The following is a 60,948-nucleotide window of genomic DNA, read 5'->3' as shown; positions in this document are numbered from 1 at the left end:
GTGAGGAACGCGCTAGGGAACCAGCCCTTCAGCTTCGGAGCAAGGTAGGAGTGAGAGGGGGCCTGAAGAGAGATGGGTGCGGCACAGAAAGTGCTCATGTTCCCAGCCCCAGTGCTGGTGGGAGTGGGAGGTGTACAGCATCTTCTTAAGGGGAGCTCAGAGGGAGGGTGGAGCTTCGCTTCCATACACCAAATTATTGAACCATGTCTTAAAAACCCATCAGAACCCCCAAGGTCTCCTTGCTTTGGTTATTATAGCATGTGTGTAGCACGACAGCCTGGGGAGGTCAGAGGATGGCCCTTTGGATCCCATTGCAGGGGTGGGCTCGAGTGCACAGGCTCCTGTGGCAAGACCTTTCGCCTGACGAGCCATCACATCAACCTGGAATCTTCAAGTTTCAAGTTGCAGTGGACCCAGCATCCTTAGCTTAGAGCATCCTAAGATTTAATTACCCACCTTTCTTTTCCCTCCTTTCTTCTCTCAACGGAAGAAGAAAGAAATCACTTGAACTAATGAAGCTAGTGTAATTTTATGGAAGATTCTTTTTAATGTTAGCTGTGTCTGGTGTTGCCATGTGCTCAGGAGTGGGGAAAAAGAATGAAGTTAGTGACCCCTGCCCCTCAGGAGCCTTTAACCCTGTGGGGCAGGTAAGATGGGCTCCCGCCCATCATCATTGCGTGATGGGTAATGCCTGGTCAGAGGTATGCTCTTTGGATTCCCTGACTCAATCACCACCATAATTGTGAGAAATAGATACTGTCTCCATTTACAGATGAGGCCACCAAAACTCATTAAGGGCCCTAGCGGACTAAGATGCAACCCCAGTCAGTGAGAAACAGGAGCGGGCATGGCTTGCATCAGAACCCAGTTCCAAGGACTCCAGAATCTTTTCCCAACTGAAACCTCTTTCTTCTGTCCCAAACAGGATTGGCAATATAAGAAACAACGGGCCAGAGAAAAGTGGAACTCCAGAACAGCATTCAAGATGGCTGGAACAGTGTAAGTTAAGAACGACTTTCATATCACCCCAAAATAGGAATCGTTTCTAAGTCTGAGAAGATAGGACAGGCTGTCATTTCATAAGGAAGTCTCGAATTATCTGGGATGGATTCCTGGAAATGTCAATAAAAAAATTAAATTCTCACAAGGGAACTTCATTCCAATTAAAAGAGCTTCAATTCATTTGCTGTCAAGCATTATCTTTTTACAGATACCCTGATCTGTTCAAATTGATCGGAACATGATGAATATTTCAAAAAAAAATCACTCTTCCTAAGAGAGGGTAGAGTGAACACTCAGGGGTAGAATTTCGGGTTCCTATGACAGCAGGCAACGAACACTACAAATTTGCCTGGTAAACAGAGTCAGGCACCGTGTCTCAAATATATCCTGATGTATATTTTATATTCCAGAGATTGTCAGGGCAGGAACAGGCAAGGAAGAAAGGCAAAATATTTCCAAAGGAGTGTCTGGTCTGGAGCTGTGAACCTGTCTCATGGCTGTCTTCTGTCCTTAGTAACCAAGAATGGAGTAGCTTTCCTGAGCTATAGGAAGGTTGGTAAAGGAGCCCAAAGCATGAGAAGTGCCCCGCACAGGGCAGGACCACTGGCAGGATCTTCCTGTGGCTGAGGGAATCTCTCTGAGCCTTCCCCAGAGAGAGGGATTCAGGAGAACAGGAGGAGGAGGGGCTTGCCATGGTTCCTGGTGGCCTCTGTTACTATGACAACCATCCCCTTTGTTTCCCTGAATCCAAAGCTGCTGCCTCATTTAGCGAATGGCATTCAGGTGAGACAGCTGTGTGAAGACATTAGGAGAATGAGGACCTGGGAAAAACAAAACTGCCTCTGTGCACGTGTGTGTGTGTGTGTGTGTGTGTGTGTGTGTGTGTGTGTGTGTGTGCATACACGAGTGCATGCATACACTCACAGTCACACATCTATACATGTATGCACACATACATGAACACATGTACACACGTGCATACACACATCTATACATGTGTGAACACATGCATGAACACACACACACACACACACACACACACACACACACACGCTGGCACCATGAAGCCCCTGGGATGTTTTCAGTCTTCTTGCTGCTGTCTTTAAGCAAGTCACAGCTGTGCCTGCTGTGACATAAATGTTTGGGGACTATAGCTTTCTCTGGCTGTCACTTGAGTAGTTGTATTTCACATGGTCTTTGGATTTCTGCAATGCATTTCTTTGCCTATGGAGAGTCTAACTCCACTACCCAGCATCTCTAACCATCTCTGCCTCCTGTTCTGTCCCCAAGTTTTCTCAGCATCCTGTTCACCTCTTCCAGGGCCATGACCACAATTCACAATATCTCCTTGTCTATTCTTGATCGGGTTTTGTAGACATCCCCACCAAGGTGCGAGGCTCCAGGAGAGCAGAGAGGCTGTGCTCTTGTGCAGTATTATCAAATGCAGTATCTGTATAATCGATGTATAAGGTGACGGCTTTGAAAACGTGACCTACGGGGTGGAGACACTGAGCTCTGGTCCTGTGCCTTAGAGTTGCCTAAATCAACAGCAAACAAGTATCACATTAAACTCAAAGATCACGAAGCTGCAGAACTAATGCAGCGGATAAAAGGGCTTCCTCACAAGCAATAGAACCCATGTTCAATTCCCAAAAGCCATGGAGATAAGCTGGGTCTAACCCAACACTGTAGAATCAGAGACCTCTGATCCCTGAGACTCACTGGTCAGTCAGTCTGTCCTACCCAGGGAGACCCAGGTCCCAGTGAGAAACTCTGTCTCATAAAATAGTGGTTAGCATGAAGAATAATACTGGAGGTGACATCTGGCTTTTTTCACACCACACACACGCACACACACACACACAGACAACATGGCCCAAGTGTCAGCTCTATGTTGCTCTCCATACTGTCTCTTTTCAGACTTCTACATCTCCTGCATGTAAGGACCAGGTAATCCAGCGAGCGGCTGGGACAGCATCAAGATGTCCTTCAAGGACTAGGGACTGTTGAGTGCTTGGAGAAAACTGACAGCAGGAAGCTTTTACCAGACTGAGAGATGGCAAAGGGAGGAGCTCTGTGTCTTTAATATTCTAAATGCAGAGTAGAAAATGTCTATCATGCATAGGGGCGGAGCAAAGATGGCGCAGGTGAGAGGAGGGGAACACCCAGAGGAACTGCCCAGCATCACCCCTTGTGTTCCCAGGCTTTTCAAGACCTCATGGTCTTATTTGCTTTTTATCTCCCAGTTGTCAATCAAGCAGGGGTGGGGGAAGACACCTACCTATCTCATACTGGAATATCATGGCAAAGGTATACTGAACATGAAAGAACAAGGCTATACACGTTGTGAACATATTTTAAACCACTTTGATGGGAATGGCTCTCTCTAAGATACCTAAGCAATGATCAGGCAAAATGTCTTTGCAAGAATATGTATTATTCTCTTATATATGCAAAAAGAGTACTGTCTTAGTCAGGGTTTCTATTCCTGCACAAACATCATGACCAAGAAGCAAGTTGGGAAGGAAAGGGTTTATTCGGCTTACACTTCCATACTGCTGTTCATCACCAAAGAAGTCAGGACTGGAACTCAAGCAGGTCAGGAAGCAAGAGCTGATTCAGAGGCCATGGAGGGATGTTCTTTACTGGCTTGCCTCACCTGGCTTGCTCAGCCTGCTCTTATAGAACCCAAGACTACCAGCCCAGAGATGGCACCACCCACAAGGGGCCTTTCCCCCTTGATCACTAATTGAGAAAATGCCTTACAGCTGGATCTCATGGAGGCATTTCCTCAACTGAAGCTCCTTTCTCTGTGATAACTCCAGCTGTGCCAAGTTGATACACTAGCCAGTACAATTACCAAACAGCCAGAGAAATAGGAACAAAACCCTAGATCTTAAAACTTTAACCAGAAGTTACACTATGATCTGCTAATTACCTGTGCCATTTTCTCCCCCACATTCTTGTCTCAGACTGATGGGAACTTCCCCCGTGTACATTTGCTCCAAGATCTCAATTGTCTTCATGCCTTGGAGGACATCTTGAGAGGCTCCCATTGCCTGCAGTATCTGGTCACTCTCGTGTCCTTTAACGTGACAGGAGAACGAATCCCCGCCCGTTGTTTCTGTGTCTTTTCCTATTGATGTGATAAAGTACTTTGGCAAAAGCAACTTTGTAGAGAAAGGATGTATTTTAGCTCACAGTTCGGGAGTCTTATCTGTCCTGGTGATGATGAACTCAAGGCAGTAAGAGCTTGAAGCATCTGGTCACAGAGTGTCCGCAACCAGGAAGCAAAGAGCAATGAACGCTTACATAGTGGTTCTTAGGTCACTCTCTCTACACTATGCAGTTGAGAAATTCCTTCCCAGGGAAGAGTCCTGACCACAGTTAAAAAGAGTTTTCCCAAATCAACGAATACATAGATAATCTGGAGTAGGCATGCTTAGAGCACTGTCTCCAAGGTGACTCCAGATTCTGTCATGTTGATAATTAATTCTGACCATCACACTCCTCTCTGAAAAGATCACCAGTGAAGCTCGTCGACACCAGGGGAAGAAGATACCATGTCTTCAGTGTCAGAGACATTCTAAACAGTCAGTCAGCAGTTCACGTCTCAAGCAATCACAGGGCCAGGGCGAACCTGTCATGCGAACCTCATTCAGAGTCACATTTCAGAGAGCGGAATGAAGACCCCCTACCTCAACTCTGCTAAGAGGTGACAGGAAAGAAAAGGATCACCATCTAGGGCCAGGAAGGTGGCACAGTCACTAACGTGCTTCCCGTGTAAGCATGAGGGCCTGAATTTGTTCCCCAGAAGCCACGTAGAAAAGCCTGATGGGATTGTATGTATTACAGCCTCAAGGCAGATGAGATCAGATCTAAAGCTGTGGAGGTTGCAGCATTGGTCCAAACCTCCCATTCCCATGCGAGTCAAGCACAGTAGAGGCGGGTTTCAAATCTCTCTAATAGCATCCTTTCTTCACAAATTTCCTTCAACTATCCCTGGCTTAGAACTAGGACTATCTCCTCTCAGCCAAACTCTATGGTGTGCTGGGACGTGCTGGGTCCTGTAGGATTCTCTGGATACTGATAGGCCCAGTCACTGCAATGCTCTTCCTTGTTAGAACCTACTGGTTAGTCCACGATTTGGACCTCAGTGTCTGATGAGGGTATGGTTTTGTTTCCTGTTTTGGGACCTTACAATTCCACTTAACTTAAGAATTATTTCTTCTCCCCTCAGGGCGCATTCAAGGCCCTTACTGTATGCCCTTCTCCTTGGGTTTCTGCTGCATGGGTAGAATGGGAGCTTGAAGAACAGTGTCCCAAGAGAACTCACTGGTAAAGCTTGCCGCCTGAAGAATCTTAGTGACAGCAACCTTCCTGTAAACGTAGCTCTTTGCATGGGTTACAATTTGCCACCTGCCAAGACTGACCTGGGGAGGGCTGTGGCATTCACTCCCACGGGTGTGAGGCATTGGGGTTCTGGCTGTGCTCACGTGGGTCATAGACGCTCCTTGTAGGGGTTCCCTCTCTCCCTCCCTCTCCACATCCCCCTATTTGGTTTCTTACTTGCCCCAGAGCAGCATGGTTCCTAGGACAGCAGTGACTCTGCATGGTCTCTGAAAACCCAACTGAGAAGAGAAAGAAAAGCACTGTAGCCCCTAGCCAGGCTTCTCTGGGTCATCCTGCTTCACACACACACACGTATACAGACACACGTATACACGTGTACATACACGTATATACACGTATACACACACATACACACATATACACACATGTATACACACATACGCATACACACATATGCACACAAACACACACATGTATACACACATGTACACACATACGCATACACTCATACACACATATACACACAAACACACACACGTATATACACATACACATATACACACATATACACACGCATATACACACATGTATACACACATGTACACACACATATGCATGCACACGTACACACACGTACACATATGCACACACACACACATATACAAACGTATACATATGCACATATACACACGCATACACACAAACACACACATAAACACATGTATACACACATGTACACACACATACGCATACACACACACATGTACACACATACGCACACATACACACACACACACACACACACACACACACACGCACACAACTCTGCCAGGGCTGCTTGCAAAGGACTTATTGCTAACACAAGTTTTCTGTATTTGAAAGGACTGATCGGATGATAACTTCTGGGTTTATTTTCACCAATGGAACCCCACAGTCAAGGCTCCAGGGTCAGTGTCCAGACCAAGATCCCCTGAGGCCTGCTCAAGCTGACATGTTTTGTGTGAGTCTCACCAAGTGTTGCGGAAGGGCCTGCATCCCCCTGGGATGCAATTCTATCCCGGAATTTCATCTCTCAGATTCTTCAGTGCCCAGAGCACCGAGCCTTAAGAACAGAGTCTGAAGCAGAGGACTTATGCTTCTTCTTATGAATAGGATGGTAGTCTGGGCAACGTCCTAGGATGGTGATCTGGGCAACCTCAGATCACTCACCACAAGCCCAGAGTAAAAATAGAAGTCCTTCTTGGCCTTTGGCTTTGTGTGTGTGTGTGTGTCTGTGTGTGTGTGTGTCTGCGTCTGTGTGTCTATGTGTGTCTCTATGTGTAATGTTTGTGTATCTATATGTGTGTCTCCCTGTGTACGAGAGATGTGTGTGTGTGAGTGCACACACACTTGCAAGCACATCCTGCCTTCTCACTCTTTCTCAAACTTTATCCCAGGTACATAGTTTATAACTCCTCGTTGGGAAGCCAGGGACAGGTCCTTTCTTGTGGACCCAATTTGCCTGATTTACCCCTGCCCTATATGCGTAAACTCCCCATAATTCTTTGTGTGCTTCACACTGGGCATCCCATGCCTGCCTGATGTCAGCTCCCCAGAGTCAGTCCCTATTCTGGCCTCCCTTGACTGTGACCTGCATAACTTTGGGACCCTCCTGATGGATTAATGGGAAGTGAAGAAATGATAGAGAGACAGACGACACCCTGGAACCTAGTGGGTTGTATGCTCCATAGAGACACAGTGAGAAGCCAGCTCCTTTATTTATACGGGCAGCATCAGCTAAGAGGTTCAGCTGATCTCAGTAGCCATTCTCTGCAGGAGCAGTCTCAGCTGCTGTCACCTGGGATCAGGAAGCTGCATTAGGTACCTTCTCCACAAGATGGTTTTAGCCAAGGGTCAACTTCTCATTAACTCCTGTACCCAGGGCAGAAAAGGCTTTGTCATTTCCTGAGCCTGCCTCAGGGAAGGCCTTACTGTTCCCGTGGGTCTGAGTCACTGGTATCCTTTATTTGGCTGTTTTCCTGTCTTGGATGCTCATTCATACAGGGGTACACACCCGCTCCCCAGAAACCAAGCCATCATAAATCACACCGATTACGCAAAATAATCCACAAATTGTTTTTTTGTATGTTTGTTTTCTAATTTTCCAGACAGCTTTTGGCTATGTAGCCCAAATTCTCAATCCTCCTGTCTCCATCGTTCCTCACTTATAGACTTCAAGGGATTGCACTTGATGTATCAATTACGTCTCTGTTGCTACAGCAAAACGCCATGGTCAGAGCAACCTATGGAAGGAGCCTTAGGACCTTAGGATTCCAGAAGAACAAGAGAGCCCACGATGGCAGAGGAGAGGCCAGGCAACAAGCAGCAGGTGCAGGGCCAAAACCCAACTCCAGTGACACACTTCCGCCAGCAAAGTCACTCTGAACATCACAGACAGTACCTGCTAGCCTTCTGTCCAAACTCCTCCCCACAGTTACCTGGCAACAGCCAGGTAGGCCTGGCCCACTATAAAAGGGGCTGCTCGCCATCTCTGTCTCTCTGTCTCTCTCTCTCTTGCCTTCTTTCCTTCCTTTCTTGCCTCTTGCTCTCTTGTTCCCTCTCTCTCCCCATTCCCTTCCCCCACCTCCACGTGGTCATGTCTGGCCTCTACTTCTGTGGCCCGTAGTCCATCTCTGTCAATAAAGTCTTATTAACCCACCTCCATACATATTTGTTTGCACGTCATCTATAGCTGCTTTGGGGCTCTAACAGGTCTCAAGAGACATCATGCAGACTCAAAAACCTAAACTATCTTCTGGGTGGCTTTTATCAGAATGTCTGTTGACCTTTATAAAGAAACAAGGTGTCCTTCTGGAGACCCGAGTGTGTGGCCAGAGAAGGCCTCGTGCAAAGGACCTCATTCACTCTAAAACAGAACAATGTGATAATTCTGCTAGGTTCTATTGGTTTATAGTAAAAAAGAAAAAAAAAAAAAAGAAAAAATGCTTTTTAAGTGTGATAAACAAGTTGCCGGCTATTACATGAAGGAAACTTCAAACAGTGAAGGAAACAACCCCCAAACTTTCATCTTGTTCCTTGTGCAAGGTGCTAAAAGCATTTTTGAACTTTGTTTGTATTCTCATTGGGCAGATGGGCGGGGTAAGCTCTGCTCTGTTCAATAAACAACATGACAAAGAAGGATTGTGTGATGTGGTCCTAGACACCACTTTACGTTCTGGTTAGGGGTGAAAGCCACACTTCTCCTCCAGGAAGGGCTGCCCTCCTGGTGATGCCTGGGACACATTCACCCTCCTTGGTGATGAGTTGGCACCCACTCCTTTCTCTCACTTCACACCTTTGTGCTAAGTCAACACTTGAATATGGCTTAGCTATCTGTTTCTTGAAAAACATGGCAGATACCATTCGTGGAACAGAGGGATCAATCAAAGAGAATGACAGAGCAGGTAATGCTCTATTCCCCCCCCCCCCCGCCCCCGAGAAAATGCTTGTTGGCATCCACGCAGAGCATAAAGCCCTCTGCTTTCTCAGATGGGTGGGCTGCTGGAACAGACGATGGGAACACCCCTCCAGTGTGGACCACTCCCCAGGAAAGCATCCAAACACACCTTGCCCTTTGTGGGGTGTCTCATGCCAATCTCCCTTTAACTTGCCATCCCCCCTTGGAACTCTGCCCTGTGGGATGCCTTAGTCAGCCAACTTTGCCCCCTTTCAAACCCTCCAGCTCCAGTTTCAGGTTCTCTGATGATCCTTGTGATGGTCTTGGGTGGAGAAATTCATTCCGCTTCTTCCATGGTTGCCTGGCTGCTCCCCTTTGTAACTTCACTTTGTATTCCTTCCTGTTCGATACTTCTCAAAGTACTGAGACTTTAAAGAGGTGCAATAAATCCCGGATCGGGTTTTAATGACCACAGTAAGCCTGCTTGTAATATGTCAGTGAGCTGAACCCGAAAGCCAATGGGGACTAGGCCATTTCTGCCTTAGTAATTGTCTCCACAGAAAGATTTATAATGTCATTATCTGAATCTATAAGAAATAACTCATGGCGCTGAAATACCCTAAAAAAAATATTACAATTCTCTTAAAATCTAGTCATTCATAAATGCTAAATCATAAAACTTTTTTCAAGATGTTTTATGTTAAAAGTAAAACCTAGTAAAAATATAAATGCTCACTTCTTAATCAGACTCCTCATTCTTTATGTGTATGTTTATAGCTTTTCCATTTTCTGGGATATATTTACAAACCGAACAGCAAGCTGCCCTCGTCCTCTGGGATCACAGGCAGCTACGGTGTCTGAAAAGGCCATTTCTCCTCACCTTCTCATCTCTGCACGATTACCATGTAGCAAGGAGGGAAAGGAGATTTAGCCTGGCGATAAAACTTGCCTCAGTGATCAAAGTCCCCGTTTGCCAAAGTTCTCCATGAAAGGGGAAAAAAAAAACAAATAAACAAAAACTAACACACACTAAACTTCCTGCTAAATGTGCCACAGGGCTGTTTTTAGATGTTTCTGTAAACTCCTTTTCCCCCACAAAGACCAGCCACTCTTTCCAAATAGTGGGAAGCCGCCTCATGCTTTATCCAAGTTTCATAAGCCCTGGGATTGCCACATCTTCCCATCTGCCTCCTATGCCGACCTTGAGGTTGAGCAACCTGCGTGCTTTCTGCAGCTAAAATCCTCTTGGGGATCCAGAGTCCATTACAGTTTTAACACATCCCTCAAGATGTTTTTCATAATTTGTAAGGCTTTTCTTGGTTTTGTTGCTTGCTTGTTTCTTTCCTTAAACACATTAATTTGCCATAAGCTAAAGCCTGGTGTTTGGGCTCCGACTCCTCTCCACCTCCAGGAGTCCTCCCCACCTCCAGGAGTCCTCCCCACCTCCACCAGCCTCAAGGCTGAGATTTGCTCCCTGGTTTTCACACCTAGGATTGCAGATGAGCCTTCTGGGAATGGAGCACAGAGTTGTCTGAAAGGGTTTGGAAAAGAAAATTAATAGCCTCTTCTTCCTCCTCTTCCTCTTCCTCCTCCTCTTTCTCTTCTTCCTCCCCTTCCTCCTCTTCCTCCTCCCCTTCCTCTTCCCCTTTCTCTTCCCCTTCCTCCTCCCCTTCCTCCTCCCTTTCCTCCTCCCCTTCCTCTTCCTCCTTCCCTTCCTCCTGCTCCTCATCTTCCTCCTTCAGCTGCCTCTCCATGTTTTCCCTCCCCTACTCCCTCCGCCCCCTTTACAGTGTGCCACCTCATCAAGTTGACCTACTTTCCCCAGGTCTTCGCTTTTACTTTCCAAGTGACAGCTCTGCAGATAGTAACGCCCAAGTACTTTGTCTCAATGGAAAACTATACTCACCATCCTTTCAGGAACACATCCCAGTGAGTCAGAGACCCACCCACCATCCCCTACACACCAGAGACTCTAGAAGGAGCACCAAGTCTCTATTCTCGTTGTCTTGCCACCCACATCCAAAGGATCACCAAGAAACCTACCTCTCAGAGCCCTTCAGTGTGATTATTATTCTCTATGGCAATCACCCTAAGACCCACAGTGCTGTCTCACCTGCAGGATGGCAGCTGCCTCCCAGTGATGACCCCCATGGAAATCTAATGATTCAGGCTGACTTGCTAATGAAGAGTATAAATAGGCTAATTCTAAGCAGTGCTAAGAACTATGCAGAACACACCCCAACTGTGTCATGACACCTCTAGGAGGTGGAAGGAGCTGAGATCTTTGTGTAGACAATGGAGGATGACAAGAACCAAAGCAAGAGGCTGAGCAAAGTACAAGGAGCCTGTGTCAGAAACAAGATGCAGAGCTGACCTCAGGCTCCTAAGTGGGAGGTGTAAGGAGCTGGAAAGGATAAGGAAGGGAAAAGCAGGGGTTGGAGGTCGTGCACAAACTAGGTCTAGTGCCAAGCAGGTTCCTGGTCTTAGAGAAGGAGCTACGATCCTTCGTCATATGCCAGGGAAAGCCTCAGCAGATCTGGCCCTCAACAGGTATTCCAAAGAGAAAACTAATTTGGGAACAAAGACGACTACACTCAGGAAGGGGCTACATGACCCAAGGCCCTGTGATGACTAAAGACACCCATGTAACTTGTACAATACCACTTGAGGTGAAGTTCCACGTAATTATCACTGATATCTAGGGACCCAGCAGAGGTAAACATCTTGGCCAACGTGAGTCAGCGTTAGGAAGGCCACCGAGGGCACAGTCAAATAACAGCTCGAGGCTCGACTATTCACTCTCTCCCAAACATGCTACCCATGCTCTGGCTTTCAGAGATCAGAACCCCAGATTTCTGGACTCAAGGACCCACATCTTGCACTCACCACATTCAAAATCCCTTACAAGTGCACCACCAGCATGCCTGGGGTCTGAAACTGCAAGTGGCAGATGATAGAACTTCCCGGCTTCCGTAATTATGGAGACCATTTCCACCATAAACAAACGCACCTCTGTAGAGAGCTCCATGTCGGTTGTGTGTCTTTTCCTGGGGTGTCTACTTCTATTTGCTTCTGATAGAGAGGGAAATAACAGATCAAAGCAAGTGATTCTGGCCAAGTCTATGGTGAACCTATGAGCTGATTGAAATTACTTAAAGGCACTTGTGTGACCTGGGCATCCACTCTATGGACTAATGAGGCTCCCTCCACCAACAGCTGTTACCCACTTCTACAGTCTCAGGGGAAGTAAGTGGGCTTGTGAGCATTATGAGCCCACCCCTCTTTGCCTCAGGAAATTGGTCCAACTTTGTGAGGGTCTCCTGTGGCTACACACCATTGCTCTGATTTCAAAACAACAACAGCCATGCTCAAATGCTGAATTCCATCACAATATCGATACTACCCATAATGTCTATATGGAATCTGATTTTTGCACACATGTGTTACAGCTATAACGATGGTGTCAATGTCCTCTATTATTGACTCTATCCCTGACTTGCACACACTAAACCCTATAGAATAAAATGTGGGCTCTGCTCCTCTGAAAGGTATCTACTGGTTTAAAATGAGGGGACTCCATGGTCACATGACTTTTCTTTCAGGGAATTATGTCTGCCATAAGGAGCACGGCTTGGATGAGAGCTATAACTGAAGGCTGGTAGGAAGTTGTGTAATGTGGCATAAAATCACAGCAACTCCTTGTTGCTTGTGGAATAAAGTTCAGATCCCATGTGGGACATTTCAGTCTGAAACCCACCCCAGCCTTGCCTGCTGCCCTCTGAAGCTCACATCTGCCCGTGTGGCCACAGTCTTCACACTGACGGTTCACCCTGAGCCACCTGAAGTGCCTCACATCCAAACCTTAACGCTCCCACTTCTCTTAGGATGCACCGCTGTTCTCCAACCCCATCTTTTGCACAAAGACTTCGGAATGGGCTTGACTACAGAAATGTCTTCTTCCTGAGCAGTGGGCTGAATATTTAAAAAAAAAAAAGATGTTTTTAAAGGACCCTTCTTATATTCTGCCTTTACCATGCCCTCCCATCGCCCTCCCGATTTAAGCCTCCTATTCGAACCTCACAGTTTATCTCCTTATAATATTCTATTTCTCCTTTCTTGGAAGATCCCCTGTGGCCTCTGACATGGTTTGGATTGTGGCACCCATACCTAATGCTAAGCATCCACATGCAAGAGAAGACGGGTGATGTTTATCTTTCTGTGTCTGGGCTACCTCACTCAGGATGCTCCGTTTTAGCTCCGCTCATTTACCTGCAAACTTTATTTTATTTTTCTTTTGGTATTTTGTCTTCTTGGGGCCATGTGATAGACACACACACACACACTCACACACACACACACACACACACACACACACACACACTCACACACACTCTCTCACAAACACACACTCACACACACTCACACACACATGCACACACTCACACGCTCACACACACTCACACAAACACACACTCATACACAGACTCACACACATATACACACACTCACACACACATACTCACACACTCACACACACTCGCACTCATACACACACTCACACACTCACACACACGCACACACTCACATGAATAAATGCATGTAAAGTTTTTGAAAAAATCAGTTTTACCTTTTGCATTTATTGCTTGCTACCATGTTTTCCCTCTTTGTATTAAGATTATTTATTTATTTATTTATTTATTTATTTATTTATTAAGACTATTTATTTATTAAGATTATTTCACGTTCCAAGTGCGTGCATATGTCCCATTTCCCCAATCTCAGGGTAGAGTCTGTGAGGGAATAGTCTGTCCTTATGTTTCTGTGGCTCCTGGGAGATGCCTGGCACCACACCAACCCCACAGCATGGAGCTCAGTTGGTGCTGATCCACAACAGAGGTCACAAATGTGTTTCCCAGAACCCGGAGAGACACCCAGCTGCCTAGTCGGGGAGAATTCGGAACTCAGAGAGATCTCTTAAAGGATGCCGTGTGCTCCTGCTTTCTCAACAGCATCTTTCTCAGAGGACCTGCTGTGTTTGAGTAGAAACAGACACAGGGTGGGTTCTGAGACTCTCATGCGGGTAGAAGGGAGAGCTTTAGATTCTACCCCTCGGAAGGACAGCCCTAAGATGTCCATCAGGAAAATGGCCACTGGCTTGCTATGGCCCCCAGATAAAGAAGGTGCTCATCCAAGAGAAGTTGGAAAGTAAGTAAAGGAATCGGGCTTGAGGCCAGAGACAGTCAAAGGGGGCGGGGGTAAAAGACACATTGACACAGCGTCTGCAGTGATGGGCACCATCTGTCAGAAGCATGCCTTAGGTCTGGAGAAAGCTGGTTGTGCCTGCTGTCTTCTTGCTGCGTGTCTTCACTCTTGAGGATAGGAAATTCTATTGACAGAACAAGACTGACTTGGGATAGCAGGAAGATGAAGGAGCCTGCCTGCTTGAACCACACCCTGGACAAGGCTGCTTCCTGTTTGTCACATTGAAAGTCCACCAAAAGGGCCATGGTGACCCACTGACATGTAGAATGCAGAACTGGTGGCCACAGGGGAAAATGAAGTCACCTTTGAGTTCGTGTGTCTGTGTAGCACAGGCCCACACCTGTGTATAGACCCCATGAGGAAGTCTCAGGGTGATTCCTTAGGTTCAGTCCACTTTGTTTTGACACAGGGCCTCTCATTGGGTTGGAACTTGGAGTCACGAGCATCTGCCTGCCTCAGCTTTCCTCACCATCGAGCCCCACCATGCCCAACTTTCCCATCCATGGAGCTGGAGCTGAAGCTCAGGTCTTTGATTGCAAAACAAGCGCTTTCCTGACTGAGCCTCATCCACAGCCATTAGGTAAGACTTCCAAAAGGTAGATACAAGAATGGAGCCAGAGACCTCTGTCCTAGGTGAAGAAGAAACTGGACCCTCTCTGTGATACCCTCCAGATCTAGACACTTAGATGAGATGCATCCAGCCATTGCTAAGGGTCCCCTCAGTCTGGGGTTAGGAGAGGCAAAAAGCATCATAACTGAAAGCCAGTGGCCGGTGTTGTAGTAGAGTTGAGTTCGATATTCTCATTTCCTCCTCCAGAAAGATGAGGATTAGCACCAACCCCCTCAACGAATTTAGAGAAGGATCAGCAAGAACACTCAGTGAGCCAAGTCAGTTGCCACCAAACCTGATGACGACCTAAGCTGAATGCTCGGGCCCCAGATGGTGGAAGGAGAGAATCAACTCTCACGAACAGTCCTCTGGCCTCCACACGCTCATTGTGGGGCACAAAATAAATAAAATATAAAAAGAGAATGGAGGTTAAAAAAAAGTTAGGGGAACATGTTTAACGGCTAAGGCACACAAATCATGAACACAGTTTGGAGTTATCAGCTATCGGCAGTGATTATTATTTCTGTTCCTATTTATTGACCACTGCCTGCACATTTATTCTTCACTCTAAAGACTGGAGGGTCTGTTTGCCGGTGTTTTGTTTTGTTTTGTTTTTTCATTTTTGAGGCAGGGTTTGATGAGGAAGTCCAGGCTGAGTTGGAACCCCCTCTGTAGATCAGGCTGGTTTCGATCCAGCTACTTCCTGTCTCATCTTCCCAAGGGCAGGAATTTAAGATTTGTGCTACCATGTTGACTCTGCCTCTTGAATGCATTCTTATTAACTATTTAGAGAAAAATCCAAGCGATAGAGAAGACTCAATTATCCCCCACCACGTAGGTCCCTACAGGTGAGTTCAAGGCCCCAAATTCCCTGCACCTCATCCTACAAAGAACTTGAGTATAAATGTAATATTCCAACAGCTGCCCAATTTCATTTCCATATAGTTATTCACTTAGAAAATGGGGGATGCTTGCTTGCTTTTTTTTTCTCACCATCAAGTAGAGTTTCAGCTGAAGTCGTAGATGCCATGCCCAGGGTCAGCGTCACTCTAGTCAGTGTTAGGCACCCAGGGCTAGAGAGGTTTTCGCTTTTAAAAAAATTACATTATTATTTTTCCATTCTGGGAAAACCACATCAAGTCCACTGAGGCTGACCCTCAGTGAGGGCTGGCCCTGGGTAGTCTCCATCCTGCATGTAAGAGCCGCTGGCTGTGTGGATGATCTCAACGGGAGAGTGCAAAGGATGGTTTGGATTTTAGTTCTCTATGCCTGACCATTTTATGCTTTGCTTTTTGAAAACCTTTTTATGTTTATTTATTTTGTGTGTACAGGCATTCACACATATTCATGGCACGTCTCTCATGTGACAGTCATACAGGCACACAGACACACAGACACACAGACACACAGACACACACACACACACACACACACACACACACACACACACACATGGCATGTCCCTCTTGTGGTAGTCAGAGGACAGCTTTCCTGAGTCTGTTCTCTCTTTTCACCATGTGAGTCCCAAGGACTGAACTCAGATTATTGGCCTGGCAGCAGACCGTTTCTTGTCGAGCCATCTTGCTGGCCCACCCTCTGTAACTGAGTATGGAATGTGGATGGAGACCTGTAAGTGGCTCTCTGCCCTCCTGTGTAAGTCCTTCCTCTCACAAGTGAGTGCTGCTCTTAAGCCGGCTTCCAGTGGGTAACAAAATGATGTAGGCAAACTGACCATCTCCTGGAAAAGCTGGTCAGACATGGAGGCATCCTAAAGGGACATGCCCCCAAAATTCATCTGCTCAATAGATTAAAGATGGGCAATTCTGTAAAGGGCCAGACACTGGGGAGATATATATCATATATTATAGTATATGTAGTATACATGTGTGTGTATATCTTATATGTGTATATTGTATGTATATTATATATGCATATAGTCTTGGCTGTTGAACCAGAGCATCAGACAAGGGCAGTATGTAAACAAACAGGCACAACTGACTTCCAGTAAAGCTTTATTTACAAGAGCCCAGCCAGCTGCCACTGGCTCAAAGCCCTGGCTTTCTGACCCCAGGTTGAGGTAATACTCTGATGAATGGCTTCTTTTCCATCTTGTTGGCTTTCATCCTGTGTGCCTGTCCTCTCAGGCCATCTAGAACCCCTTCTTGTCCAAGGCCCGTAGGGAAATGATAAATACATACAGGCCTGTTCATTTTCCTATGACTCGACAGAATGATAGAGAAGCCGGCTCATTTGAACAAAATGATTCCTGTGTTTTCACAGACTAAATAAGCCTGGTATGAACAGCACATTTGATTTAATTTTTCTCCTTCAAAAATAAAAAGCAGCCCTATTAAGAGCCCCCATCACTCAAGGCTGAGAGGAAGCTCCTCCAAGTCGTCAGCCCTGCAGTAATTACTGGCAAAGAACCCCTGATGAGAGATCCTTGAGAAATGGGAAATGTACCCAAAGAACTAATAAAAACCCAGTCAATTGCTGTTAGAGATCTCCAAATAGGATGCAGGGGGAGAGAGAACAGTAAGGAGTCTGCATACACAATGAGAAAAGCCAGAGAAGATGGGTCCTGAAGACAGAGTGTGGGCAGACAGTCTGGAGGCGCAAGGCTGCAGTTGAGGCTTCTCCTGGAACCTGTGTTGGGTTACCATAGAACAGTCATTCACCACCAAATCTAGCATATGGCCCTAGCAGCCGGAGGCCAGGAGAGCAGGGAGGCGTGGCTGGAGGAAATGCTAAAATCCTGGCGCCAGCTGGGTGTTGGAATAGATTATGTGTTGATATTGAGCATGTATGGAGAAGTGAAGGGCTTGTGAGCCTCTACCCTTAGCTCAAGAGCTATGAATGGTGAATGTCTTCTGGGGGAGAATCAATTTTCTACAAGGGAGTGGTATCTGTCTGTTGACCTCACTCCAGCGAGTGGCTTCCAATACCCGTGAGTATTGCACAGGCTGCACAGGCTGTACTCTGGATATATATACCCGGGGCGGGGCGGGGAGGAATACATAGAAGAATATGATTAAACGCATTGTGTGAATAAGGGAAATTCCCAAAGAGTTGATCGAAGCATTATTTAAAAAGAAATTACCATGGAAATGGAAGAAGGGGAGGGAAAAGGAAGAAGGGAAAGGGAAGGGAGGGGCAAGAAGAAAGACGAGGAAAGAAACAGTGGAAGGAGGGATGAGAGGGAAGTGAGGGGGACAAAGGGGAGGAAAGGGGGAGACGACAGGAGCAGCCATTCCTGCTTACTCTGCGGAATAGTGGGTTCTGAGTCCAACACATCCGACATCACAATGCCTGACACGGTACAGGTGCCCATCAGTGAAAAGAGGCAGGAAGGCAGCTGGCTGAGCAGCCCATCCAGTCTGGATGTCCAGCAAAGAACAATGGAGCCCCAAGGTGCTGGGGACCAAATGTAGCAGACACAGATGGACCGACCCTCTTCCTGCAAGACAGACCGTGAGCTCAGGCCTGTCCCTGAGTGGGGTGACATCACCCTCCGCATCAGAAAAGAAACCTCCAGGTGACATCATGATGCCACCTGACCTTTGGAGAGGGGCACAAACAAGAGGGTTGCTAGTTGGGTTTGTGGCTTGTCTCATATCATAGCTTATAATCAAAGGATTATGAAACCCAGAAACACTGAGTTTCTCAGAAGAGCGGCTCGGAGATAAACCGTCACCACTCCCCATGGTATGCTTGTCCCCTCTGTAGTTGGGTGGGGCTATGTACTTTGGTGATAGCCGTAGATCCAGTCTAGGCAGGATATGGTGTTCACTGGGGCTGGCTCTTGAAAAGAAGCCTTTCTCCCTACCAGTGCCACCCCAGAGCCTCTCAACGATCCAGGCTCACAGAGCACGGATTTAAATTTTTTACAAAATCGCCAGCTTAAACTCCAGTGCTCCTGTTTGTCTAAGCATAGCAGATAATTTTCATCACTCGGATTTATTTATTTATTTTTTACAGCTGCAAGGGTACTTGAGACATCAGAGCAGTTGATCTGCAGAAATATTTTATCACCTTGCTCTGCCTGCCGGTGCTTAGCTGTGTGATGGCGGGTGATTAGCCTCTCCTCTCTGGGCCTGGGATCCTTCCTCGAATGAGGACACTGTGCCTATCAGTAGACTGCTGGGAGGATTAGAAGGTACTGTATGGAGAGGACATGGTTGGCTGCTCACAGAGCAGGCGCTCCCTAAGAAGAGGCCCATTTACATCGCGTCCTCGTTCTTCTGCTGTGTGGTGTCTGGCACATTGTAAATCAATTAGTTGGTGTCCGTTGCTGGTTCCGTAAATGTTCGCAGAATGGCAGAAATAATTAGTGGATGAATAGAATGAAGTGGGGAGAAGAAAGGGAAATCTGGATGAAGGAAGGGATGGGAGTGGATTCACTCGGCCAACAAACGTATTGAGGCCCCAGTCTTTACCGGCAACAGGAAGAGAGAGCATTGATAGCTCTGGTTTAACACTTCACTTCTGAGGCTACAACACAGTGAGGGAGAGAAATGACAGACGGGGGCACAAAGAGACAGAGCGGTGTGCGTGCCCTGACATACATATCGAGAGCACTGCAGGGACGCCGTTAGACAACAATCCGTGTACTTAGTACACAGAGCGGTCAAGGGAACCTCTCTCATGAGTGACAGACAAGCCAACTCCTGAAGTTTGAAGATGGAGGCCTCCACAGGGGCCGCTGGGATGGCTCAGTGGATTAAGATGATGGCTTGGTTTTATCCTGGGACCCACATGGCCGAAGAATGGATTCAGGTAAGCGACCCTCTGACCTCCACCTGGGCACTCTCACACACACACTCCAAATAAATGGATAAATGTAATTAAGCTCTTTTAACAAATATTATATTGTAGCCATTATTATTAATAGTACCATGACTATTCACCCCCAAATATAATCCACCACCCAGTAATAATCAAAATATAATAATGATTACTCAAAACTGTACGGTAAAATTACCAGTACACAATTTTAAAGTGTTTTGGGAAATTTGAACCACATTAATAATTACCTTGGACAAAAATTAAACGCAGTAATATTTATTCATTTGGTAAATATTTGTTAAGTATTAATGTAAATGCATTCACTCAGTTGAAACTGGTAAAAGAATATGTACAGGCCCATGAAGAGGAGGTGACCCTTACAAACAACCACAGAATAAAAACGTGGCTGTAGGAGCCAGCCATGCAAATGTCTGTGCGTTCCTGTTACCAAGTTCCTAAGAGTTTCTTTCAATGGCATTGCCTTCCCAGTATTAAAGTCTTTACCTCTGTTGGTTTGTGATAATGAAGGGGTATTGTCCTTACTATTCTATGCTCTTTCAACACCCTGTGACAGAACATAAGATCCCAAAAGCCACTGCCACCCATCTGCAAGTTCCCCGGTGTCTCTGCTGCTTAGCGGACTTGGCCCCAGCTAGGCGCTCTCCGAATCGCTGTTGAGCAAGTGAATTAATGCATGGATAAATGTGTTTGCGTTTCCCCAAACGTGTTTGCATTGCAGACTTGTAATTTCACACTGGGTTCAGTCAATGTTTTTTAACACAGTGACACTTATAATCAAGGCTCGGAGTCTTACTTATGCTAACAAATGCTGATTCTGCCTAATAGACAGTATTACTTTTGCTAGCTCTGAGTGTTAGTGTCTCATTCAGTCTTTATGACATATATTTCTGAATAACTACATGGGGTCCCATGAGGAGCGGTGCCTATTGTAAGACTGATCACTCGTGGTCTGATTTATTAGGGGATGGTTATGAGATCAGAGCCCATTTAGAAAGAAAAGGATGGTGATAAATGACTAGTTGGGAGGGGGAGTATATTGAACGAGAACTGCCCCCCCCAGGACTCACTTTTCAAACATTTGGCCCCCAGTTGGTAATGATGATACCTTTATGGGGTGCAGCCTTGCTGGAGAAAGAATATCACTGGGGCCTTGAGTTTGTATTCTGGCCCCTATTTCCTGTTCTCTCTCGTCTTTCTGTCTCTGTCTCTCTGTCTCTCTCCCTGTCCCTCTCTGTGTGTCTCTGTGTCTTTCTCTGTCTCTCTCTGTCTCTTTTTCTTTGTGTCTCTGTCTCTGAATGTCTCTCTGTATCTCTCTGTGTTGCTGTGTCTCTGTCTCTCTGCCTCTGTCTCTCTCCCTCCCTCCTTCCTATGTACAGATAAAATGTGACCAGCCAATTCTCTGCTCCTACCCTCCTCTTGTGACGGACTCTATCCCTCCGGAACAGTGAGCCCAAAATAAACCAGTTCTTCCTCAAGCTACCTTTGTCCATATTGCTTTCTCACTACAACAGAGACCAGCCTGAACGAGTCATATAAACATTGATGAGTAGAGGCAGTGGAAGCCATGAACCCACGGGCTTCTCCTTCATGCTCACACCTCCCCTATGTGCGTGTGAGACATTGCCGACTTTGTTGCTTGCTCAAATCCCTGTCAGCCAAGCTCCTCTATCAGGTAGCTTACCAGTCAAGGATGGAAGAGATACTGGTGAATTGGACTCTTCATCAGAAGTTGAATAACATTTTCCATGCAAAATGATTCATGGACCTTGAAGAGACACTCAACAATACCAAGTCTGGGTCTTCCATTATTTCTCCTTTGATCACGCATCTATACTTTTTATATGCAGTTGTCTACCCACTCCACCACTGTACATTCAGCATCTCTGAGTTTCCTGTCAGGGTCATCATTCATGGTAGTATCCTTAGCTTTAAAGATAGGAGGGACCTTGAAGTGACTTCCTGGATTCTGTAGTGTGTGATAACAGTTGCCAAGAAAGCCAATGGCCCAGTATAAGAGTATTGGGAAACTGCACTCTGCCAGTAACCCACTGGGCTTTTATGAGGATTCTTCCCTGCAAAGGCTCTAAACTCTCCTGGGCCTGGGCCCTGCAAAGATGCAAGGACGGAAGTAGATGCTCATTTAAACCACTAAGCCCATAGGTGTCAGCTATGCCAGACAGTTAGGCAGTCTTAAGACACTTTGGGGGAGCTAGGGATAGCAGTGACAATGTGTCATTTTTGTCACCTAAAATCCTTGTATAAGAACAAAGGAGGTACCTAAATAGCACAAAGAAAGCCTCATGGCCACGCCTAAGTAAAAGAAAATGTTCTAGTGGCAAAAGTCCTTGCTACAAACCCCATATTTCCAGTGGACCCATGTGAATAAAAGCTCAGGTTCTCGTTGGGTCACGTGGTGTAGAAAGAGAGCACACAGGATGCCTGTGGACTTGAGAAGAAGACGAACCCTAGATGGCTCATGGGACTTCATTGCAAGACACAGGGGCAAGTTTGAAGTCATAGACAAAAACCAGGAACCCTAAGGCCTTTCAAAGACCCATGAAAGTGGGAGACCAGGGTAGTTCTTTAAAATTACATTACTCATTTAGGTTATTTTGTTTGTTTTGTTTTGTATAAGTTTGTATGTGTCTATGCATACGGTCATAGACTTACCATATTGTTGTGTATATGGAAGTTGGAGAGTGACTGGAGATAGTTGGCCCTTCGCCTTCTGTCATGTAGGACCCAAGTATTGAACTCAGAGTTGTCAGGCTTGGTGGAAAGTGCCTTTACCTGCTGAGGTAGGTGTCTCACCAGCCCTGGTGTTAGTTCTGGAACGGGCTGACTGGGCCACAGAAGTCCACAGTGGTAACTGCCAAAGTGTTGTATAGAACTGAACCAGAAGAAGGAGAAATCACAAGTCTAGTTAAAGGCAGTAGCTAGGAAGTTTAGCATCAGGGCCTCAGATGCCTCTAGGAGCAAGCTAGCATATTTGTGCACATTGCATGGGAACTGAGAGACTAGAGACATTCTCCCAAGACAGAGAAGGTTTAGAAATAGTAATTTCACATACAGATGACAACAGAAAAATACTGAGAACAGAATCCATGCAACACTACAGAAGGGAAGACAGAGACCTAAGAAGTAATAACATGGTGGTGGTTGTGGTGATGATAATGATGATATAAATATATAATACATAATAACATGCTTATAGAGCATGACTCTTGGATCTTAGGCTCAGGGAACATTGCGGAGGAGAGATGGAAAGGCTGTGAGAGCCAGAGGAACCGGGAGTCTGCTGTGAGATTGTATAAAATAGGACTGTCATTAAAATAATATATATACTGGGTACATTTATCCCTAGTATAAATAAGCAAAGTACGGTTATGTATTTAAGAATATATATGTATATACATACACATTTGTGCACATTGCATGGGAACTGAGAGACTAGAGACATTCTCCCAAGCCAGAGAAGGTTCAGAAATAGTAATTTCGCATACAGATGACAACAGAAAAATATTGAGACCAGATCCCTACAACACTACTATATATGCATGTAACAACAGTTAATGGAAAAAGAGGCCATAGATTTGAAAGAGAGCAGAAAGGAGTGTCTGGCTGAGCTTTGAAAGAGGAGAAGGAAATGATGTCATTGTATTATCATCTGAACAAATAATAGTTTAAAAGAAAAATGGAAAATGACCCTAAGAGTTTGGGGCCGGACAGACAACCCAGCAGTTAGAGCCCTTGCTGCTCGTCAGAAAGTCCACAGTCTGTGTCAGGTGGCTCACAGCTGCTGACTGCAGCTCCAGGAGGTCTGATGCCCTCTTCTGGCCTCCATAGGCACTGCACTCAGGCATGGCATACACAGACACATGGACATGAAATAAAATATGTCATTAAAATGAGAAAAAATAAAAATGAGGAGAAAACCCAAAGCAGGCAAAGGTGTTAAGAGAGTTGGATGGTGATGATCAGCAGGGGAGACACAACGCTGATTAGGAAGCAAGAATGTCAAAAGAAGGAGAACATCCAAAGGAGGAGGCCGATGCCCTCAGCCAGAGGGACGCAATAGGATTAATTTAAGGAAACTTTCCTAACATTAACTATCTGTGGAATGCTATTCATGCCAGAAGGAAGTAGGATTTTATACTTGATGCATTCAAGGAAAGAAAATGTGAACCAAGGAATTTATTGTTTGATTTTTATTTTTGAGGAAGGGTCTCAAAGACCCCTGGAGATAACACAGACTTATCTCCAGTCCATATGTAGCTGAGAATGATTTTGAACTACTGATCTTCCTATCTCCATCTTCCCATCACATATATGCACATACGCCAAAATGCATACATGCACATGCCTTATACACAAACATATACATACATGAATACATATACATACGCACAGATACATGCATATCCACATCTACATGACACACACACACACACACACATATATATATATATATACATAAATGTACACACAAATGGACATATACCCCAGAATCACATACATACAAATGTCAACACACATACATACATACATACATAGTCACATAATGCAAAAGCACACATGTATACATAAATACATATATTCACAAATACACACTCACATATACATGCATACTCATACACACATATATGCACACAATTAAACATTGATACATACACATCAACATACACGTACATGCAACACATAACCACTCAGGAATACACAACACATCAAACATATGTACATACATATGCACACAAGTACACATGTGCACATACACATGCATATACACACAGATACACACACATGCGTATATACACATACACACACCCTCTCTGAACACCTTGTGTTTTCAAAATAAAGCAACATACATAGAAACTGCAAGTTGAACACCTGCAATAAAAGGATGTATGGATATGGTTAAAATATGGGAAAAAATCCAAGACACAAAAAGTATTACTTATACATAAGGTAGCTATGACCCAACTATACAAATGTTTATGACAGACCAAAAAAAATCTATATTTTCCCTCCAGTCCTCCAGCTTCTGGATGAAAACCCCCATAAGACATAAAGGAAATCACAGCATGGAATCTGAAAGCAGAACGTAATTATATGATAGGTGCTTGTGTGCAGTACGCTTGCACATATCTATCTCCTTAAAAATAGATTGCATAAAGAAAATCTCTGATTTCATCGAAAACAATAATTATGTCAGTTATACTAAGAAAAGGATTATAATATTGGAATCCTGAATACTCAGTAACTTGCAATCCAGTGTTCCACAAATTCATTGCCAACTGTAATATGCAGGTAGGGTTCCTAGTACAGGCGAGTCTATCATCTCTGTAAATCTGAATATGCAAATATACATGCATGGGTTCGTCTCTATTTATCCCCGGTCTTAGATCCAAGTGAATCTAGTTTTTAAATTCCGCCGTGGAGGACTAGCAGGGAATAGCAATGAGATAGAGTGGTAGTCTGCGATCGGACAGAGCTTGGAACTCTGGGATCCAACTCCTTTGATTGTCTAGCAGTGATGTCCTTGCCTAGCGCTTTATGGGGCAGACACTACCCCATTAACTGAAAGCAGACGCTGCTGCTTTAAACGTTACTGCAAATATCTGTAGGATGCATGGCTCTTCTCTCCCCGTACAATTCTCACCACTGCCTGCGCTGTGCCCCTATCTCCATCGTACTTAGTGAAAACTCACACTCTGAAACAATGACAGCACTGGATTCAGAGTTCTATCAAAGAAGGGAGATAGATTTCTCTTGGTCACCCAGCAATGAGGCACAGGAGGACGTAAGGCATGAGGTCCATCTGTGAGGAGAATGCCCCACAGTGAGCTGCCTGGGTGCTTCTGCTGCCATAATCCATTTAATGTCTCATGACTGGACCTCTTGCCCACCTAGAAAGCCCTAAGAGGAGCATGGCTCATCCAAGGACCATGGAGATGTTTTGTATATCTCTTTTCCAAAGGATGAGATGCATAGCTCTCCCACATAGCGTGGCTTTAAGTATCAAACATTACAGAAAAAGGTTTTGAAATTGTGTGACTTGTGTATTCTTTTTAAAAAAAAAAAAATCAATGTGGACTTTACATAAATGTCATCGATTGAAGTAGATCTTTAATGTTGACATAGAAGAGATTTTTTTAATGTTTTATTAACATCCATTAATTGTACATAATGGTTAAATTGTAACATTTTCATACACATAATGTACTTCAACCGTGCCCATCCTTTATTGCCCTTCCCTGCGCCCTTCCATTCACACTGATCGTCCGTCTCCTCTTAACCATGTCTCCTTCCGTTATGGGGTACCCACCCGAGAAGACTACTCAGACACAGGTGTAAGCCAGGAGAAAGTTTCTTAGCCATACAGTGACTACACTGGATGATTAGGATCCCAGGGTAGCCTTGAGCCGTTCTCAGGGTGGGCTTTTAAGCACAAACACCACATCCTAGGTTAGCAAGACTTAACACGTCAGTTAGCAAGAGCAGTTAGCCAGAAGCAGGACTAACAGAAGCCAAAAGTCAAGGTTAGTACATTTAGAGATTTCCCCAGAACTATGGCCCTTGGTGAATTGGGCTTTGTTTTCACTTTGGCAGATGGTCTACATGCTGTGTTTTATGGCCTGAATGGTAATTTGGTCATGGAGTCAGTTGTGCTAAGATCCTCTGCCTGCCTGCCTGCCTGCCTGTCTGTCTGTCTCTGTCTGTTTGTCTATCTATCTCTGTTTTGTGTGTATGTGTCTGTCTCTCAGTCTTCTCTCTCTCTCTTTCTCTCTCTCTCTCTCTCTCTCTCTCTCTCTCTCTCTCTCTCTCTCTCTGTCTGTGTGTGTGTGTGTGTGTGTAGCCAATGAGTTTTACTGATGTTCTCTGAGGGAGTGATGGTGAAAGCTTGCTCATAGCAGTAATGGCACCTTACCGGTGACTACACTACTGAAGAATGTGTTTCTTTCTCTCCCATCAACCATCAACATCACATAAGTACTCAGGGAGTTGGTATGGCCCCGTGAGCCTGCCCATTCCCTACACTAACTTCATCTTACTCAGGTCTTACCGCAGCGGCTTTGAGTTCAAGAGTACAACAGCCTTGTCCCGGCCAGCAGTCCCCATTTCACACCTGTCTTATCGCATCTTCCACCACTCGCCATCCTGCTGCTCGCCTGACTTCCATGACACTCTCTAAGCCTTGCGGGAAGTGATACAGATGTTTCAATTATGGCTAAGCCCTTACAGCTATGAATCTCTGTGGTCGCTGGTGACTACTGGGAAAGGAAACTTTTCTCACCAAGTTAACAGTAGCACCATCCTGTGTGCATACCCATAGCTCTATAGAAGGCAGTCTGACAGGCAGACTGTCCATTTAGCAAGTCAGCAGCATTAAGTCTCTCACGGGGCCTACAACCTCTCCAGCCAAGGGCTTTTGAAATGGGTTACAGTACCAGGCACACATGTTTTGCTGTGGAACAGACATCAAGTCCAACCAGCATGCAATTGGTTACCACCAACAACGGTCTTGCCACTATTGTGTCAGCGAACTCAGATGGCCTGGCCAGCTGATGTCATTGTGACTCACAGCAGGCAAGACATTAAGCAATTTCAGGGGCTCCAGGGATCATGACGCCTGACCAAGTCCTAGACTGGAGCCAAGCTTGAGGTTCTAATACCCCTTTTCTAGCCTCTTACCCTTTTATAGAACAAGACTGGACCAGAAGTCACTGTTCGTCACCATTCAGGCATACGGTTGTCAACTTTTACTGCATCAGGGAAAACTCCACAGGCAGATGGACTGACTGACAGACAGACCGGATAAATGAGCATATCTTTATTTAAGCTCTGTCACACCCCCATAGAGGATCTCTTTCTGTGCTGCCACCTCAGCTCAGTCCCAGTGGGGCTTCCTACAGCAGAAGCCACTGCTGCCCATATGTCCTCCGCAGGGTGGACAAGACAGTTTTCAGTTTAAGCAGTACAGTGGTGGCCTTTCTCCTGTATCTCCTTTCCCACGCTTGCACGAATATTTCAGTAAAATGCGTTCCAGCCGGTGAGTCTGCAGCACAGAGGCTGCACTCATTTCAAATTTTAGTTGGGATTCGGAAAAACGACATGAATTCTGAGCACCATCAGCAACTCAAAAGTTACTTTTCGTGACGAGGTCTCAATATGCAGCCCAGACAACTCACGATGTGTGGTCCGGGAGGACCTGAGACTCAGTTCTGCTTCAGCATCTCGAATGTTGGGATTGTATACACGTCTAATCATACCTAGTCCAAAGAATGCTTTTAAGTCGAATCCTATATTGGAGAAGAAAATGCAATCAGGATTCTATCAGTAACGAGTTGTTAGCCAAGACACCACTGTTCGCAAAAAATTCCTCTGATGCTTTCCAATAAAGTCTCATTGTGTGTTAAGGGAATCCTTTTTGAATTCTGGGTTCCAAAATGGCAAAGGCAGTCACACACTGTATTTGAAAAGGAGGAAATGCTGTTGCATGTGTACCTTACATCGCTGTCCAGCCTGTAGCACAACTTCTGATAGAGGGCAAGGTGACACACGCTTGTGATCCAAGCAGGAGGGAGGAACAGACAGGAGGATGTAGAGTTCAAGACTCTATGTCAAAATGGCAAACTAGAACAATTCTCCTGCTTAACGAGGAGACTCTTTGTATGGGGGTCAGGAGGGTTGGCAAGATGCAGATGAGAAGACTGCTTTCCCTCGTTCCCTTCCCTCCCCCTCTCCCTCCCCTCCCCCTCTCCCTCTCCCTGTGCATTCATGTGTGCACACATGTACATGCGTGTTTCACATCCCATTTTAGTCATCTGTCTTGCTGCTATAACAGAAATAGCCTAGATGAACAGCTTAAGCAAGTGGCTTGTGGTTCTAGGGGATACAGCCATCATGGTGGACTACAGGGCTACAGTCACAAAGTTCAGAGAGATGGACGCTGGTGCTTAGCTTGCCTTCTCCTTTATATTCAGCCTGGCGCCTCCAGCCCCTGTATATTTAGAGTGTGTCTTTCCACTTCAATGAACAGCGTCCTGATAATCTCACAAAGACGACGTGTCCAGAGGCTTGTTCCTATGGTGATTCTAAACCGTCTCCCAGTGCCTTAACGTTTGGTTCTGTTTTGGTCCCGCTGGTTTGTCAAAACCCAAGTTGTGTTTATAAAGACACAACAAACCTGTATCGTGGACAGTATCAGGGGTGACGGGTCACCAGACCGAACCAACTCAATGTGCGTGGTAAGGTAGTTTGTGGTCTTGTATGTTTGCTTGGCTATCTTTGGCTTGTCTTGGTTTACATTCTTCTTATGTCCTAGCCCTGCCAGCCCACCCCAGACACTGTGTACTTGACAACACCTTTCTTCCCAGCACTCAGAAGGTAGAGGCAGGTGGATCTCTGTGAGTTGAAGGCCAGCCTGGTCTACATAATCAGTTCAAGGGTAGCCACGGCTACATAGAGAAACTTGTCCAAGACAGCAACAACAAAGGAGGCTAGTACTTAGTTTTTCAGGGGGCAGGGAGTACATTGAAGGTGATTGTGAATCAAGAGTTCAAAGGTCAACAGCAGCCGTGCTAAAATAGGAGCCCTCACAGGCTTCACCCCAGATGCCTGAATTGCAATGATTTCCTGGTACCACCTCAGGTGGTGACTGCACACCTTCACGTCTGAGAAGCCACGGTGGGACGAAAACTTCTCCATTCACCCAAGACACAGAGCAAACTCTGGTGAAATAGGGAAGGACAATGACACACAGGACCTGTTTACCCTGATGACAAAGTCAGGGAACACCAAAGAGGGCGGGGCTGAGAGACTGACAGGGCTGGTCAGACTAACTCGGAAATGGCAGTCTTTACTCAAAGAACACTGAGAACACCCTGCACTGCTCTGCCTTAATAGCCCACGTCTCCTCTGCAGCACATTAGGGAAGGGGCAGAAAGCTGGAAGCACACCGCATTTTGTACAGGTGAGGTCTGAAGACGCCGGCTGCAGAGCCACGGGGCCTAATGTAAGCCTTTTAAGAGAATCTCACACAGCTCTGATCTTGAAGGGCCTCCCATGCTCTTCTCTGCTGTTCTTACTGAATTTTTAATAAGAACAATTCCACACAGCTCGAAAGCACTACTCAATTAAGAGATATTCCTACCAGGCATCTTTGGAATCCTGCAAGCACCTCTTCTCTGTTTCCTGATGACCCTCAATTTGGTTGTGTCGAGAGGTTGGTGGGGAGGAGGGGAGGGGAAACGAAGGTTATTTTTTTTTTAATTGCAAGTTCAATTTTACAATGTTCTCGATGAGACGGCAAGACGGGGTTTGCGAAGACAGACGCGCCACTTGGGTACCGGCTGCCAGGAGGCAGTAATACAGTGCCTTAGTAACCAATCATAATTTGGAATTCCGAGGGGGCATTTTTGATGGGATCCTTTATGCCTTAGCTGTCCTTGAAGCTTTACCAAGGTCATGTGGAATCATTTGCAAAGAAACAATTGTGTGTGAATCATGGAACCTCAACCACAACTTAGAAACCTAACCTGGTAATGTATGGCTTATAACAGAAGAATTACCGCCAAGCGCTTCCTGGTAAAACCTACCTTGCATTAATGTGTCCTTTCTAAAGACCTGTTTCTAGAGATTTAAATCAGGCCACAAATTTTCGCTAGCTGCTCCCAGTTTTCAGCTGAGGATTCATGCTTACACCTATATCTGTGCGTCTCATACATCAAACGTGAGCGTGCCTGCTTGTGTATAGGTATTTATGACAGCCACCCCCAGCACCCCCGCCTGCATTGGTTAATTTTAAAATCACAGAAGCATCATGGCAGGGACAGTGAATTGGATTCATTGTGCCTCTTTACCCCTGACCCACCTATTGTCTAACATGTGAAAAAAGCTTACTAACATCAGCGAACTATAAATGGGCCGACCACATACAGGATCACGTGGGTAACACAGTTAAAGTAGAAATAAGGCTAATATCATCACTGCTGTAGTTTCTGTGCTGTTGCTGTAGTAAAGCACCCTGTTCAAGGTGGCATGTAGAAGGCATGGTTTATTTGGCTCTCCATTCCAGAAGGTTACAAGTCCATCACGTAGGGAGGCGGGGTGGCAGGTAGTGAGAGAAGGCAGCTGGGAGGTTTGCATCTTCACCTGACAATATGAAGCTGAGAGTGAGGTGAAAGTGTGGTGAAGTCTCAAAGCCTGCCCCGTGAGGTACCTCAAAGCCCACCCCCATGACATACCTCAAAGCCTGCCCCCATGACATATCTCAAAGACTGCATCCATGACAAATCTCAAAGCCCATCTCCCATAACATATCTCAAAGCCCGCCCCCATGACATATCTCAAAGGCCGCCCCCATGACATATCTCAAAGCCCGCCCTCATGACATATCTCAAAGACTGCATCCATGACAAATCTCAAAGCCCATACCCCATAACATATCTCAAAGCCCGCCCCCATGACATATCTCAAAGCCCGCCCTCATGACATACTTCCTTCAGCAAGGTTGTATCACCTGCACATACAGCACAGTCATCCATGTCCCACTGCTCAAGCCTGTGGAGGACGGTCCTCCCTCCACCCACCAGCAGCTTGTATCAAGGTTGTAACTACACATCCCAGTGAATTGATCTTTGTAACACGGATGACTGAGACCAAGAGGAAAACGTTATACATGGGGTCTCGGAACATGGAGTCTCACAGCCTGTCACAGGTTAAAATACACAAACGCACCAGTAGGAAACCTTTTTTATGAACTCGAAAGGAACCTTTACAGGAATCTTTATTTTATGGACTTGGAACCACCTAACAGCCAATATTCAAATCCAGCTGCTATAAGAAAAAAATGCAGCCATGTCTTAGTTACTTTTCTATTGATGGGAGAAGACTTCATGACCAAGACAATTTAAGGAGGAAGAGAGTATCAGGGAGTTACAGTTAGTGTGCATTCATGAGCGTCCTGGTGGGGAGCTTGGCAGTCAGCAGGCATGGTGCAGGAGAAGCAGCTGAGCGCTCCCAAACTGAGATACAACCACAAAGTAGGTAGAGCTACAACTTGGAATGGTGTGGGCTTTTGAAACCTCAAAGCCTACCCTCAGTGGCACACCTATTCCAACAAGGACACACCTCTTTCAACAAGGCCACACCCCCTAACCCTTCTAAAACAGTTCCACCAACTGGCAATCAAGTATTCAAATATATGCGCCTGTTGGAGCCATTTTCATTCAAACTACCACAGTGAGTTCGTGCTTGGATAATTTCTTCAATAAAAGCTGCAGAAATTTTCCTACAAGTAGATGAAGTTATGCTGTACAAAGTATGAAACCCTTTTTACATAGAGGCCAGAAGTCAGAGCCCTTGGCATAACAAATGTTCAAACACATCCCACACCCCTTTCTAATAGCCCGCATTCCTAGAGGACCTGTCAAGGTTACTCTTCAACTTAGTTGGACTAACGCTCCATTTGACTTGGCCAGAAACTACCTGTCAAGATTGTTTTTTCATGGTCAACTTAACACAATCTCATGTTACCTGAGGAGAGGGAATGTCAACTGAGGGATGGCGCTGAGCACGGTGACCCTTGGCCATATCTAGTACACACCATTTGGTTGTTGATTGTGTGAGGGGGCTCAGTCCACTGTCAATGGCACCATTCCTAGGCACAGGGGCCTGGGCTGTACATGAAAGCCGAGCATGAGCCAGTGAGCAGCAGTCCTCTGTGGTTTCGGCTTCAGGTCCTGAGTTCTTGCCCTGATGTCCTTCAGTTATGGACTGAAGTGACCCAGAAGTGGAAGCCAAATCAACTGTCTCCTCCCCTAAGTTACTTTTGGTCAGTGTTGTGTTATGGCAACAGGGTGAAAACTGGAATTCTGTCTTTATGACCAAATGGCTGACAGGAGCCAAGGTTCTTGAATGTGTGTTTAGCTCTGAAACACATTCTTGTTAACCTTTTAAGGTATAATTACATAACATAAAATTTACTGATTGTACTGATTTTTTTCCAGTAAATATGCACAGTCGTTTAACAATAAGCATCATGATTCATATGTAAAATAGGTGTGCATATACATATGGTTAAATATATGAATAATTTCATGTATAGTAATAATATAATATGTGTATAAAAGATTGGTAATAGGATATTCCAGGACCTCAAAATTATCTCTCATATCCACTAACAGTGGGACTTTTTCCGTCACCCGCAAACTTGGATGTTATAGTTAGCATTGCTGTTTGCTGTGATAAAACACTAACATCAGTTTGGGGAGCAAAGGGCTTATTTGGCTCACAGTCCATCACTGAAGGAAGCTAAGGCAGGAACCTAGAGGCAGGAGCTGATGCAGAGGCCATGGAGGAACACTGCTTACTGGCTTGCTCCTCATCACTTGGATAGTGTGCTTTTTATACAAGCCAGGACCACAGTGGGATGGGCCCTCTCACATAGAAAACAGCCCCATACACTTGCCTACAGGCCAATGTGAGAGAGATTTTTTTCTTCTTCACAGGTGATTTCAGTTTCTGTCATTCTGATGAAAACCAGGAAGCACTCATAGCCACCACTGATCTATCTCCTGTCTGTATGTCTCTACCTTCTCTGGATGATGTGTATAAATGGAATCCCACAATGTGTGATCACTTGTGTGTGACTTCTATGATCACTTAATATGATGGTCTGGGACTTAACCTTTGTGGTGGTTTGTAGATGCTAGGTCCAGGGCATGGCACTATTAGAAGGGTGGCCCTGTTGGAGTAGGTGTGTCAATATGGGTGTGGGCTTTAAGATCCTCATCCTAGCTGCCTGGAAGCCAGTCTTTCACTAGCAGTATTCAGATGAAGATGTAGAACTCTCAGCTCTGCCTGCACCATGCCTGCCTGGATGCCACTATGTTCCCACCTTGATGATAATGGACTGAACCTCTAAACCTGTAAGCCAGCTGCAATTAAATGTTGTTCTTTGTAAGACTTGTCTTGGTCATGGTGTCTGTTCACAGCAGTAAAACCCTAACTAAGACAACCATGTTGCAACATGTATCAGCGTATCTTTCCTTTTCTAACCTTGATTCCTTAGCCTGTGCAAACACAACTCACCTATCTACTCTCTGGGGACAAACTTGTGGCCTGTGCAGGTACTTAAAGTCTCTATCCCCACATTGGTGCTGCTGGGAGACAAGGGAACTCATGAGATGCCTAGCAGGAGGTCCTCATGTCACTGACTGTACTTTTGAAAGGGGTTGTGGGGTTTCACATTCTCATTTGTTTCCTGACTCTGGGATAAGTAGGCTTGGGCCACCAAATCCTTCTTTCAGAGCAAAGTGCCTTGTCGCAGGCCCAAAGGACAAAAAGCTTCAAACTGTGAACCTCAATGTTTCGTCTATCCTTGACAATTTACCATCTTGAGTGTTTCATTTTAATAAGGGGAAGCTAACTAGCAGGTTGTTTCTATTTTAACCACAAATCAAACGTACGCATCTCAGCTGCTAGGAAGTGGCAGGAGCTGCACGGGTAGAGGGTGGGCATGGGAGAGAATTTCAGTTTACTCAGAAAACTCGGGTTTTCAAGCACTTTGAGCAACACAAAGGTCCAAGTTTCCAAAACCATGAGCCATCAAACGATAAAGTTTTACCTACAAAAAAGATAATTTTTCCCCAATTTTCCTTTTACTGACAGAAGTCTTCAAATAGTTGAGGCTAATTTTGGCTCACATTTATAATTTCATTTAATTCCCCAAATAATCCAGAAACCTACCAGGACATTTGCATCGCATCGTCTCAGCAGTAAAGGGGTGAGGCTTTGGGGTGATGCCCGACACCTAGGAGTCTGCGTGCCTGACCACTGCACCTCAGCCAAACCTCCTGAAAGCCATCTCCTGATCCCAGGCAGCTTAGAGATGCCGAGGAAGTGCCACGGAGGCCTGGGCCTCCTCTCGCTGCCTGGTAACCAGCAGTCGACATCCACATTTCTTTCAGATGGTTGACTCCTTGAATATTGGGAAGTAGGTCTGGCTTTGTCTCCGTCTTCTCTGCAACACATTAGCCCAGCTCCCTCTCAAATGTATGGCAGGCATTCGACAAACCCGGGTTAGAAGACCATGATATAAATAAGTGCTAATGGTTCTTCTACAGTAAGATTGTGAATCACTTCACACTTCCAAAACGGGATCCACTGTGTCACTTGAATCAGCCCATTTGGTGCCTGTACTCCAATATTGCAGAGTATTTGTTCAATGAAATGGTTGGATTTTCGGTGTATTTGTGATAAGCAGAACTCTTTGAGACAAACTAACTGACCACTGTGATTGCTCTGCTCAATGGACTCACGCTACCAAGTAATATCATTTAATAATCATTAAGCCAAAGAGCGACTGATTTCCCTTGCTACCAGCTAAGAATGTGTCTGTCTGGTGGTCACAGGAACTTAACTAAGATTATCTTAGCAGAATAATTTTTTTAAAATTTTTATGTGAATGTTTGTGTATATGTATGTGTCTATGTATGTATGTATGTATGCATGCATGTGCACCACATGTGTGTAAGTGCCTGTAAAAGCTGGAAGAGGACATCAGGTCCCCTGAAACGTGAGTTACAAACAGTTGTGGACTGCCATGTGAGTACTTGAACCTACGAATCCTTCGTAAGAGCAGCCAGTGTTCCTGAGCCCTGAGCAATCTCTTCAGGCTCCTCGAGCCATTTTGAATAGAACACTGTGTTAGCCTCAGGTTATCCAGGCCAGTGCAATGGCCAAAAAATTCAGAGGCACGGATTGAGTCTGGGTCGTCTCTCTTCCACTAGCACAGGGGATGTCACAGTGACAGAGAAAAACAGGACAGGAAACAGAGTGATCACACACATTGACCCAGAGAGGAGAGAAGGGATCACCCGTGCTAAAGCAGCAGTGAAGGGGTTAATCACACACTGACCCAGAGAGAAGAGAGGGAATCACACCCACTAAGCTGGAGAGGGAATGAGTCATCACACACTAAAGTCCCCAGAGACATGTCCTCTGTTACTTGTTTTTTACAGCACATATTCATTGAGTCTACCAAGTGCTTACCAGTGACCTGAGGTCCAAGGACCCAACAGGAAGTCAGGACGACGTTTTCCACACCTTCCTGGACTTTATGGTCTTCTGGACAGTCACCAAAAGCTCCCATCTCCTGAATAACATAGTTGAAGGTCTAGGCCAAGCTTCCTGAACTCTGTATCACTGACATGGTGAGGTGAATTGTGGGACAATCAACAGCATCACTAGCATCACTAGACTCTGCTCACTGGGTGCTGGAAGCACCTCCCTTCCCCTCCATTTCCTCATTTTGACATCATGGACATCTACCGATGCCAGGTTTCCCCTGCGAGTCGAGGTCAGACATCCCTCCATTGATGAGTACTGATGGAGGCATTGATCTTAACTGTGTCAGATGTACCAGTTTTCTGACATTTGGGCCAGTCCCATGAGGTGCCTCATTCCAGGAATACAGAGGGGAAAATCCATGGTTACTGAGACATGGAGTCAGTTCTTCACAACTGCAAAGTTGGCCCCAGAAAACCTCCTTACCCTGTCCACCTGATACCGTACCTCCTGCCAGGCAGGGGGCTCCATGGCCACCCTTTAGTTGTACAAAATCCAGGGGCAGGGGTGACATGAAGCATGTGACAGAATCCAAATCCATTACCTACTCGTTCTCAGTGAGCGTCTGGGACATGGGAAGAAATATGTGAATTACAGCCATTAGTGTCACTACTGCGGGTCTGAGAGCATTGCCACCCAAAACCAGATTGAGGTTTATTAGCAAGAGAGAAGCATGGGCTGGATGTCACGACAAAGTGACAAATAACAGCGCATTGGATAATGGCGCATAACGGTGCCAAAACCGCCCTGTTCCCTAAAGCTGAGGGATCAATTTCATGTAACAGCTCTACCAAGATATGGAAATGCAAGTAAAGTAGACGGGGAGTTAAGACAGGACCCTCTCTTCTACCATTTGAACTGGAAATCCATCCATCATGGGAACTTAACTGCTTACCATGAGTTTAGATGTGACAATGCGATACAGGCTCTAAGGAGCATTAAAAGCCAGTGTTGTACACAGAGGATTCTCAGTATCCATTGTTCCTATCTACCAAGTCCAAAGTGGAGAAGAACTTCTTGAAGCAGGTGGCCAAAAACGCCATCACCTATCACCTGCAGACATAACTGAGAATTTGTCCAAACCAGTCTCTTACTTCTAAAGCTATGTATGGATTCATCCATGAATTTACATACACACATAGGTATATGCAGATCTATGCATTTGGTAGCTACACACTGCTCAAAATATGGAGGAGATGGGGCTGTCCTTCCCACACTGGCACAGGGACCAGAGTTCAGATAGATTGTTGGCGTACATGCAGAATTCCTGACACACCAGCACACATCTACAATCTGGGCTCTAGGGAAGTAGAGGCAGGGACATCCTGAGATCTCACTGGCCAGCCAGTCAAACAAGTCATCAGATTCTAGGTTCGATAAGAAACTCAAAAAATAAGGTTGGTAAATGATAGAGGAAGAGAGAAAAGATGGTCTTCTGGCCTCTATATGCACATGGGCAAATGAATGCACACACAATGTATACATGCAACACCACACACACACACACACACACACACACACACACACACACACACACCACACACACACCCCACATACACACCACACACACACACATACCACACACAAGTCTTTGTAGCCCAATCCTCCCTGCCCCCACAAATGGGTTCTACGATTAGCAGGTCTAGTCTAAGTGCGTGATGAAATGCTCCAAGACCACATTTGTTACTTATGGTTGGGGCCCTGACTCTCCCTTGTTTCTGCTTTTGACCCCCTCCACTGGCTTTGTGTTTTGAGGCTTACTCTGTGAACTCCGAGGCTCCAGCTTCACCACTGGAAGGCTCAGTGACTTCTAGCACATTCCTTCAGCCTCTCTGTGCCTCTCACTCTTGTGATGATTCAATTATTCAGCAAAGCTGCTCCTTAAAGCCCTGTGCTGGAGAGAGTGGACAGAGGGTAAGTGTTAGTCCTTAGTGTTGCTGCTTTCTCTACTCAGCCACTCAGACTAGGCTGGGCGGTGGGCACTGGGTGGTAGACAGTGTACACGTCCCCACCCATCACTGGAGTCTGGAAAATAAAACTTCCTGGTTATCCAGGAAGATGTCAGGGTCCCTGTGGGAGCCAAAACAGAAAGGTTCTGCAAGCTACTTTTCTATTGCTCTGATAAGACACCATGACTAGAGGCCACTCAAGGGAGAGTTCATTTGGACTTATGCTTCCAGATTCCATGACGGGCAGAGTGGGGCCATGACAGCATGAGCAGGAAGTTGAGTGCTCTCATCTGGAACACAAATACAAAGCAGACAGAGGGACAAATTACAAACTGGGAATCCTGGAGGATTTCCTCCCACAGGCCAGACCTAAATCTCTCCAAACAGTGCTACCAACTGGGGACCAAATGTTCAAATACAGGAACCCATGGGGTACACTCCTATTCAAGCTACTACAAGGGTAGATAAAGTCTGTTTTGAATCGTATAAGCTGAAAGCAAGGGGAGAACTGACTGACCTCTGCTCCAGAGATGCTCTGATGCCTAAAGAGATGGGAAATGAACAGTGGAGGCAGAGTGGGAAAGATGAATGGAAGAGGTGATTGCAGCAGCTGAGTGTTCCCTCCGCTCATGCAAGCATTCCCTAAGAATTGGACCCTATGAAGCAAGGACACATCCTAGGGCATCTTTGATGTAGGCCAGTATTTGGGTGGGAAACAGGGTGGTCATCTTTGCTGTTAAATTTGTTCCAAGATCTTCCTAATCACATCTCTATTTCCTCTGTGCAAAACTATAGAATTCCTGAAATGTGAATCTACCGCAAGCTGGCTTTGCAGGGAGCCATCTGGGTCTCCAGTGGCCTTGTTTGCCTCCATGATCCCTGTTTAAAAAAAAAATTTACAAAGCTATGCAATGCTAAAGATTAAAAGGCTGTCTCATGTCACAGATTTCCATATCTTTTTTAAAATGCATTGAGATCTTGTATGGTAGGGATGAATTCCCACTGGGACACAGATGGAGTAGTGCTATTCCTTTGGGCAAAGTCAACACATTGTTTCCCTCTAGTAGACCAGTACTCTATGGACCAGCAATGTCAACGTCAAGTGGGAATTTGTAACAATGTCAGACTCTCAAGTGTTATCCCAGACCTCCTGAATCCAGGTGATTTAAGCACATGCTCTAAGGGGAGAGGCACAGAGTTGGCTCAAAGCAGTCTCCATCTGGGCCACACCCATGGTCTCTGTGAAGTTAAAAGCCAGGACTAGGGTGAGACAGGGACAGGTAAGGAGAGCCCTGATCCCTGTTCCACTCAAGTGGACTCTTAACCCTTGCACATTCCTGAGCACATTTTCTCTCAAACACCGTGTCCTGCCTGTAATTCTAGTCTAAGTCTAGTCCGAGCTCTGATGAAGAGAATACACTGCTCTTCATGTCCCAGTGCATTGTGTCAGGACTGGGCAAGAGTCTGGAAAAAACCTAACAGATCTCCTTGTGTTTGCAGTGGAAAAACTCATAAGAGGGAGAGGAATGGTCTAGAGTTGAACTTCTAATGAGTGGATGGTGAGGGGGGAGACATCATCTTTTAAAAGAGACCAAGACAGAATTCTTATGTGCAATACTAAAAGTGTGGATTAGAAGGGGGGCAAAAACTTCCAAATTACATTTGGTCAGACTTAAACGGCAACGTTAGGGAGATAGAGACAAACTTAATATGGAAGAGGATTTGTAAACCATACATCTGATTAAAAAAAAAAAAAGACATAGCAGGAGATCATACAAAGAATGCTTAAAAGAAGAATATCACAGATAGTTGCCAACAACGGAGAAAGGATTTGAACAGATATGCCAGGAGGAGCCGTGTAGAGGGCAATGGTCTCACAGGTCACCGCTGATGGTCATGGGAAAGGTCAGAGGGGAGAGGCCGCCATATGAGTTTTCTTTTTGGAGTGTGTTCTTGTGTTGTGTTGTTTGTATGTGCATGCATGCCTGTGTGTCTGTCTATGTGTGTCTGTCTGTGTGTCTATGTGTATGAATGTCTATATCTGTGCGTATATCTGTTTATGTTTGTGTGTGTATGCGTTTATGTCTATGTGTGTCTTAGTGTGCATAACTGGATATGGGGGCCAGGAATACATGGAGTATCTCCCTTGTTCCTTCACCTTCTTTTCTTTGAGACAGCCCTGCTCAGTAAACCTAGAGCCCACCAAATCAGCAAGACTCACTGGCAAGATTGCCTGATCTGCCTCTGATAGCCTTTGCCCAAACTTGGGATTACAGACAACATATGCCCGGCTTTTCATACGGTTTTCTCCCCGTGGTTCTAAACTCAGGTCCTTGCAGGGACATGGCAGTCATTTTAACCAACTAAGCCATCTCCTTGGTTCCCACAATTCTGCAGTATCTGAAACGGTAAGGCTGACTCTTCCAGACACTGAAGACACTGAGAAACAATTGCATTGCTCATACCAGGCTGAGGGAGGGTAAAATGGTCCATGCGTCTTGGGAAATAATTTTTCATCTTAGAGAAACATTAAACCTACATTTCCTAGTCCAGATAAGCCTTTCCAGAAGGGATGGAGACACGTGTACAGAAAAAGACTTAGTTGAGAACATTCACAGAACTCTGGGTCTAGAAGCCTCAGTCAGAAATGGCTCAGACATTCAGCCACACGTGAGTGGGTAGAGATCTTGTGGAATGTCTACATGAGGTAAGAATACTTAGCAATGAAGACAAAGGAAGTATGGATGCCCACATGCCCACGGCAGATTGTGCAGAGTGATGGAAGCCAAGCAAGTAAGGATGGTAGGCGAATAGAGCTATACAAAAGTCTGTAGAATGCAAACTAAGTCACAGTTGTATAGCTAAACAGCAATTGCGTGGGACCTCGGGGCCTCGAGCAGAGATGACTGGGAATGAGCGTCCACCACGGAAACTTCCGGAAGTGACAACTTTATATGTTATTCTGAGAGTGGAGATGGTTCCGTGGGCACCCTCCTATAGTGGTATGCATCAAATTATGCACTTTATACATACAATTAATGGTGTATCAACTGTACCTTGGGTTGTTAACGTTTTAAGAAGAAGCACAGAAGCATCAGATTTCTCATGACACCCCGAGCTCTTCCTTAATCAAGCACAGACACTTCCCATGAGTGGATCCTTCTCCCTGGAATGCTGCCCCGCTCCGTGCCCTCAGAAGACGTGTTCCTTGTATCCTGGGTATCTTTGTTCAGCCACTGCCTGCTCTGTCAATAAGCTTGTCTGCACTCCAGCCCTCCCTTTTCCCTTCCTCAGCTTTATTCTATTGGTTCAGCTCATCACCCAATGTATGCCATACCCCACCTGTTTATCTAATCATTCAAGCATCCCGCCCACTAGAACATAAGCTCTGGGACCACCCAGATCGACTGATCCCTGCCTCTGTGTCCAGACTTCTGGAATAACGGTTGCCACAAGGAAAAAGTGAATAGTGAATGGGTAGATCCATGCATGTCTTCACTGCTTTGGTGTTTACACCTCCTGGGGACATTTGTGACTGTCTTCTAGATTTGACTACAATTCAGAACTCTTACCAAAATTGTTTTTGAGTTATCCGTGTCATGCAGCAGAAGTGTCAGAAGGCCCCCAATTAAATATGACACAATAGAATGTTATAGCACCCCATGACTTAATGAATCATTGTAGGAAAAGTTGTTGAATTTAGAGAAACTTCATTCAGGATGAGACCCTTTGAGGGAGTCTAGATCCCAGTTTTGCTACCTGTAAAAATGTAAACGCTCTCACCTGGTCTGGAAGAGCATCTTTGAAAAGTTGTAAGGTCCTTTTAAATGTCTGCTGCTATGGCACAGACTGGACCCCACATCTTGCCCTACCCTGCTACAGATCTCTGGCAATTCATTTCCCTCTCTAAGACTGCTTCCGCAGCTGTCAAAGGAAGGCAGAAATTGTCCCTTTGTCTTTGGAATGTTGTAAGAACAAAGTCAAACGATGCTTGAAAACTGTCAGTCATGCAGACAGTACTGGAAAACACCGTTCGCCGTATCAATCCAGCTTCCCCTTCATTTTGGTCTCTCTGTAATCCTGCACTGGTTACGCCTGGTGTCCAGAACCTTCCAGCAACTACAGAGCGCTTCAAATTTAGTTTTGACTCTGCTATTTATGAATCTCGAAAGTGAATGAATTAAAGCAGCTAGCCAGTAAAATTTAATTAGTGAGGGCTTCCAGGTAGAAAGCTTAAAAAAAAAAATCAGGATTGTGTTCCACCCACCCATCTGGGCCTGGAGAGTCAGGAAGTTTAACCTGATTCCACACAGCTCCATTTTCAATGCCACAGTGAGCAGTAGAGACTTAACAGCAATTAAATAGTCCCCGCTGACCACTGAATATACAGTACGTCATGTCAGGCGAGGCAAAACTGTCAGATTAGTGGAAATTCATTTTGGGATTGCTGGGTAATTTCAAGAGCTGACAGCCAAAGAAAAATCTGTGATCTCTCGTGTGTGCCAGCACCTATCACTCTTCAACAGCAGTTGTTTGGGCATGTAGCAGCTCTCCAGACTCCAACACTGGCTTCTAGAACACAGCTGGAAAGAGAATGGCAGGTTGCTGTTTTATATTTTATTTTATTATCTTTTATTTGGAACACAGTCCTGTTGAATAGCCTAGGCTGCTCTGAAATTCACACCCCCTCTGCCTTAGCCTTCTGGGTACACTAGGATTGGATTCCAGGTCATTCCAACACCAAACAAGAGCTCTCAGTGAGGGCTGACAGTAGCTCACAGAAAGCACAGAGAGATGCTAACAGACATTTTGGGTTATTCCAATTCAGAGATGCTATGTGCTGTAGTATGGTACCCTCCAAAGATGAGCCCCCAAACCATCCAGCCCCAAACACCATCAAACCAAAGTCAAGCCATACCCATCTGTGATAGTAATGCTAAATTATGGTCCCTGAATCACAATCATTTGCTACAAGAGTAGCAGTGATCTTACATCAAAGATATAAATTACAGAGCTGGAGACAGGTAGAGCCCATAGCCTGTGTGCGTTCCTGTCTATGGAGCAGCTCTGCACAGAATTCTGGTGCAGGTCAGAGGTTGAGAACAAGTGGCCCAATGCCATCAGAGCATGGGAGCTACACCCTATGCTTACCCCAGAAAAATAAAGAGTCTGAAACAAATTTGGCCATGAGGAATCCAACTTGTAGGACCATATCTCTCCCAAATCTCTAGATAACTAGATAGTCTATTTTCTGAAACCACATAAGAATGTCACTAACCTGTCAAGGACTTCCTCTGTGATGTACAGAACTAGATGGTTACCATATAGCCCCTTACTCCTAATTGAAATAATCCACCTCAAAGGGAAGCCTCTATAGACTCAGAAGGCAAAAAACAATTCACAAGTCTCAGGAAGTCCCTGAAACTTACCAGATGCACAGAAACTCTTAACATTATATAAGGAGTAAGGACTGATGAGGAGAGGACACTCTGACCTGTCAAGGTACCTGCAAATTGTGCAGAGAGCTCCATAGCTACAGTTTCCTTGAGTTGTCACCCACCCTCCCACCCTGTAGTTACCTCTCAACAATACAGCTGACTTTGCATCATCCCTGACCCTGCAAGTAACCCCAAAATAAACTAATTAGCTCACCCAGTAGGATTTTGGTGCCATCATATTTGGTCTATCATCAATTTCTCATCTGACAGTGATAAGATATTTGTTCATGTGTCCTCAGGAATATGATGATATGGTCATGACTTTTGGAAAACTCTGGAATCCCCACCATGACTCTCAGGAGGTCAAAGTATATTACAAGCAGCATGGGGATGATATATACTCCCCCATATGTGTCAGAGCCTTGGAGAAATATACATGGAAACACATCACCTCAACCAATTTTTGTTAAATAAAGGTTAATAATTCTTATGCAGCAGCAGGACTTCCCACATGTCATGTGTCCCTGCTATACATTTTCCCTGCCTGGTTTCCACTCATTTTCACTACCCAGGATCACGGGTTTTATTCTCAACCTTATTCAGAAACAAAGAAAGCAAAGCTGATGACCACGTCAGGGATGTTGTGCCCAGGCTGATGACCATGACAGGGATGTTGTGCTGGGGTTCCCACACTCGGGAAAGTTCGCCTGTTAGTGAGCAAGCACAAAGGAGAGCCGGCAGAGTCCTGGACATTTGGATGCTTACCTCAGTTTCTTCCCCCTTTGGTAAAATGAAAGGTTTGAACCAAAGCAGCTTGCAAATATCTTCCCCTCTAAGCAGGGGCTATTACAAGCTGTGAGCAATATTTTTCTGTTTTCTAAGGATCTGCACAACAAATTTTGGTTGATGTTCACATGGGCTTCATTATGTGATATTGATAGAGCATATTGAATTTTTTAGAGTGCTTCTCTATCCGTGATACCACTTCAGCTGACACCCATTCTGTGAGCTCCAGACAGCAACCACAATAGATTCTTTGATTCTTGGATGTTAAAAAGAGACATTGGTAGCCAGAGCCTATTGGACCCTTCACATCTGCTGGACGATTCTTGTCCCTTTGACCATGACAGTGACATTTTGAGTTGATAATTAATAACCCAAAGACTTAAAATTTTGTGTGTGTGTGTGTATGTGTGTGTGTGTGTGTGTGTGTGTGTGTGTGTGTGTGTGTGTGTGTGTGTGTGTGCATGAATAAAGGAGTGAATAAGTCCCCAAAGGCCAGAAGAGGGCATCAGATTCCCTGAAACTAGAGTTACTAGTAATTGTAAACCACACTACGTGGTTGTTGGGAACTAAACAGGTTCTCCATCAGAGCAGCACACACTCATAGCTCATAACTCATGAGCATTCATTCAACTCACTCTTTAGGTGAGAAACTGAGGCTCAGAGAGGAGAGATCAAGGTGTAAGAGGGTCATATTGTAAGTCCTAGACCCAAGATAAGCTCTTAGCCCAATGTCACATGCATGATGAGAAACTGAGACACAGCTGGGCCTCCCCTGATATTAGTTACTGAGTTGAAGCTTTGACTCCCTCTTAGATGCCCGCCTCCTGTCTTGTGCCACCGCTCTTGGCACACAGATGGGATGGATCAGGTCCATTATTACTGGTGGCTGGGAATAAGGATCTGGGCATAAAATTAGTGCCTGGTTCATCCTATCCGACCCCCATGATGAACGCATAGCTTACCTACCATCCATCCACCAGCTTTCCTCCATTGGGGGTAGGGCAGGGAGCGGAGGCGGGACGGGAGGCCGATCTCCATGGCGCTGGCTCCCTTTAACAGATGCAGGGGCCTCCTGGGAGATGAAGCTCGTTGGCTCTGTCACTCCTGAGTAATGCACCATAGCTCCCTAGTGGGGAGAATGGCAGATTATACAATAGTGTGCCGTGGTTTGCAACTGTCTTAAAATAACAAATCCCCTCTTCTGCTTGCGAGCATTATGCTTTCATAAAACCAAAAAGAGTGGCCACAAATCCCAGCTCGAGCTAAAGGGCATGTCTTGTAAATTCATGTTCCTTACATCCTTCTCTGTGCCCTGCCCCCAACACACACCTTTCATAATTCACAGTGGTTGTGCAGCTTGTAGCTTTATTTATCTTTTGGCGGGGGTGAGTGGTGGGGGCATTTTCAGTGCTTGGGGGGATAATTCTTCACTAGAGTGTTGGGGTAAGAAAGGATGCTATTCTGTATAGTAGCCGATGTTTATCTGTGCTACTGATCTCTGTCCACCATTAGTGATTTGGAGCGTGTTCCTCGAATTTTTGAATCATGTATTTGTTCCAGATGAAATGACCCGAAATACCTTCAGATGTCTCCAGGTGACTGGGGCGAGGGGTAGACGGCAGCTGAGAACCTCAGGGTGCACAGAAATGACCCTGCCATACTGTGGAGGAGTGTAGGTAGACAGCATGCTATTAAATTTACTTTCCATTTGCTCTGTATTCAATGTTTTAGCTATCGACACAAAAGGATGGACCTGGTCATTATATTATCATATACATATATATCCGTCGCACTTTGAGTGAGCGCGTGAGTACGTTCGTGGATGACTGACACCGAGTCTCTCGCTGAACCAGGAATTGTTAGATTCAACTAGACTGGGTGGCCAGCAGACTCCAGGGACACTCCTGTCTCCATCTCCCCAGCCCTGGGGTTCTAGGTGCTCCTGGCTTTTCCACAGGAACTCTGAGGCATGGACTCCTGTCCTCACGCTTGCACAGCAAGCTCTTCAGCAGCTGAGCTGTCTCCCCAGACCCCAGTAATCCTACTCTGTCTTAGCACTTTTCTCTCTCTGTTCTTGGTTCCCCTTCCTCCTAAGCAGTCCCTTTCTGCTTGCACGTCATATACACACATGTATGTGTACACATATGTATGTGTGTATACACATGCATATACACATATGTGTTTATACCCACAAATACCTAGCTAAATCTAGATTCCACATAAGAGTCTCTTTTGTTCTTTTGTTCCCCACTACTTTAGGCACCCCCCCCCCCATCTACCTTCTGCTTTCACACCATTCATGTGTGTCAAGATTCTGCATAATATTTTGTCCTCTGTGGAAATCCATCCCAGCCGCGGTCAGCATGGCATGGATCTTACCGCATGACCTTAGACAGCTAAGAACACCCATTCCTCCCACGGTGCCCTCAGGACGGAATTGCCAACATCCCTGCAAGCTGGCAGGGGGCACGGAGAGTATGCTGGGGTAGAGGCCCAAGCTGGCTGCAGCCCCCGCCTCCCCTGGGCTCACACCACCTTCCAAACTTAGAGGTGAGAAGTACAGGTGAGAGCTGTGCAGCCCCCCCCCCCCCCCCAGGGCGAGGGCGGCAGGTTGGAAATAGCTCACAACGGGCGGGCTGTGCGGAGAGGATGGATGGGTTTCCTGCCTGACTTCAGAGCGGGCCAATATGGTAGAAGTAAAATTAGACATCCTCAGCTCATGTGGGCTCAGAATCACGGTTTGCTCCCCGCGCTTCCTTTAAGGGGTTGAACCCCCCGCTCCCAAAGTACTGTTCGCCTCTGCAGAGTCTTTAAAGTTGGAAACCATCACCAATATTTGAAATCTGAGCTAGTTCGTGCTTATATAAGCAAGGTGTCAGGCTTCTTAAGAAACGCTGGCGATTGTGGTTGCCGGGTCTGTAAGGCAATCCGAGCCGCGGCCAGGTTGGGGCGACCCCTGAAGGCGGATAGGTGCTCTGCAGCTCACGATGGACCCACCCAGCCAGCACAAGTCCCCTTTGGACCTGCCTAGACTCTGCAGGCGCCTGGCTTAGGGACGCCCATCGTATTAAAGTGTGTTATATTCAGTAATACTGATGGATCTGAAAATATATCTAATGCATATGTAAGCCACTCTGTGAACCTACCACTAACTTGACCACTTGGATGGGCTCACATTTTCTCCTCTCTCTCTAATTTTTGGTCTCTCACATCCCGCCTTTTCCTTTCCTTTCCTTTTCTTTTCTTTTCTTTTCTTTTCTTTTCTTTTCTTTTCTTCTCTTTTCTTTTCTCTTCTTTTCTTTTCCTCTGTGGTTTTATTCCTTCTGTATGCGACTTGAAATCATACATTGTTTTATTTTTCTTAGATTTGATCTTAATGCAAATGGCATCGTGGGAGGTTTGTTGTTTCACTTGCCTCTGTACCGCTAAGCCCCTCCCACATGCTCACTCCCGGTTCCGGCTTCTTCCGGTTCTCCTACTGTCTAGTACTCCAGCATCCCTTGCTCCATCTGTCTCTCAAGACTCAGGCTGTAAGAATCCTGTCTCAAGGTGTCTTGTAAATTATCATTCCAGAGACGGTGACTCCTGGTTGTTGACTAGGGAACAGTTAGGGTTCTCAGCTTCAACACTGGCTACTTGTCGGCGGCACTCTAGATTTTTCTCTTTATGCATGGCTGTCCTTCTAAACTGTAAATTCCCCCCAAAGGGGGGCCTGTCTGTCTATCAGCACTCAACAGTGGGCATCTCATGTAGCAATAAATAAACAAAACAGTATGGTGATATCTGTAATCTCAATATTCAACTCCTAAGATGTGGATGGTGGTCCAGAGGCAAAGCCACCCTGGTCTATACCTCGAGTTGGAGACCGTCTTGGGTCACTCCATCTCCACAAACACAAAACACCAAAGTACACATATAAGCATATACACAAGCCAGTGAATATATTTTTCTCAAAATTTGATATCCGTGAGCAGGAAAATGAAGTAAGCTTTCTCTTGATACTGGAAGCACCACCTAGACAGCCTTCCTGATGGTGCTGAGCGTGGAGGTGCTCAGTAAATGCATCCCTTGGCTGGAACGGGGAATGACATGGAGTTCTGGGCCTTGGGAAGTCAACACCTGCTCACTCTTTGCCAATCACTCCTATTTCTTAGCTGAAATATGCACATGGTTTGTAAACCATCTTATGTCACACAAAGGAGTTACCGACTCAAACAGCCAGAGAGATGCCGGGTGCTGGGACTGTGGGGCTGCCATTGTGGCGGAAGGGCAGGGAAACTGAACAGTCTTCTCTCTTGTTTAAGTCAAAGTATTATCCTGTCTGCACTGGCAGTCACGCTCCTATGCTCCTGAGTGCAGCCTATTTGTTCAACACCAGGGCAAGCAGAGGGGAGTTTTGTTCCCAAGGAGACACGCCTGATCATTGAGAAGTCTTCTGACTCCACTTTTCTTTCTGACACCCACCCCATGACACATATGATGTGAATGTGCACCCCAAGTCCTGTGTTCAGATTTCTCCCCTATTTTGCATGTTGATGGTATTTGGGGATGGGGCTTGGGAGGTGATTGTTAAGTGAGGTCATGGGAGTGGGGTCCAGGGATGGCATCAGTGGTTTTATCAGAGGGACAGAAGCCAGGGCTAGTGTCTGTCTCTCCACGTGAGGCCCCTGTCACATTCTGATGCAGCTGAAAGAGCCTCCCCAGAGGTTGCACAGATGTTCCAATGTCCTTAGACTTACCGGCCTCCAGAACCACAAGTTAACAAAACATTTACTTTTTTTTTGTTCACAAATTACTTGGTCTCTGGTATTTTGGATGTGGCATTTGAAAATGGACTGAAAAACATCACAGTGATGATTTGTGAGACCTCAGGACCCAGGACTCCTCTCCAAACCCCTTCTCTTTCTCCAAACTTTAACATCTGGCATGCCGACACTTTTGAAATAGCATGGTGGGGTTGACCTAACTTTGGTTTTGAAGTACCCGAGGGGCAGAGGGGACTGAAATCAATAAGACAATGAGATTTCTGGGAATATTGGTAACACGTGTAATCCCAGAATTCAGGAGCTTCAAGCAAGAAGATCACCGTGATCTTCCAAGACTAGCTTGGAATACATAGTGCATGCAAGCCAGTCTCCACTTTGTGGCTTACAGCCATTCATAACTCCAGTTTCAGGGGATCTGATGCCCTTTTCTGAACTCTGCAGGTACCAGGCATATGTGTGGCACACAGACACATATAGAAAAAGACACACATTTAAAGCAATAAAATAAAAAATAAATAAACCTTTAAAATAATTTATAAAGGATGAGGAAGGAGAGGAGGAAGAGGAGGAGCAGGAGGAGGAGGAGGAGGAATTAGAAACAACAGAATTCTGAAGCCCAGATTTCACTCAGAGCCTTGCCCTGCAGCTGCCCAAATTTTAGATACATTGAGATGCAATGGATTCTAACACCTCCTTAGTAGTTGTAGCTCAAAACTGTTCATGGCAGACAACCAGGTACCCTTCTTGACCAAGCAGAATGTGAATAAACCATCTGTAGCTGTGACAGCGTGATTTTCCATAGCTCACTGAATCAGACCTCGTATGAACTGTACACCAAAGGAAGTGACTTCTTGCATGGGATCATTATTTGTACACCAGGGGAGTGTTGAGGGACACCTGCCATGAGAAATCATCTCAGACGAGTTGGCCTGCTTGCCCAGTCATCAGACAATAATTGGCCAGCAGGACTCCTTGTCTGGTCAAGGCCACTCCAGGGTAGAGATAATGAAACCAGACCATTCGAAAAGGGAAGGCTGACTCTTCAGTTCTGGCATTGTTAACGGAGCTTGTCAACAGCTCAACTAATAGTGACATCGGCCCACAGGAAACAAGACAGAAGAGTAACAGCCAATGGCAGCCCTGTTTGGACTGCTTCTGACGTGCCAGTGAACAAAGGAAGGGTTCCCACGCATTAGCTCATTAAGGCTGTTCGCATACTGCCCTCGTTTCCACCTGGGAAGAACCGAAGCTCGCAACAGACAAAGGACGCGTGTCCAGCCCAGCAGGGAAGTATGAATTCAGAATTCAAAGCTGCTTCCATCTTTGTTCCTAGCAATGTCTCACACTCAGCCCATGTTTGTACCACATATGCCATTTCCCCCATGACTACATAACAAATATAATAAATAGAGCAGATACATTCCTCCTAATTAGTGTTCTCTCTTTTGCTTACTAACCTTACCTATACAGAAATATTATGTGGAGACCATGAACTCGGACCATCAAGAAGCCTTTGCTTTCACTAGAAGACCATCTAAGGTGCACCCGGATGGCCACCTGAGGTATGTCCTGGTATAGAGAGAATAGTGCTAACAAACTCCACACTGCCTTGCCCAGTAAAGCATCTAGCCTAAGACTGCTCTTGGGTTGATAAATAAGAAAGCCATGGAGGAAGCTGCACTTGACTTTTGTCCCAGGCCAAGAAGAAAGACCCAAAGAGCGTCTGTGGGAGTTCCAGGCTTGTCCCCATGTTTCTCCTATCTGAATCTCCTTTTGTGAGTCTTTTGTCATGAGTTCTGCCTTCATTCCACAGACACCAGGAGAATTATCTGTATAATGTACACAGACAGTTCTGAGGCTCCGCATCAATAATCTGGAACTGCACTGAACTTCAAGCAAATCCAAAACCCATAACTAAATTCTGATCACAGGCTAAAGCTCTGGAAAGAAGCAACAAGAGTTATAATTTACTCCTCTGTGTGTATATACACACTTGTTCATGGGGGTGAGGGCACACACGTGTACATGTGTCTGTCAAAGAGAGATTGATGACAAGGGCCCTTCTCTGTCACTCTCTACACAGTATTTAGGCAGGTCTCTCACTGAACCTGGAGCTTGCTTATTTGGACTGCTGGGATCCCCCTGTCTCCACCTCCCTGGAGCTAGGATTACAGACTTGAATTCCCATGCTCAGCCTTTTTATGTGGGTGCTGGGGATTCAAACTCAGGCCCCCAGCCTTGCACAGCAGACACTTCACCCACGACACCACCTTCCCAACCTCACCACTGTCAAGATACTTTTGTTCATCAACTCCTGATTTCTCCACTTAGTGAACAATCATTAAAAGCCTCAATTGTTGAGAATTGAAGTAAACAGTTCGGTTACTTCCCTGACTTAACGTTGCTTACCAACTGAACTGATGCTGTTCCCGTAAGCTAGGTGGCCACAATGCCACAACAGCAATGGAATCATCTCAAATAAAGCTTTTTGCTCCGTACATGCAGTGGAGACTTTAGACTGTCAGAAAGATGTGCCAAAGCAGAGGTCGCTCTGTGGCCTCTATGTTGTTTTTTTTCAAGATCAGTCGCCTTCAGAGTTCCAGTCCTTGGTTGGCTGGTTGGAGTGATGCCAGCATCCTGAATATATCACTCAGATATGAGCTCTGGCTGGTGGTCTCACATTCCTCTTTCACCCAGGAGAACTTCAGACCCATACTTCATGACAAGAGACACAATAATGATCGGCCCATCAGTGTCTGAAATCCAAAGGACCCCACCTCTTGAGTCATGTCTCTGTCACCCACCACCTGCACCATCTAGACATCTGACTCTCTGACTTCTTCATTTATGGATCCTAACACAACCTATCTTGTGAGCACATGAGACAATGCACTGAGCTTTGAACACCAAGTAACCAAAGACATGTGTCCCTGAAGCGTCCATAAGTCCGGGGTGCTCCAGGCACGCAGAGCTCCAACGAGGGAAAAAGTGGTGCAGATTCAGGGATAATCAACACGTGGATATCTTGACCTTGTGGCTCCAGAGCATCTTGTTCCTGAAGGAGAACCATGGTCACTACTGAACGTACTCCAGGGAGTCTTGACGTTGAGGAATGTGCAAGACACACTACATTTCTTATCCTATATGGATGGAAGTTCTGCCAGTGAGACAGAGTCTCTTTACTAGGGATTCTTTGGGCCTGTTGGGAGCATGTCAGGAGATGTTGTCAGTTGTCCTAACAGGGTAGGGACTACTGCCAACCTTCAGAGGACAGAAGCCACTCAACATTCTCCAATGCCCAGGCCCATTCCTAACATGGATGCAAGCCATCTGGGGCACCATGACAGAACATGGTACAAACAAGGAGATTTGCACAGAACCAGTGCCTGGTGGTGAACTTGGTCCCTGGAATGCTTCTGTAGGATACCCACATCCTAAAGAAGAAATTCAGTGTGAATGAAGGTAACACAGACATCAAGAAGAAAGAAGAGTCAGAGAAGACACAAGGCATCCATTTGTGACAGGAAAGATCTCTGCTTAGCACACCCCTGGGTTCTCAAAGGATGGCAGGAAGGGGTGAAGGTGTAACTCATTCCTCTTCCTTCATATTCATGAGATTCTATACAAAGCAGAGGGGATTAGATGCCATCAGAGACTACATGAGTGACACCCCAGTGCATATGTTAGTTGTCTTTCCATAACTGGAACAATTCTGAGATAATACCTGAGATAATTCTCTTGCAAAGCAGAAAAGTGGCTTGTGGCTCATATTCAGAGCTTTTGGTTCCTGGTCACACAGCTTGTGGACCTTGGGTACATAGTGCAGCATCACATGATGGCAGAAGTAATGTGCAGGAGTGACTTGCTCACCCCCGTGCCTATCATAGGGTAAAGAGGGAGAGCGGGGTGCTGAGCTTCCAATCTGTGTGCCACCCAGTGACCTAGCTTTCTCCCACCACACCCCACCTTTTACATATCCCATCTCTTTCCAGTCATGCTACAAGCTACCAACTAAGTCTTTAAATTGTAGATCTTTGAAAGTCCCAATCATAGAACTGTGATTCAGTGAGGTTGCACACTCTCCAGGGACCTCAGAGGGATGGCTGCCAGTGAAGCAAAGATGACTTATGGATAATTGTTAGGACTTCAAGTTTTAACCAATACAACTAAATAAGATGCATATGAAAGTAGAGCAGGGGTGTCAGACAGAGTGGTAGCCTTTCTTCTACCCATGTGGGTGTAGAGGGTTTGGAAGGCAGTGGTCAAGGTGTGGAAGGACCTAGAAAGTGCAAGGGATGACTTCACCACTGAACTGGAGAAGATCTGATTCACTAGCCTTGGTGTCTGCACTGCTAAACAGATACAGAGAACATCACCTTATGGCTCTCTAGGGGGACAGGGGGACTGGGAGTGGAGGGTGACTAGGAGGGCAGGGTAATTAAGAGAGCAGGGTGACTGACTTGGGAGATGGATGTCTAAGGGGGCCTGGGGGACTGGGAAGACAGGATAAGGTGGCAAGGACAGCTGAGACTTCAAGGTTCATGAGAGAGTGACCACAACAATATGATGTTCACAACATACCCTGATGCTCCAGCCTTATCTTGACATAGAGATCCAATGATGAGGCCCAGGTAGAAGAAATTTTACCCGAATCTTGGCCTGCTACCATTCTGAAAGATAGGTGGAGGCTTCTGAAGGAAGCCCCATTTTTAGACACTCTAACTAGAAAGAGTTCCAGTCCTGGATAGATCCCAGATAGACACAACTTCTATTTTCTAATTTACAGGTCAGGATTTCCTGTAAAGAGAGAGAGAGAGAGAGAGAGAGAGAGAGAGAGAGAGAGAGAGAGAGAGAGGTCTTGTTCTCTGTCTTTCTTTGGGGGTACAATATTCTTGAGACAGATGAAATTGTAGACAGCTCTTATTGCCTTCTGGGTAATCACATCTTTAAGTGAAACTCCTGAGGCTTATTAAAAGACAAATTGCATTTTACCTTTGTCCTTGGAGAGAAGGTCTAGATGGATGGGTGTTGGAGTGGGAGCTTCCAGGAGCAGATGATCTCATGTCAAAGCGAAAGCACACACCTCCGATGTCTGACTGTGTACAGTGGATTCCTTAGGCCATTCACGAGTCTTTCATTGGAACAGATAACGGCTATCTACTGCCACAATGGGAAGGAAATTTTCCACTCTAATAATCGCAATCCTGTCTCATCTCTATGATGTGCAAAGGAAATGAGTGCTTTCCTGAAATTAGCAACTTTTGAGCTGCCTTCTCCTGAAAAATACAAAATTCAACAGTGGCTTTTAGGCAAACTTGCTGGTCCCTGTTCTTTGTGTGCGATGCAACTTGCTAGGATATAGGGTTGCCAAGGTTTAGGAGATAAAGATGTAATTGTAATTTCTGTAAGAGAGAAGTGTCAAGAGACTGAGAATTTAAAGTAATGGTTGTCCTTAGAGTCTCAGCAAGAAGGATACACACACACACACACACACACACACACACACACACACACACACGGTGTGTGTGGAAGGGCTATGTACCCAGACTGGGATCTTTAGGGACATCAACAAGACAAGGTTGCACATCTGGAGTAGGAAGGTGGAGTTAATCAACAACCCAGGCCTGAGTAACAATAACAAATTCCATCAAAGCCTGGACAGGTCACTGAAATAGAAAACCCATAGACATCGCTAGGAGAGGCACAGCCAGGTCTTGGGCATACACCTGGGAAGGGGGAAGGGAGAGAATGTCCCAAAGTCTCATAGTCACCTCTGGTCTTTGATGTTCTCAATAGCTACAGTCAGTAGGAAGCTGGCGAACAAAGAACCCAGAGTAGGGTGTCTAGGACACTAAGTGTAGTGGCTGCGGGGGACATGGAAGACATCCAACACGAGGTTCGAGTAAATCACATCTTTTATCTCTGGTATTGCATTTTGCACAGGGACAATGCATTCAAGTGAAGGCAGTGATGGAGAAAGGGGGATGGTCGAACCAGTAAAGGCAGCGACAGGAAGGGAAGTTAAGTAGCTGAGGCAAGCTCCTACAGGAATGCCAAAGAAGAGACCCTCCCTCAGCAGAGGGGAGTCAAGTTGGATCACCTGAAGAAGGGGTGTCCAAGTCAAACACTGAAAGGCTGGGAGGGATGAGTCAGGAGAGAGGGCAGACTGGGTGTTCGCAAAGGCTGTAAAGGGAGCTGGGCCATAGCTTGTTCTTGGAGGTCAAGAGTAAATCTGGAGAAAGATGAGAAGCAAGACTGGAAAAGGAAATAGAAGGAGCTGGAGAGAACTTTGACTGTGACAACAAAGAGCTCAGATTTCATCCTCTAGACAAGGAGGAGACACCGCAAAGAGTGACAAGCAGAAATTGCTACTTTCATGTTTTTCTCCAACTCTACTCCCAGCCAAGTACATCCGACGCTGTCAACCTCGCAGCAAACACAGACCTGTTTGTCCCTGTGCTTGACAAGAAGAAAGTGAGTGGCGAGATTGGTTTGTCTCTTTGATCCATGGCAAAGATCCACATATATGTGGTGTATAGAGTGTGTGTGTGTGTGTGTGTGTGTGTGTGTGTGTGTGTGTGTGTGTGTGTGTGTGTGTGTTGCATATGGGTCATGTCGCCTTTGGAGAGTTGAATGTCTCCATGAGAAAGGAAATTACCAATATAGCTCTCTCCTGGCCACTGCATCCCTGAATAGAGATAGCCAACATCTCCAAAGACAACCTGACACACCTTTGGCATTTAAGAAATCGAAGTCTCAAGATTCTAACATCATGAGCCAAGGCTAGATTAATGACCTTTCAGACTACAGGCTCACAGAATCAGAAGTAGGTCAGCCTCCCTGGGACACTGAAAGGTGTCAGCTTCCCATTGGTGGAAGCCACCAAAGGAAAGTGACCCTTGTTACTTTGGTCACTAATTGATCTGTCCTCCCCCCGCCCCCCGCCGCCCCCATTTCAGATGTTGAGAGAATGAATACAGACTTTCTGGGAAATGTTACCTCTGGGTTTTAAAAAGGTCACATGCAAATAGAAGCACGTGGACTCCCTCTTGGGTTCCCCATTTGCAAGCCACCCGCTTGAGGACACGGGTTTGTTTGCTTTTTCTCTAAGTTTCATTTTCATGATTGCTCTGACATTGGGTGTATTTATACAATAAACCAAGTGCTATCATGGTCTGACCAATGAGATATCAGGGCCATGGATTGTTTGAATCTTTATTTTGTCTAAAACTGTGTTCTGAGTCCAGAAATAAAAATGTGTCTTTGAGCACCCTGACACTGGGAAATACGTGGGAGAGATTCCTAAATCCCATGCCCTCTGTGGGTATGATCTGCTCTCTCAGGCTGTACCATTTTCAGAGAGTCACAGGGTTCTGCTGATACATATTTTTTTTTTCTTTAACCTTCTTTTCCTGGACTCCTACTGTTGCTGTATTTAAACATCAGGGCTTTCCTAATGTCATTTCCTAAGGATCAGTAGGTCTCCCCAAATTGAACCCATACCTTATCCTCATTATGCTTTTAAATGTTTCTCAGTATTCAGATTTATGTTTTCTGCAGGGAGAGATGTTTGGGAGGAACCATGGCTTTGCCACAAAGGTTCTGTCTGGAATAGTGACCACTTTCTGGAACAATGGTCCCTCCTATCTGGTTCTGATGAGAAGCAAGAGGGACCCTCTTTATCCCCTCTGACACATGAGAAAGGTACACAGTGGGCTGATGCTTCCAGGAGATCCCTTGGTCATAGGTGGATCTAGAGATGGTTCTGTGTCTAGTGCCAAGGCCAGTCAGAGAAACCAACACTGTATTTTTGAAACTTCAGACTAGGTCATCAAGTCCTTTGATCCACTTACATTTCTGTGGTGACAGGAGCTAAGAATCCATGAGGGAAGTGTGTAAGGCCATAGACTGCTAGCCCTGCCATTGTACCCAGGGGCTATGACATGGGATAGGATCAGAAAGATGGAGAAAGCCTGATAATTTCCCTGAGCACATTTCAGAGAGCACCCTTATGGGGCAACTGATCTACCAAAGTTCTGCAGCCTTGGTTTGAATAAGTTTTGCATTGTGGTGGGTCCTGGAGATTAGGTAGCCATCTTTGATAGAGCTTAGTGCTTGCTAGCATCCCACGGCCCATGAGGAAATATTTCAGTGGATGGTGGAAAAGCTCTCACATCTGAGGGATCACTGTGTGAATGAGAAATCTCCAACAGCAGGTTTTGTGATCAGCAAACATAGAGTCAATAATGCTGAAGATGGCTGCTGATGGAACCGGGTATGGTTCTGTGAGAACACTTTGGGGGATTTCTAGAAAATGATAAAGAAACATTCTTGGGTTGCCAGGGGAGAGGAAGATGGGAACTCTGATTCCAGACTGACGGGGATCCAAAGCTTTACAATGAGGAAGCTAGATACCGAAAAGTCCCACACACTCTCTCAGCTCCTTTCCCTGAGCAAAACAACGTAAGGAAGAGAGGGATCATTTCCGCTCACAGTTGAGGGTCCAGTCCATCACAGTGGGGAAACCAATGCAGCAGGAGCTTGTGGCGGCAGCTGCTCATGCCGCACGCACAGTCATGAAGCAGAGAGAGATGGACGCTGGGGCTCAGCTCACTGTCTCCCTTTCACTCAGTCCAGGACCCTACCTCAGGAGAAAGTACTACTCATATTCAAAGTGGATCTTCTCACCTCAAATAACTCATTCTAAACTTGGTCACTCAACGCTCTCGAGCCTGTTTACGGTCAGTATTAACTATCACGTACACATAGGAGAAAAGGACATTAAGAGAAGACCTCTAAACATCAGCCTCTCATGGGTCCCACTTCTGCTACAGTGTAGCTACGAGACTGCTTAAAAGCCTAAAGACTCTCTAGAGTGTTTTATTTTCTGTAAAATAAATCTAACAGCTACAACTGTGAGATTTCACTATCTTTTTGTCTTATTTATATGACATAATATGTGCAAAGCATGTGGCCGTACTGGCCACACAAGACTTCATAGTGTCATTAATTAATTTAGTTTTAATTAATTAATTTAGTTAGCCAGTATTTAAAGTTATAATTGGGGAGTGAATAGTTGAAGGTATCTGAGTAACTGCATGACAGGATTATGGGCTGTGGACCTCCGCAGTGTTAAACAGTGTCAGAAAGCAGCAACTCTTAAGCTTTTAGCTCTCAAGGTTTCTTTACCATCTTAAAAATTAATGAGCTGGGGCTGGAGAGATGGCTCAGGACTTAGGAACATTCTCTGCTCTTGCAGAGGACCTGAGTACAGTCCCTAGAACCCACATTGGGCACCTCACAACGCCCTCTAACTGCAGCCCCAGGACACCCAGCACCTCTGGCTTCATTGGCCAGCCCCAGAAACATGTGCATGCATGTCATGAACAATAGAAATAAATTTTTTAAGCCCCAAATACCATGCAAAACGGAAAGCAAAAACATTTTAAAGCTTGGTGAGTTTTGCAGAGTTTTGATTTACCTGGCTCTTATTGGTCAATACTGGCCAGGGTAGAAACAGAAACTGGGGATCTTTTTTAAAGTGGGTATTTTAAAAATCATGTTAAATAATAATAAGTCTATAATAGACAATATCAGATCTGCTTCACAGTGACATATATAGCACATGTGTATATAAAGACGATCATAGTTTCCAAACAACAACAACTAACAGAGTTAGGAAATATATTTTAAATTGTTGTGTCATAAAGAGCTGGCTTGTTGGATCTTTTTTTTTAAGATGTACTTATTTTATTTATATGAGGACTCTGTAGCTGTCTTCAGACACATCGGAAGAGGACATTGGATCCCATTACAGATGGTTGTGAGCCACCATGTGGTTGCTGGGAATTGAACTCAGGACCTCTGGAAGAGCAGTCAATGCTCTCAACTTCTGAGCCATCTCTCCAGCCAGGCTTCTTGGATCTTGTTCGTTCAGACTGTTCTCATGCTGCTCCAGCCGAGCAGTGAGGAAAATCCAGTCTTGCGTGTGTGTATGGTTTAGAAAGAAGAGAAAGCGTCAAGAAGTGTTTCAGACAAGTCTAATACGAAACAACCGCTTCTTTTTTGATATCATGCTCAGACCAACAAGTTTTGAAAAGTTTGGTTACATTATCAAATCTGCAATCTCTATAAAATTGCTTCTCTTGTAACAAAATCACTTTACTTCTTACATCAGCTTGCCAAGTTATGAGAATATGCCAGTCTGGCTTTATACTAAGACAATGAAATGCCTGAGGGAACTGACTTACATGGAGGAAAGGTCTATATGACCCACAGTTCGGAGGTTCAAATCCAGGATTGGACTGCTCATTGGCTTGTGTATTTATATAATTATGGTGAAAATCAAAAGAATGAATTCCACTTTTTCAAAGCTGCTACTTTTGCGAGGAAATAAGAACTTTGGTCATTGGCAAAAGTACCATCAGTTGTAGTTCTCCTGACTCATTTTATTTGGAGGGGGGAGGGAGGGAGGGAGGGAGGGAGGGAGGGAGGGAGGGAGGGAGGGAGAGAGAGACTAATAGCTAGGTAATCAGGTTTGAATAGCTATAACTTTTCAGTCATTCTTCTAAATAAAAATGGTGTCTCAGGTAATCTCAGATCCCAAATCAATTTCATGATGACTTTCCCTGGAGACAAATACTGTGATGATTAGTTTTTATATAAAATTAATCCTGATTGCCTTGACTGACATGGGATCCCAAAAGTGGGCAGTACCTTGAGGGGGCTGCCCAGATAAAAGGGGACATTTTGGATGGGAGCTCACTTGCCTTTTCTTGGCTTGGCCTTGCCTCTTGTTGCTGGGTTGATTCATGTGTGGCCCCTGCTGCTGATCCCTTTGCTTATATCAGAACTAGCATTTCCAGGCTTCCATTGTGGACTATAGACTGTAGCTCTCCAGAAATCTTCCAGGTTCTCAGCACCAGCCTGGGATAACGGAAGCACTCGGCTCCACGAACCAAGCAATGTCCTTTCCGTTTTAGCCTTTCCAGTTTGAGGCAGTCACTGAGGGACTTCTCAGAGACAGGTGGATTCCCAGAACTCGCTGGCCAGCTACTCTGGGCAATAGACAATAGTTAAGGCCCAGGTTCAGTGATTGGCCTTGTCTCAAAAAAAATGGTGGAAAGTGATTGGAGAAGATACCAGATGTTGACCCCTGGCCTCCACTTGCACACTCAACAACCTCTCAGCCTCTCAGGTGTGAGTCAACTGTTGTTCCTCTCGCAATGAAAGCTGATTTTGAAAATTCTTCTATTTTCAGCCTATAGATTCTGTTCTTCTAGAAAACCCTAATGCAAGCACCATGATTCTGTACAACCCAGAAAACATGTGTCCATGAACATGCATATTTTTCCTATTCATATGTAATTAAGACTATGTGACACTGGCATCTTCTGTCCCTCCCTGTCAGTAAGTGACAAGTGACTTTTGCTATGGTTGCTGGTTCCCCTTGGCTTCAAACCAAGGCACCATTTCTACGGGACATTGTTTGTGAGTAATAAGTGCAAAAGTCAACTCAATAGAGAAGCAAAAAAATCTCTTCATGGTTAAAACAGAAATGTTCTTGATTTGATGGCACTTGGGCCTCTTGGCCTCTTCAGAACACATACCCATTCTCTGAGAGACGCTACGGCAAACTATCCGCACACTCTGCTGACCGCTGCAGAAAGTCTATAGCAGAGTATCAGTGCTGTCCCCATTTTCTAAGTTGTAAGAAGAGGCGGAGCCAGCCTGCTTTAATTAATGGAATCACTAATTGAAAGGAAAAAGGCCCAGAATTGTCTGCAGTGCAGGTTCAGATTCACTATGATGATTTAAAATATATTTTACCACTATGTATTTATCATCATTTTGAGGCAGACGGCAGTTATGAAAAAAAATAGAAAAGAGGGAAAAAAATGAAACAGACCTGGGAATAAGCAGAAAGACAAAAAGAAGAAGTTATTTCTGGTGGAAGATTATCTGTTATCCGAGAGCTTAAGCGACTTCCCTAGACACAGCCACACAGCGCACTTAAACGGCCTTGATGTAAAATACAATTTAGATTTTTCAAAATCGGGTAATATGATCATGACAAGCGTAAACCAAAGCCTTAGATGATAAACCTGGGTCAACATCCAGGTTCAAGGCAAAAGTGCTTAGGACAAAGCTAGTGTCTCTGCCAGCAGTACATTCCTTTCTCCTTAGAGGCAATTTATCGGGACTTATCCAAGCCTGTAAGAGCAATCCCTTAAGACCATCCAATTTCCTTTCTTTCTAATTCCATACTTAGCAGAGCAACCTTCTGATAATTAATTTGGTTTCTTAGGTAAAGTCAATACCGGGAAAGAGACCGTCTGAGTTATTGTGGCAGCCATGTTGCCTGCTGTGAGTAGAGATCAGCTTGGGGATTTAACAATCTGCTGCGGGG

At 45.4% G+C, this 60,948-nt stretch overlaps 3 long non-coding RNA genes across 4 annotated transcripts; 1 reads left to right on the top strand and 2 right to left on the bottom strand.

Moving 5' to 3' along the window:
- Positions 1-1,745: 1,745 nt before the first annotated feature.
- Positions 1,746-8,060, top strand: 4930529I22Rik (RIKEN cDNA 4930529I22 gene). The gene is made up of 3 exons (NR_166086.1): positions 1,746-1,785; positions 6,238-6,355; positions 7,503-8,060. It is a non-coding gene; the product is annotated as an RIKEN cDNA 4930529I22 gene (long non-coding RNA).
- A 1,850-nt stretch (positions 8,061-9,910) lies between these two features.
- On the bottom strand, positions 9,911-18,158 carry Gm14250 (predicted gene 14250). Its single transcript, NR_166154.1, has 4 exons — positions 17,925-18,158; positions 12,581-12,763; positions 11,678-11,863; positions 9,911-10,322 (listed from the first exon to the last, which is right to left on the bottom strand). It is a non-coding gene; the product is annotated as a predicted gene 14250 (long non-coding RNA).
- A 9,127-nt stretch (positions 18,159-27,285) lies between these two features.
- Gm39994 lies at positions 27,286-32,422 on the bottom strand. 2 transcript variants are annotated; one of them, XR_867027.1, is made up of 3 exons: positions 32,007-32,422; positions 30,376-30,623; positions 27,286-27,769 (listed from the first exon to the last, which is right to left on the bottom strand). It is a non-coding gene; the product is annotated as a predicted gene, 39994 (long non-coding RNA). The 2 variants fall into 2 exon arrangements; XR_867029.2 differs by lacking the exon at positions 30,376-30,623.
- Between the last annotated feature and the right edge of the window lie 28,526 nt (positions 32,423-60,948).

Source organism: Mus musculus, chromosome 2, assembly GCF_000001635.26.
Source record: "Mus musculus strain C57BL/6J chromosome 2, GRCm38.p6 C57BL/6J".
Lineage (NCBI taxonomy): Eukaryota > Metazoa > Chordata > Mammalia > Rodentia > Muridae > Mus > Mus musculus.
The sequence above is the reverse complement of the archived record's forward strand: the minus strand, read 5'-3'. Positions and strand labels throughout refer to the sequence as shown.